The sequence below is a fragment of the Nuphar pumila genome, chromosome 10, assembly GCF_984573655.1.
Source record: "Nuphar pumila chromosome 10, dmNupPumi1.hap1.1, whole genome shotgun sequence".
NCBI lineage: Eukaryota > Viridiplantae > Streptophyta > Magnoliopsida > Nymphaeales > Nymphaeaceae > Nuphar > Nuphar pumila.
In genome coordinates, this window is record NC_143258.1 from 62,074,967 (window position 1) to 62,147,055 (window position 72,089).

Genomic DNA, 72,089 nt, shown 5'->3' on the forward strand with positions numbered 1-72,089 from the left:
TTTGAAAATCCTGACTAATTATAAAACTAGATTTGAAAATCTCGACCAGTTATAGAAAATGGATTTGAAAATCCCGACCAGTTATAAAACTGGATTTGAAAATCCCGACCAGTTATAAAACTGGATTTAAAAATACCGACCAGTTATAGAAACTGGATTTTAAAATCCCGACCAGTTATAGAAACTGGATTTGAAAAGCCTGATCAGTTATAACACTGAATTTGAAAATCCCGACCGGTTTTAAAAACTGGATTTGAAAATCCCGACCAGTTATAGAAACTTGATTTGAAAATCCTGACCAGTTATAGAAACTGGATTTGAAAATCCCGACCAGTTATAAAAACTGGATTTGAAAATCCCGACCAGTTATAAAACTGGATTTGAAAATCCCGACCAGTTATAAAAACTCGATTTGAAAATCCTGATCAGTTATGACACTAGATTTGAAAATTCCGACCAGTTATAGATACTGGATTTGAAAATCCCGACCAGTTATAAAAACTGGAGTTGAAAATCCCGACCAGTTATAGAAACTGGATTTGAAAATCTCGACCAGTTATAGAAACTGGATTTGAAAATCCCGACCAGTTATAGAAACTGGATTTCAAAATCCCGACCAGTTATAGAAACTGATTTGAAAATCCCGACCAGTTATAGAAACTGGATTTGAAAATCCTGACTAGTTATAAAACTGGATTTGAAAATCCCGACCAGTTATAGAAACTGGATTTAAAAATTCCGACCAGTTATGACACTAGATTTGAAAATTCCGACCAGTTATAGATACTGGATTTGAATATCCCGACCAGTTATAAAAACTGGAGTTGCAAATACCGACCAGTTATAGAAACTGGATTTGAAAATCTCGACCAGTTATAGAAACTGTATTTGAAAATCCCGACCACTTATAAAAACTGGATTTCAAAATCCCGACCAGTTATAGAAACTGGATTTGAAAATCCCTACCAGTTATAGAAACTGGATTTGAAAATCCCGACCAGTTATAAAATCTGGAATTGAAAATCCCGACCAGTTATAAAAACTAGATTTCAAAATCCCGACCAGTTATAGAAACTAGATTTGAAAATCCCGACCAGTTATAACATTGAGTTTGAAAATCCCGACCGGTTATAAAAACTGGATTTGAAAATCCCGACCAGTTATAAAAACTTGATTTGAAAATCCTGACCAGTTATAGAAACTGGATTTGAAAATCCCGACCAGTTATAAAAACTGGATTTGAAAATCCCGACCAGTTATAAAACTGGATTTGAAAATCCTGACCAGTTATAGAAACTGGATTTGAAAATCCCGACCAATTTTAAAACTAGATTTGAAAATCCTGACCTGTTATAGAAACTGGATTTGAAAATCCCGACCAGTTATAAATCTGGATTTGAAAATCCCAACCAGTTATAAAACTAGATTTAAAAATCCCGACCAGTTATAGAAATTGGATTTGAAAATCCTGACTAGTTATAAAACTGGATTTGAAAATCCCGACCAGTTATAGAAACTGGATTTGAAAATCCTGACCAGTTATAAAACTGGATTTGAAAATCCCGACCGGTTATAGAAACTGGATTTGAAAATCCCGACCAGTTATAAAACAGGATTTGAAAATCCCGACCAGTTATAAAACTGGATTTAAAAATCCCGACCAGTTATAGAAACTGGATTTGAAAATCCCGACCAGTTATAAAACTGGATTTGAAAATCCCGACCAGTTATAGAAACTGGATTTTAAAATTCTGACCAGTTATAAAACTGGATTTGAAAATCCCAACCAGTTATAGAAACTGGATTTCAAAATCCCGACCAGTTATAGAAACTGGATTTGAAAATCCCGACCAGTTAAAAAAACTGGATTTAAAAATCCCGACCAGTTATAGAAACTGATTTTGAAAATCCCGACCAGTTATAGAAAGTGGATTTTAAAATCCCGACCAGTTATAGAAACTGGATTTGAAAATCCTGACCAGTTATAGAAACTGGATTTGAAAATCCCGACCAGTTATAAAAACTAGATTTGAAAATCCCGACCAGTTATAGAAACTGGATTTGAAAATCCCGACCAGTTATAGAAACTGGATTTGAAAATCCCGACCAGTTATAGAAACTAGATTTGAAAATCCCGACCAGTTATAAAACTGGATTTGAAAATCCCGACCAGTTTTAGAAACTGGATTTGAAAATCCCGACCAGTTATATAAACTGGATTTGAAAATCCCCACCAGTTATAGAAACTGGATTTGAAAATCTCGACCAGTTATAGAAACTGTATTTGAAAATCCCGACCAGTTATAAAAACTGGATTTAAAAATTCCGACCAGTTATGACACTAGATTTGAAAATCCCGACTAGTTATAGAAACTGGATTTAAAAATTCCGACCAGTTATGACACTAGATTTGAAAATTCTGACCAACTATAAAAACTGGAGTTGCAAATCCCGTCCAGTTATATTAACTGGATTTGAAAATCTCGACCAGTTATAGAAACTGTATTTAAAAATCCCAACCAGTTATAGAAACTGGATTTCAAGATCCCGACCAGTTATAGAAACTGGATTTGAAAATCCCTATTAGTTATAGAAACTGGATTTGAAAATCCCGACCAATTATAAAATCTGGAATTGAAAATCCCGACCAGTTATAGAAACTAGATTTCAAAATCCCGACCAGTTATAGAAACTAGATTTGAAAATCCCGACCAGTTATAGAAACTGGATTTGAAAATCCTTACCAGTTATAAAACTGGATTTGAAAATCCCGACCAGTTATAGAAACTCGATTTGAAAATCCCGACCAATTATAAAACTGGATTTGAAAATCCCGACCACTTATAAAACTGGATTTAAAAATCCCGACCAGTTATAGAAACTGGATTTGAAAATCCCGACCAGTTATAAAATTGGATTTGAAAATCCCGACCAGTTATAGAAACTGGCTTTGAAAATCCTGACCAGTTATAAAACTGGATTTGAAAATCCCCACCAGTTATAGAAACTGGATTTAAAAATTCCGACTAGTTATGACACTAGATTTGAAAATTCCGACCAGTTATAGATACTGTATTTGAAAATCCCGACCAGTTATAAAAACTGGAGTTGAAAATCCCGACCAGTTATAGAAACTGGATTTGAAAATCTCGACCAGTTATAGAAACTGTATTTGAAAATCCCGACCAGTTATAAAAACTGGATTTAAAAATTCCGACCAGTTATGACACTAGATTTGAAAATCCCGACTAGTTATAGAAACTGGATTTAAAAATTCCGACCAGTTATGACACTAGATTTGAAAATTCTGACCAACTATAAAAACTGGAGTTGCAAATCCCGTCCAGTTATATTAACTGGATTTGAAAATCTCGACCAGTTATAGAAACTGTATTTAAAAATCCCGACCAGTTATAGAAACTGGATTTCAAGATCCCGACCAGTTATAGAAACTGGATTTGAAAATCCCTATTAGTTATAGAAACTGGATTTGAAAATCCCGACCAATTATAAAATCTGGAATTGAAAATCCCGACCAGTTATAGAAACTAGATTTCAAAATCCCGACCAGTTATAGAAACTAGATTTGAAAATCCCGACCAGTTATAGAAACTGGATTTGAAAATCCTTACCAGTTATAAAACTGGATTTGAAAATCCCGACCAGTTATAGAAACTGGATTTGAAAATCCGGACCAGTTATAGAAACTAGATTTGAAAATCCCGACTAGTTATAGATACTGGATTTGAAAATCCCGATCAGTTATAGAAACTGGAGTTGAAAATCCCGTCCAGTTATAGAAACTGGATTTGAAAATCCCGATTAGTTATAGAAACTAGATTTGAAAATCCTGACCAGTTATACAAACTGGATTTGAAAATCCCGACCAGTTATAAAATCTAGAATTGAAAATCCCGACCAGTTATAGAAACTGGATTTCAAAATCCCGACCAGTTATATAAACTGGATTTGAAAATCCCGACCAGTTATAACACTGAATTTGAAAATGCCGACCGGTTATAAAAACTGGATTCGAAAATCCCGACCAGTTATAGAAACTTGATTTGAAAATCTGAACCAGTTATAGAAACTGGATTTGAAAATCCTGACCAGTTATAAAAACTGGATTTGAAAATCCCGACCAGTTATAAAACTGGATTTGAAAATCCCGACCAGTTATAGAAACTGGATTTGAAAATCCTGATTAGTTATAACACTGGATTTGAAAATCCCGACCAGTTATAAATCTTGATTTGAAAATCCCAACCAGTTATAAAACTAGATTTAAAAATCCCGACCAGTTATAAAACTAGATTTAAAAATCCCGACCAGTTATAGAAATTGGATTTCAAAATCCTGACCAGTTATAAAACTGGATTTGAAAATCCCGACCAGTTATAGAAACTGGATTTAAAAATTTCGACTAGTTATGACACTAGATTTGAAAATTCCGACCAGTTATAGATACTGGATTTGAAAATCCCGACCAGTTATAAAAACTGGAGTTGAAAATCCCGACCAGTTATAAAAACTGGATTTGAAAATCTCGACCAGTTATAGAAACTAGATTTGAAAATCCCGACCAGTTATAGAAACTGGATTTCAAAATCCCGACCAGTTATAGAAACTGATTTGAAAATCCCGACCAGTTATAGAAACTGGATTTGAAAATCCTGACTAGTTATAAAACTGGATTTGAAAATCCCGACCGGTTATAGAAACTGGATTTAAAAATTCCGACCAGTTATGACACTAGATTTGAAAATTACAACCAGTTATAGATACTGGATTTGAAAATCCCGACCAGTTATAAAAACTGGAGTTGCAAATCCCGACCAGTTATAGAAACTGGATTTGAAAATCTCGACCAGTTATAGAAACTGTATTTGAAAATCCTGACCACTTATAGAAACTGGATTTCAAAATCCCGACCAGTTATAGAAACTGGATTTGAAAATCCCTACCAGTTATAGAAACTGGATTTGAAAATCCCGACCAGTTATAAAATCTGGAATTGAAAATCCCGACCAGTTATAGAAACTACATTTCAAAATCCCGACCATTTATAGAAATTAGATTTCAAAATCCCGACCAGTTATAACACTGAGTTTGAAAATCCAGACCGGTTATAAAAACTGGATTTGAAAATCCCGACCAGTTATAAAAACTTGATTTTAAAATCCTGACCAGTTATAGAAACCTGATTTGAAAATCCCGACCAGTTATAAAAACTGGATTTGAAAATCCCGACCAGTTATAAAACTGGATTTGAAAATCCCGACCAGTTATAGAAACTGGATTTGAAAATCCCGACCAATTATAAAACTAGATTTGAAAATCCTGACATGTTATAGAAACTGGATTTGAAAATCCCGACCAGTTATAAATCTGGATTTGAAAATCCCGACCAGTTATAGAAACTAGATTTCAAAATCCCGACCAGTTATAGAAATTGGATTTGAAAATCCTGACTAGTTATAAAACTAGATTTGAAAATCCCGACCAGTTATAGAAACTGGATTTGAAAATCCTGACCAGTTATAAAACTGTTTTTGAAAATCCCGACCAGTTATAAAAACTAGATTTGAAAACCCCGACCAGTTATAGAAACTGGATTTGAAAATCCCGACCAGTTATAGAAACTGGATTTGAAAATCCCGACCAGTTATAGAAACTAGATTTGAAAATCCCGACCAGTTATAAAACTGGATTTGAAAATCCCGACCAGTTTTAGAAACTGGATTTGAAAATCTCGACCAGTTATAAAAACTGGATTTGAAAATCCCGACCAGTTATAGAAACTGGATTTGAAAATCCCGACCAGTTATAACACTGAATTTGAAAATCCCGACCAGTTATAAAAACTGGATTTGAAAATCCTGACCAGTTATAGAAACTGGATTTGAAAATCCTGACGAGTTATAGAAACTGAAATTGAAAATCCCGACCAGTTATAAAAACTGGATTTGAAAATCCCGACGAGTTATAGAAACTGAATTTGAAAATCCTGATGAGTTATAACACTGAATTTGAAAATCCCGACCAATTATAAAACTAGATTTGAAAATCCCTATCAGTTATAGATAATGGATTTGAAAATCCCGACCAGTTATAAAACTGGATTTGAAAATCCCGACCAGTTATAAAACTGGATTTAAAAATCCCGACCAATTATAGAAACTGGATTTGAAAATCCCGACCAGTTATAAAACTGGATTTGAAAATCCCGACCAGTTATAGAAACTGGATTTGAAAATCCTGACCAGTTATAAAACTGGATTTGAAAATCCCGACCATTTATAGAAACTGGATTTAAAAATTCCGACTAGTTATGACACTAGATTTGAAAATTCCAACTAGTTATAGATACTGGATTTGAAAATCCCGACCAGTTATAAAAATTGGAGTTGAAAATCCCGACCAGTCATAGAAACTGGATTTGAAAATCCCGACCAGTTATAGAAACTGGATTTTAAAATTCCGACCAGTTATGACACTAGATTTGAAAATCCCGACTAGTTATAAATACTGGATTTGAAAATCACGACCAGTTATAAAAACTGGAGTTGAAAATCCCGACCAGTTATAAAAGTTGGATTTGAAAATCTCGACCAGTTATAGAAAATGGATTTAAAAATCCCGACCATTTATAGAAATTGGATTTGAAAATCCCGACCAGTTATAGAAACTGGATTTGAAAATCCCGATCAGTTATAAAATCTAGAATTGAAAATCCCGACCAGTTATAGAAACTGGATTTCAAAATCCCGACCAGTTATATAAACTGGATTTGAAAATCCCGACCAGTTATAACACTGAATTTGAAAATCCCGACCGGTTATAAAAACTGGATTTGAAAATCCCGACCAGTTATAGAAACTTTATTTGAAAATCCTGATCAGTTATAACACTGGATTTGAAAATCCCGACGAGTTATAGAAACTGGATTTCAAAATTCCGACCAGTTATAAAAACTGGATTTGAAAATCCCAACCAGTTATAACACTGAATTTGAAAATCCCGACCGGTTATAAAAACTAGATTTGAAAATCCTGACCAGTTATAAAACTGGATTTGAAAATCCCGACCAGTTATAGAAACTGGATTTGAAAATCCTGATTAATTATAACACTGGATTTGAAAATCCCGACCAATTATAAAACTAGATTTGAAAATCTCGACCAGTTATAGAAAATGGATTTGAAAATCCCGACCAGTTATAAAACTGGATTTGAAAATCCCGACCAGTTATAAAACTGGATTTAAAAATCTCGACCAGTTATAGAAACTGGATTTGAAAATCCCGACCAGTTATAGAAACTGGATTTGAAAATCCCGACCAGTTATAGAAACTAGATTTGAAAATCCCGACCAGTTATAAAACTGGATTTGAAAATCCCGACCAGTTTTAGAAACTGGATTTGAAAATCCCGACCAGTTATATAAACTGGATTTGAAAATCCCCACCAGTTATAGAAACTGGATTTGAAAATCTCGACCAGTTATAGAAACTGTATTTGAAAATCCCGACCAGTTATAAAAACTGGATTTAAAAATTCCGACCAGTTATGACACTAGATTTGAAAATCCCGACTAGTTATAGAAACTGGATTTAAAAATTCCGACCAGTTATGACACTAGATTTGAAAATTCTGACCAACTATAAAAACTGGAGTTGCAAATCCCGTCCAGTTATATTAACTGGATTTGAAAATCTCGACCAGTTATAGAAACTGTATTTAAAAATCCCAACCAGTTATAGAAACTGGATTTCAAGATCCCGACCAGTTATAGAAACTGGATTTGAAAATCCCTATTAGTTATAGAAACTGGATTTGAAAATCCCGACCAATTATAAAATCTGGAATTGAAAATCCCGACCAGTTATAGAAACTAGATTTCAAAATCCCGACCAGTTATAGAAACTAGATTTGAAAATCCCGACCAGTTATAGAAACTGGATTTGAAAATCCTTACCAGTTATAAAACTGGATTTGAAAATCCCGACCAGTTATAGAAACTCGATTTGAAAATCCCGACCAATTATAAAACTGGATTTGAAAATCCCGACCACTTATAAAACTGGATTTAAAAATCCCGACCAGTTATAGAAACTGGATTTGAAAATCCCGACCAGTTATAAAATTGGATTTGAAAATCCCGACCAGTTATAGAAACTGGCTTTGAAAATCCTGACCAGTTATAAAACTGGATTTGAAAATCCCCACCAGTTATAGAAACTGGATTTAAAAATTCCGACTAGTTATGACACTAGATTTGAAAATTCCGACCAGTTATAGATACTGTATTTGAAAATCCCGACCAGTTATAAAAACTGGAGTTGAAAATCCCGACCAGTTATAGAAACTGGATTTGAAAATCTCGACCAGTTATAGAAACTGTATTTGAAAATCCCGACCAGTTATAAAAACTGGATTTAAAAATTCCGACCAGTTATGACACTAGATTTGAAAATCCCGACTAGTTATAGAAACTGGATTTAAAAATTCCGACCAGTTATGACACTAGATTTGAAAATTCTGACCAACTATAAAAACTGGAGTTGCAAATCCCGTCCAGTTATATTAACTGGATTTGAAAATCTCGACCAGTTATAGAAACTGTATTTAAAAATCCCGACCAGTTATAGAAACTGGATTTCAAGATCCCGACCAGTTATAGAAACTGGATTTGAAAATCCCTATTAGTTATAGAAACTGGATTTGAAAATCCCGACCAATTATAAAATCTGGAATTGAAAATCCCGACCAGTTATAGAAACTAGATTTCAAAATCCCGACCAGTTATAGAAACTAGATTTGAAAATCCCGACCAGTTATAGAAACTGGATTTGAAAATCCTTACCAGTTATAAAACTGGATTTGAAAATCCCGACCAGTTATAGAAACTGGATTTGAAAATCCGGACCAGTTATAGAAACTAGATTTGAAAATCCCGACTAGTTATAGATACTGGATTTGAAAATCCCGATCAGTTATAGAAACTGGAGTTGAAAATCCCGTCCAGTTATAGAAACTGGATTTGAAAATCCCGATTAGTTATAGAAACTAGATTTGAAAATCCTGACCAGTTATACAAACTGGATTTGAAAATCCCGACCAGTTATAAAATCTAGAATTGAAAATCCCGACCAGTTATAGAAACTGGATTTCAAAATCCCGACCAGTTATATAAACTGGATTTGAAAATCCCGACCAGTTATAACACTGAATTTGAAAATGCCGACCGGTTATAAAAACTGGATTCGAAAATCCCGACCAGTTATAGAAACTTGATTTGAAAATCTGAACCAGTTATAGAAACTGGATTTGAAAATCCTGACCAGTTATAAAAACTGGATTTGAAAATCCCGACCAGTTATAAAACTGGATTTGAAAATCCCGACCAGTTATAGAAACTGGATTTGAAAATCCTGATTAGTTATAACACTGGATTTGAAAATCCCGACCAGTTATAAATCTTGATTTGAAAATCCCAACCAGTTATAAAACTAGATTTAAAAATCCCGACCAGTTATAAAACTAGATTTAAAAATCCCGACCAGTTATAGAAATTGGATTTCAAAATCCTGACCAGTTATAAAACTGGATTTGAAAATCCCGACCAGTTATAGAAACTGGATTTAAAAATTTCGACTAGTTATGACACTAGATTTGAAAATTCCGACCAGTTATAGATACTGGATTTGAAAATCCCGACCAGTTATAAAAACTGGAGTTGAAAATCCCGACCAGTTATAAAAACTGGATTTGAAAATCTCGACCAGTTATAGAAACTAGATTTGAAAATCCCGACCAGTTATAGAAACTGGATTTCAAAATCCCGACCAGTTATAGAAACTGATTTGAAAATCCCGACCAGTTATAGAAACTGGATTTGAAAATCCTGACTAGTTATAAAACTGGATTTGAAAATCCCGACCGGTTATAGAAACTGGATTTAAAAATTCCGACCAGTTATGACACTAGATTTGAAAATTACAACCAGTTATAGATACTGGATTTGAAAATCCCGACCAGTTATAAAAACTGGAGTTGCAAATCCCGACCAGTTATAGAAACTGGATTTGAAAATCTCGACCAGTTATAGAAACTGTATTTGAAAATCCTGACCACTTATAGAAACTGGATTTCAAAATCCCGACCAGTTATAGAAACTGGATTTGAAAATCCCTACCAGTTATAGAAACTGGATTTGAAAATCCCGACCAGTTATAAAATCTGGAATTGAAAATCCCGACCAGTTATAGAAACTACATTTCAAAATCCCGACCATTTATAGAAATTAGATTTCAAAATCCCGACCAGTTATAACACTGAGTTTGAAAATCCAGACCGGTTATAAAAACTGGATTTGAAAATCCCGACCAGTTATAAAAACTTGATTTTAAAATCCTGACCAGTTATAGAAACCTGATTTGAAAATCCCGACCAGTTATAAAAACTGGATTTGAAAATCCCGACCAGTTATAAAACTGGATTTGAAAATCCCGACCAGTTATAGAAACTGGATTTGAAAATCCCGACCAATTATAAAACTAGATTTGAAAATCCTGACATGTTATAGAAACTGGATTTGAAAATCCCGACCAGTTATAAATCTGGATTTGAAAATCCCGACCAGTTATAGAAACTAGATTTCAAAATCCCGACCAGTTATAGAAATTGGATTTGAAAATCCTGACTAGTTATAAAACTAGATTTGAAAATCCCGACCAGTTATAGAAACTGGATTTGAAAATCCTGACCAGTTATAAAACTGTTTTTGAAAATCCCGACCAGTTATAAAAACTAGATTTGAAAACCCCGACCAGTTATAGAAACTGGATTTGAAAATCCCGACCAGTTATAGAAACTGGATTTGAAAATCCCGACCAGTTATAGAAACTAGATTTGAAAATCCCGACCAGTTATAAAACTGGATTTGAAAATCCCGACCAGTTTTAGAAACTGGATTTGAAAATCTCGACCAGTTATAAAAACTGGATTTGAAAATCCCGACCAGTTATAGAAACTGGATTTGAAAATCCCGACCAGTTATAACACTGAATTTGAAAATCCCGACCAGTTATAAAAACTGGATTTGAAAATCCTGACCAGTTATAGAAACTGGATTTGAAAATCCTGACGAGTTATAGAAACTGAAATTGAAAATCCCGACCAGTTATAAAAACTGGATTTGAAAATCCCGACGAGTTATAGAAACTGAATTTGAAAATCCTGATGAGTTATAACACTGAATTTGAAAATCCCGACCAATTATAAAACTAGATTTGAAAATCCCTATCAGTTATAGATAATGGATTTGAAAATCCCGACCAGTTATAAAACTGGATTTGAAAATCCCGACCAGTTATAAAACTGGATTTAAAAATCCCGACCAATTATAGAAACTGGATTTGAAAATCCCGACCAGTTATAAAACTGGATTTGAAAATCCCGACCAGTTATAGAAACTGGATTTGAAAATCCTGACCAGTTATAAAACTGGATTTGAAAATCCCGACCATTTATAGAAACTGGATTTAAAAATTCCGACTAGTTATGACACTAGATTTGAAAATTCCAACTAGTTATAGATACTGGATTTGAAAATCCCGACCAGTTATAAAAATTGGAGTTGAAAATCCCGACCAGTCATAGAAACTGGATTTGAAAATCCCGACCAGTTATAGAAACTGGATTTTAAAATTCCGACCAGTTATGACACTAGATTTGAAAATCCCGACTAGTTATAAATACTGGATTTGAAAATCACGACCAGTTATAAAAACTGGAGTTGAAAATCCCGACCAGTTATAAAAGTTGGATTTGAAAATCTCGACCAGTTATAGAAAATGGATTTAAAAATCCCGACCATTTATAGAAATTGGATTTGAAAATCCCGACCAGTTATAGAAACTGGATTTGAAAATCCCGATCAGTTATAAAATCTAGAATTGAAAATCCCGACCAGTTATAGAAACTGGATTTCAAAATCCCGACCAGTTATATAAACTGGATTTGAAAATCCCGACCAGTTATAACACTGAATTTGAAAATCCCGACCGGTTATAAAAACTGGATTTGAAAATCCCGACCAGTTATAGAAACTTTATTTGAAAATCCTGACCAGTTATAGAAACTGGATTTGAAAATCCCGACCAGTTATAAAAACTGGATTTGAAAATCCCGATTTGTTATAAAACTGGATTTGAAAATCCCGACCAGTTATAGAAACTGGATTTGAAAATCCTGATCAGTTATAACACTGGATTTGAAAATCCCGACCAGTTATAAATCTGGATTTTAAAATCCCAACCAGTTATAAAAATAGATTTAAAAATCCCGACCAGTTATAGAAATTGGATTTGAAAATCCTGACCAGTTATAAAACTGGATTTGAAAATCCCGACCAGTTATATAAACTGGATTTGAAAATCCTGACCAGTTATAAAACTGAATTTCAAAATCCCGACCAGTTATAGAAATTGGATTTGAAAATCCCGACCAGCTATGAAACTAGATTTAGAAATCCCAACCAGTTATAGAAACTGTATTAGAAAATCTCGACCAGTTATAGAAACTGGATTTGAAAATCCCGACCAGTTATAGAAACTGGATTTGAAAATCCCGACCAGTTATAGAAACTGGATTTGAAAATCCCGACCAGTTGTAAAAACTGAATTTTGAAAATCCCGATTTGTTATAAAACTGGATTTGAAAATCCCGACCAGTTATAGAAACTGGATTTGAAAATCCTGATCAGTTATAACACTGGATTTGAAAATCCCGACCAGTTATAAATCTGGATTTTAAAATCCCAACCAGTTATAAAAATAGATTTAAAAATCCCGACCAGTTATAGAAATTGGATTTGAAAATCCTGACCAGTTATAAAACTGGATTTGAAAATCCCGACCAGTTATATAAACTGGATTTGAAAATCCTGACCAGTTATAAAACTGAATTTCAAAATCCCGACCAGTTATAGAAATTGGATTTGAAAATCCCGACCAGCTATGAAACTAGATTTAGAAATCCCAACCAGTTATAGAAACTGTATTAGAAAATCTCGACCAGTTATAGAAACTGGATTTGAAAATCCCGACCAGTTATAGAAACTGGATTTGAAAATCCCGACCAGTTATAGAAACTGGATTTGAAAATCCCGACCAGTTGTAAAAACTGAATTTTGAAAATCCCGACCAGTTACAAAAACTGGATTTGAAAATCCCGATTAGTTATAAAACTGGATTTGAAAATCCCGACCAGTTATAGAAACTGGATTTGAAAATCCTGATCAGTTATAACACTAGATTTGAAAATTCTGACCAATTATAAAACTGGATGTGAAAATCCCGACCAGTTATAGAAACTCGATTTGAAAATCCCGACCAATTATAAAACTGGATTTGAAAATCCCGACCACTTATAAAACTGGATTTAAAAATCCCGACCAGTTATAGAAACTGGATTTGAAAATCCCGACCAGTTATAAAACTGGATTTGAAAATCCCGACCAGTTATAGAAACTGGCTTTGAAAATCCTGACCAGTTATAAAACTGGATTTGAAAATCCCCACCAGTTATAGAAACTGGATTTAAAAATTCCGACTAGTTATGACACTAGATTTGAAAATTCCGACCAGTTATAGATACTGTATTTGAAAATCCCGACCAGTTATAAAAACTGGAGTTGAAAATCCCGACCAGTTATAGAAACTGGATTTGAAAATCTCGACCAGTTATAGAAACTGTATTTGAAAATCCCGACCAGTTATAAAAACTGGATTTAAAAATTCCGACCAGTTATGACACTAGATTTGAAAATCCCGACTAGTTATAGAAACTGGATTTAAAAATTCCGACCAGTTATGACACTAGATTTGAAAATTCTGACCAACTATAAAAACTGGAGTTGCAAATCCCGTCCAGTTATATTAACTGGATTTGAAAATCTCGACCAGTTATAGAAACTGTATTTAAAAATCCCGACCAGTTATAGAAACTGGATTTCAAGATCCCGACCAGTTATAGAAACTGGATTTGAAAATCCCTATTAGTTATAGAAACTGGATTTGAAAATCCCGACCAATTATAAAATCTGGAATTGAAAATCCCGACCAGTTATAGAAACTAGATTTCAAAATCCCGACCAGTTATAGAAACTAGATTTGAAAATCCCGACCAGTTATAACAGTGAGTTTGAAAATCCCGACCGATTATAAAAACTGGATTTGAAAATCCCGACCAGTTATAGAAACTTGATTTGAAAATCCTGACCAGTTATAGAAACTGGATTTGAAAATCTCGACCAGTTATAAAAACTGGATTTGAAAATCCCGACCAGTTATAAAACTGGATTTGAAAATCCCTACCAGTTATAGAAACTGGATTTGAAAATCCTGATCAGTTATAACACTAGATTTGAAAATCCCGACTAGTTATAGAAACTGGATTTCAAAATCCCGACCAGTTATAGAAACTGGATTTGAAAATCCCGACCAGTTATAACACTGAATTTGGAAATCCCGACCGGTTAAAAATACTGGATTTGAAAATCCCGACCAGTTATAAAACTGGATTTGAAAATCCCGACCAGTTATAGAAACTGGATTTGAAAATCCTGATTAGTTATAACACTGGATTTGAAAATCCTGACTAATTATAAAACTAGATTTGAAAATCTCGACCAGTTATAGAAAATGGATTTGAAAATCCCGACCAGTTATAAAACTGGATTTGAAAATCCCGACCAGTTATAAAACTGGATTTAAAAATACCGACCAGTTATAGAAACTGGATTTTAAAATCCCGACCAGTTATAGAAACTGGATTTGAAAAGCCTGATCAGTTATAACACTGAATTTGAAAATCCCGACCGGTTTTAAAAACTGGATTTGAAAATCCCGACCAGTTATAGAAACTTGATTTGAAAATCCTGACCAGTTATAGAAACTGGATTTGAAAATCCCGACCAGTTATAAAAACTGGATTTGAAAATCCCGACCAGTTATAAAACTGGATTTGAAAATCCCGACCAGTTATAAAAACTCGATTTGAAAATCCTGATCAGTTATGACACTAGATTTGAAAATTCCGACCAGTTATAGATACTGGATTTGAAAATCCCGACCAGTTATAAAAACTGGAGTTGAAAATCCCGACCAGTTATAGAAACTGGATTTGAAAATCTCGACCAGTTATAGAAACTGGATTTGAAAATCCCGACCAGTTATAGAAACTGGATTTCAAAATCCCGACCAGTTATAGAAACTGATTTGAAAATCCCGACCAGTTATAGAAACTGGATTTGAAAATCCTGACTAGTTATAAAACTGGATTTGAAAATCCCGACCAGTTATAGAAACTGGATTTAAAAATTCCGACCAGTTATGACACTAGATTTGAAAATTCCGACCAGTTATAGATACTGGATTTGAATATCCCGACCAGTTATAAAAACTGGAGTTGCAAATACCGACCAGTTATAGAAACTGGATTTGAAAATCTCGACCAGTTATAGAAACTGTATTTGAAAATCCCGACCACTTATAAAAACTGGATTTCAAAATCCCGACCAGTTATAGAAACTGGATTTGAAAATCCCTACCAGTTATAGAAACTGGATTTGAAAATCCCGACCAGTTATAAAATCTGGAATTGAAAATCCCGACCAGTTATAAAAACTAGATTTCAAAATCCCGACCAGTTATAGAAACTAGATTTGAAAATCCCGACCAGTTATAACATTGAGTTTGAAAATCCCGACCGGTTATAAAAACTGGATTTGAAAATCCCGACCAGTTATAAAAACTTGATTTGAAAATCCCGACCAGTTATAAAAACTGGATTTGAAAATCCCGACCAGTTATAAAAACTTGATTTGAAAATCCTGACCAGTTATAGAAACTGGATTTGAAAATCCCGACCAGTTATAAAAACTGGATTTGAAAATCCCGACCAGTTATAAAACTGGATTTGAAAATCCTGACCAGTTATAGAAACTGGATTTGAAAATCCCGACCAATTTTAAAACTAGATTTGAAAATCCTGACCTGTTATAGAAACTGGATTTGAAAATCCCGACCAGTTATAAATCTGGATTTGAAAATCCCAACCAGTTATAAAACTAGATTTAAAAATCCCGACCAGTTATAGAAATTGGATTTGAAAATCCTGACTAGTTATAAAACTGGATTTGAAAATCCCGACCAGTTATAGAAACTGGATTTGAAAATCCTGACCAGTTATAAAACTGGATTTGAAAATCCCGACCGGTTATAGAAACTGGATTTGAAAATCCCGACCAGTTATAAAACAGGATTTGAAAATCCCGACCAGTTATAAAACTGGATTTAAAAATCCCGACCAGTTATAGAAACTGGATTTGAAAATCCCGACCAGTTATAAAACTGGATTTGAAAATCCCGACCAGTTATAGAAACTGGATTTTAAAATTCTCACCAGTTATAAAACTGGATTTGAAAATCCCAACCAGTTATAGAAACTGGATTTCAAAATCCCGACCAGTTATAGAAACTGGATTTGAAAATCCCGACCAGTTATAGAAAGTGGATTTTAAAATCCCGACCAGTTATAGAAACTGATTTTGAAAATCCCGACCAGTTATAGAAAGTGGATTTTAAAATCCCGACCAGTTATAGAAACTGGATTTGAAAATCCTGACCAGTTATAGAAACTGGATTTGAAAATCCCGACCAGTTATAAAAACTAGATTTGAAAATCCCGACCAGTTATAGAAACTGGATTTGAAAATCCCGACCAGTTATAGAAACTGGATTTGAAAATCCCGACCAGTTATAGAAACTAGATTTGAAAATCCCGACCAGTTATAAAACTGGATTTGAAAATCCCGACCAGTTTTAGAAACTGGATTTGAAAATATCGACCAGTTATAAAAACTGGATTTGAAAATCCCGACCAGTTATAGAAACTGGATTTCAAAATCCCGACCAGTTATAGAAACTGGATTTGAAAATCCCGACCAGTTATAAAATCTGGAATTGAAAATCCCGACCAGTTATAGAAACTAGATTTCAAAATCCCGACCAGTTATAGAAACTAGATTTGAAAATCCCGACCAGTTATAACAGTGAGTTTGAAAATCCCGACCGGTTATAAAAACTGGATTTGAAAATCCCGACCAGTTATAGAAACTTGATTTGAAAATCCTGACCAGTTATAGAAACTGGATTTGAAAATCCCGACCAGTTATAAAAACTGGATTTGAAAATCCCGACCAGTTATAAAACTGGATTTGAAAATCTCGACCAGTTATAGAAACTGGATTTGAAAATCCTGATCAGTTATAACACTGGATTTGAAAATCCCGACGAATTATAAAAACTGGATTTCAAAATTCCGACCAGTTATAGAAATTGGATTTGAAAATCCCGACCAGTTATAACACTGAATTTGAAAATCCCGACCGGTTATAAAAACTGGATTTGAAAATCCCGACCAGTTATAAAACTGGATTTGAAAATCCTGATTAGTTATAACATTGGATTTGAAAATCCCGACCAATTATAAAACTAGATTTGAAAATCTCGACCAGTTATAGAAAATGGATTTGAAAATCCCGACCAGTTATAAAACTGGATTTGAAAATCCCGACCAGTTATAAAACTGAATTTAAAAATCTCGACCAGTTATAGAAACTGGATTTCAAAATCCCGACCAGTTATAGAAACTGTATTTGAAAATCCCGATCAGTTATAACACTGAATTTGAAAATCCCGACCGGTTTTAAAAACTGGATTTGAAAATCCCGACCAGTTATAGAAACTTGATTTGAAAATCCTGACCAGTTATAAAAACTGGATTTGAAAATCCCGACCAGTTATAAAAACTGGATTTGAAAATCCCGACCAGTTATAAAACTGGATTTGAAAATCCCGACCAGTTATAAAAACTGGATTTGAAAATCCTGATCAGTTATGACACTAGATTTGAAAATTCCGACCAGTTATAGATACTGGATTTGAAAATCCCGACCAGTTATAAAAACTGGAGTTGAAAATCCCGACCAGTTATAGAAACTGGATTTGAAAATCTCGACCAGTTATAGAAACTGGATTTGAAAATCCCGACCAGTTATAGAAACTGGATTTCAAAATCCCGACCAGTTATAGAAACTGGATTTGAAAATCCCGACCAGTTATAACACTGAATTTGAAACTCCCGACCGGTTATAAAAACTGGATTCGAAAATCCCGACCAGTTATAGAAACTTGATTTGAAAATCTGAACCAGTTATAGAAACTGGATTTGAAAATCCTGACCAGTTATAAAAACTGGATTTGAAAATCCCGACCAGTTATAAAACTGGATTTGAAAATCCCGACCAGTTATAGAAACTGGATTTGAAAATCCTGATCAGTTATAACACTGGATTTGAAAATCCCGACCAGTTATAAAGCTGGATTTGAAAATCCCAACCAGTTATAAAACTAGATTTAAAAATCCCGACCAGTTATAAAACTAGATTTAAAAATCCCGACCAGTTATAGAAATTGGATTTCAAAATCCTGACCAGTTATAAAACTGGATTTGAAAATCCCGACCAGTTATAGAAACTGGATTTGAAAATCCTGACCAGTTATAAAACTGGATTTGAAAATCCCGACCAGTTATAGAAATTGGATTTCAAAATTCTGACCAGTTATAAAACTGGATTTGAAAATCCCAACCAGTTATAGAAACTGGATTTCAAAATCCCGACCAGTTATAGAAACTGGATTTGAAAATCCTGATCAGTTAAAAAAACTGGATTTAAAAATCCCGACCAGTTATAGAAACTGATTTTGAAAATCCCGACCAGTTATAGAAAGTGGATTTTAAAATCCCGACCAGTTATAGAAACTGGATTTGAAAATCCTGACCAGTTATAGAAACTGGATTTGAAAATCCCGACCAGTTATAAAAACTAGATTTGAAAATCCCGACCAGTTATAGAAACTGGATTTGAAAATCCCGACCAGTTATAGAAACTGGATTTGAAAATCCCGACCAGTTATAGAAACTAGATTTGAAAATCCCGACCAGTTATAAAACTGGATTTGAAAATCCCGACCAGTTTTAGAAACTGGATTTGAAAATATCGACCAGTTATAAAAACTGGATTTGAAAATCCCGACCAGTTATAGAAACTGGATTTCAAAATCCCGACCAGTTATAGAAACTGGATTTGAAAATCCCGACCAGTTATAAAATCTGGAATTGAAAATCCCGACCAGTTATAGAAACTAGATTTCAAAATCCCGACCAGTTATAGAAACTAGATTTGAAAATCCCGACCAGTTATAACAGTGAGTTTGAAAATCCCGACCGGTTATAAAAACTGGATTTGAAAATCCCGACCAGTTATAGAAACTTGATTTGAAAATCCTGACCAGTTATAGAAACTGGATTTGAAAATCCCGACCAGTTATAAAAACTGGATTTGAAAATCCCGACCAGTTATAAAACTGGATTTGAAAATCCCGACCAGTTATAGAAACTGGATTTGAAAATCCTGATCAGTTATAACACTAGATTTGAAAATCCCGACGAATTATAAAAACTGGATTTCAAAATTCTGACCAGTTATAGAAACTGGATTTGAAAATCCCGACCAGTTATAACACTGAATTTGAAAATCCCGACCGGTTATAAAAACTGGATTTGAAAATCCCGACCAGTTATAAAACTGGATTTGAAAATCCTGATTAGTTATAACACTGGATTTGAAAATCCCGACCAATTATAAAACTAGATTTGAAAATCTCGACCAGTTATAGAAAATGGATTTGAAAATCCCGACCAGTTATAAAACTGGATTTGAAAATCCCGACCAGTTATAAAACTGGATTTAAAAATCTCGACCAGTTATAGAAACTGGATTTCAAAATCCCGACCAGTTATAGAAACTGGATTTGAAAATCCCGATCAGTTATAACACTGAATTTGAAAATCCCGACCGGTTTTAAAAACTGGATTTGAAAATCCCGACCAGTTATAGAAACTTGATTTGAAAATCCTGACCAGTTATAAAAACTGGATTTGAAAATCCCGACCAGTTATAAAAACTGGATTTGAAAATCCCGACCAGTTATAAAACTGGATTTGAAAATCCCGACCAGTTATAAAAACTGGATTTGAAAATCCTGATCAGTTATGACACTAGATTTGAAAATTCCGACCAGTTATAGATACTGGATTTGAAAATCCCGACCAGTTATAAAAACTGGAGTTGAAAATCCCGACCAGTTATAGAAACTGGATTTGAAAATCTCGACCAGTTATAGAAACTGGATTTGAAAATCCCGACCAGTTATAGAAACTGGATTTCAAAATCCCGACCAGTTATAGAAACTGGATTTGAAAATCCCGACCAGTTATAACACTGAATTTGAAACTCCCGACCGGTTATAAAAACTGGATTCGAAAATCCCGACCAGTTATAGAAACTTGATTTGAAAATCTGAACCAGTTATAGAAACTGGATTTGAAAATCCTGACCAGTTATAAAAACTGGATTTGAAAATCCCGACCAGTTATAAAACTGGATTTGAAAATCCCGACCAGTTATAGAAACTGGATTTGAAAATCCTGATCAGTTATAACACTGGATTTGAAAATCCCGACCAGTTATAAATCTGGATTTGAAAATCCCAACCAGTTATAAAACTAGATTTAAAAGTCCCGACCAGTTATAAAACTAGATTTAAAAATCCCGACCAGTTATAGAAATTGGATTTCAAAATCCTGACCAGTTATAAAACTGGATTTGAAAATCCCGACCAGTTATAGAAACTGGATTTGAAAATCCTGACCAGTTATAAAACTGGATTTGAAAATCCCGACCAGTTATAGAAATTGGATTTCAAAATTCTGACCAGTTATAAAACTGGATTTGAAAATCCCAACCAGTTATAGAAACTGGATTTCAAAATCCCGACCAGTTATAGAAACTGGATTTGAAAATCCCGATCAGTTAAAAAAACTGGATTTAAAAATCCCGACCAGTTATAGAAACTGATTTTGAAAATCCCGACCAGTTATAGAAAGTGGATTTTAAAATCCCGACCAGTTATAGAAACTGGATTTGAAAATCCTGACCAGTTATAGAAACTGGATTTGAAAATCCCGACCAGTTATAAAAACTAGATTTGAAAATCCCGACCAGTTATAGAAACTGGATTTGAAAATCCCGACCAGTTATAGAAACTGGATTTGAAAATCCCGACCAGTTATAGAAACTAGATTTGAAAATCCCGACCAGTTATAAAACTGGATTTGAAAATCCCGACCAGTTTTAGAAACTGGATTTGAAAATCTCGACCAGTTATAAAAACTGGATTTGAAAATCCCGACCAGTTATAGAAACTGGATTTCAAAATCCCGACCAGTTATAGAAACTGGATTTGAAAATCCCGACCAGTTATAAAATCTGGAATTGAAAATCCCGACCAGTTATAGAAACTAGATTTCAAAATCCCGACCAGTTATAGAAACTAGATTTGAAAATCCCGACCAGTTATAACAGTGAGTTTGAAAATCCCGACCGGTTATAAAAACTGGATTTGAAAATCCCGACCAGTTATAGAAACTTGATTTGAAAATCCTGACCAGTTATAGAAACTGGATTTGAAAATCCCGACCAGTTATAAAAACTGGATTTGAAAATCCCGACCAGTTATAAAACTGGATTTGAAAATCCCGACCAGTTATAGAAACTGGATTTGAAAATCCTGATCAGTTATAACACTAGATTTGAAAATCCCGACGAATTATAAAAACTGGATTTCAAAATTCCGACCAGTTATAGAAACTGGATTTGAAAATCCCGACCAGTTATAACACTGAATTTGAAAATCCCGACCGGTTATAAAAACTGGATTTGAAAATCCCGACCAGTTATAAAACTGGATTTGAAAATCCTGATTAGTTATAACACTGGATTTGAAAATCCCGACCAATTATAAAACTAGATTTGAAAATCTCGACCAGTTATAGAAAATGGATTTGAAAATCCCGACCAGTTATAAAACTGGATTTGAAAATCCCGACCAGTTATAAAACTGGATTTAAAAATCTCGACCAGTTATAGAAACTGGATTTCAAAATCCCGACCAGTTATAGAAACTGGATTTGAAAATCCCGATCAGTTATAACACTGAATTTGAAAATCCCGACCGGTTTTAAAAACTGGATTTGAAAATCCCGACCAGTTATAGAAACTTGATTTGAAAATCCTGACCAGTTATAAAAACTGGATTTGAAAATCCCGACCAGTTATAAAAACTGGATTTGAAAATCCCGACCAGTTATAAAACTGGATTTGAAAATCCCGACCAGTTATAAAAACTGGATTTGAAAATCCTGATCAGTTATGACACTAGATTTGAAAATTCCGACCAGTTATAGATACTGGATTTGAAAATCCCGACCAGTTATAAAAACTGGAGTTGAAAATCCCGACCAGTTATAGAAACTGGATTTGAAAATCTCGACCAGTTATAGAAACTGGATTTGAAAATCCCGACCAGTTATAGAAACTGGATTTCAAAATCCCGACCAGTTATAGAAACTGGATTTGAAAATCCCGACCAGTTATAACACTGAATTTGAAACTCCCGACCGGTTATAAAAACTGGATTCGAAAATCCCGACCAGTTATAGAAACTTGATTTGAAAATCTGAACCAGTTATAGAAACTGGATTTGAAAATCCTGACCAGTTATAAAAACTGGATTTGAAAATCCCGACCAGTTATAAAACTGGATTTGAAAATCCCGACCAGTTATAAAAACTGGATTTGAAAATCCTGATCAGTTATAACACTGGATTTGAAAATCCCGACCAGTTATAAATCTGGATTTGAAAATCCCAACCAGTTATAAAACTAGATTTAAAAGTCCCGACCAGTTATAAAACTAGATTTAAAAATCCCGACCAGTTATAGAAATTGGATTTCAAAATCCTGACCAGTTATAAAACTGTATTTGAAAATCCCGACCAGTTATAGAAACTGGATTTGAAAATCCCGACCAGTTATAGAAATTGGATTTGAAAATCCCGACCAGTTATGAAACTAGATTTGGAAATCCCGACCAGTTATAGAAACTGTATTTGAAAATCTCGACCAGTTATAGAAACTGGATTTGAAAATCCCGACCAGTTATAGAAACTGGATTTGAAAATCTCGACCAGTTGTAAAAACTGAATTTTGAAAATCCCGACCAGTTACAAAAACTGGATTTGAAAATCCCGACTAGTTATAAAACTGGATTTGAAAATCTCGACCAGTTTTAGATACTGGATTTGAAAATCCTGATCAGTTATAACACTAGATTTGAAAATTCCGACCAATTATAAAACTGGATTTGAAAATCCCGACCAGTTATAGAAACTGGATTTGAAAATCCCGACTAGTTATAAAACTGGATTTGAAAATCCCGACCAGTTATAAAACTGGATTTAAAAATCCCGACCAGTTATAGAAACTGGATTTGAAAATCCCGACCAGTTATAAAACTGGATTTGAAAATCCCCACCAGTTATAGAAACTGGATTTGAAAATCCCGACTAGTTATAAAACTGGATTTGAAAATCCCGACCAGTTATAAAACTGGATTTAAAAATCCCGACCAGTTATAGAAACTGGATTTGAAAATCCCCACCAGTTATAGAAACTGGATTTGAAAATCCTGACCAATTATAAAACTGGATTTGAAAATCCCGACCAGTTATAGAAACTGGATTTAAAAATCCCGACCAGTTATAAAAACTGGAGTTGAAAATCCCGACCAGTTATAAAAACTGGATTTGAAAATCTCGACCAGTTATAGAAACTGGATTTGAAAATCCCGACCAGTTATAGAAACTGGATTTCAAAATCCCGACCAGTTATAGAAAATGATTTGAAAATCCCGACCAGTTATAGAAACTAGATTTGAAAATCCTGACCAGTTATAAATTTGGATTTGAAAATCCCGACCGGTTATAGAAACTGGATTTAAAAATTCCGACCAGTTATGACACTAGATTTGAAAATTCCAACCAGTTATAGATACTGGATTTGAAAATCCCGACCAGTTATAAAAACTGGAGTTGCAAATCCCGACCAGTTATAGAAACTGGATTTGAAAATCTCGATCAGTTATAGAAACTGTATTTGAAAATCCCGACCACTTATAGAAACTGAATTTCAAAATCCCGACCAGTTATAGAAACTGGATTTGAAAATCCCTACCAGTTATAGAAACTGGATTTGAAAATCCAGACCAGTTATAAAATCTGGAATTGAAAATCTCGACCAGTTATAGAAACTAGATTTCAAAATCTCGACCATTTATAGAAATTAGATTTCAAAATCCCGACCAGTTATAACACTGAGTTTGAAAATCCCGACCGGTTATAAAAACTGGATTTGAAAATCCCGACCAGTTATAAAAACTTGATTTTAAAATCCTGACCAGTTATAGAAACTGAATTTGAAAATCCCGACCAGTTATAAAAACTGGATTTGAAAATCCCGACCAGTTATAAAACTGGATTTGAAAATCCCGACCAGTTATAGAAACTGGATTTGAAAATCCCGACCAATTATAAAACTAGATTTAAAAATCCTGACATGTTATAGAAACTGGATTTGAAAATCCCGACCAGTTATAAATCTGGATTTGAAAATCCCAACCAGTTATAAAACTAGATTTAAAAATCCCGACCAGTTATAGAAATTGGATTTGAAAATCCTGACTAGTTATAAAACTGGATTTGAAAATCCCGACCAGTTATAGAAACTGGATTTGAAAATCCTGACTAGTTATAAAACTGTTTTTGAAAATCCCGACCAGTTATAGAAACTGGATTTGAAAATCCCGACCAGTTATAAAACAGGATTTGAAAATCCTGACCAGTTATAAAACTGGATTTAAAAATCCCGACCAGTTATAGAAACTGGATTTGAAAATCCCGACCAGTTATAAAACTGGATTTGAAAATCCCGACCAGTTATAGAAACTGGATTTTAAAATTTTGACCAGTTATAAAACTGGATTTGAAAATCCCAACCAGTTATAGAAACTGGATTTCAAAATCCCGACAAGTTATAGAAACTGGATTTGAAAATCCCGACCAGTTAAAAAAACTGGATTTAAAAATCCCGACCAGTTATAGAAACTGATTTTGAAAATCCCGACCAGTTATAGAAAGTGGATTTTAAAATCCCGACCAGTTATAGAAACTGGATTTGAAAATCCTGACCAGTTATAGAAACTGGATTTGAAAATCCCGACCAGTTATAAAAACTAGATTTGAAAACCCCGACCAGTTATAGAAACTGGATTTGAAAATCCCGACCAGTTATAGAAACTGGATTTGAAAATCCCGACCAGTTATATAAACTAGATTTGAAAATCCCGACCAGTTATAAAACTGGATTTGAAAATCCCGACCAGTTTTAGAAACTGGATTTGAAAATCCCGACCAGTTATAAAAACTGGATTTGAAAATCCCGACCAGTTATAGAAACTGGATTTCAAAATCCCGACCAGTTATAGAAACTGGATTTGAAAATCCCGACCAGTTATAACACTGAATTTGAAAATCGCGACCAGTTATAAAAACTGGATTTGAAAATCCCGACCAGTTATAGAAACTGGATTTGAAAATCCTGACGAGTTATAGAAACTGAATTTGAAAATCCCGACCAGTTATAAAAACTGGATTTGAAAATCCCGACGAGTTATAGAAACTGAATTTGAAAATCCTGATCAGTTATAACACTGAATTTGAAAATCCCGACCAATTATAAAACTAGATTTGAAAATCCCTACCAGTTATAGAAAATGGATTTGAAAATCCCAACCAGTTATAAAACTGGATTTGAAAATCCCGACCACTTATAAAACTGGATTTAAAAATCCCGACCAATTATAGAAACTGGATTTGAAAATCCCGACCAGTTATAAAACTGGATTTGAAAATCCCAACCAGTTATAGAAACTGGATTTGAAAATCCTGACCAGTTATAAAACTGGATTTGAAAATCCCGACCAGTTATAGAAACTGGATTTAAAAATTCCGACTAGTTATGACACTAGATTTGAAAATTCCGACTAGTTATAGATACTGGATTTGAAAATCCCGACCAGTTATAAAAATTGGAGTTGAAAATCCCGACCAGTTATAGAAACTGGATTTGAAAATCCCGACCAGTTATAGAAACTGGATTTAAAAATTTCGACCAGTTATGACACTAGATTTGAAAATCCCGACTAGTTATAAATACTGGATTTGAAAATCACGACCAGTTATAAAAACTGGAGTTGAAAATCCCGACCAGTTATAAAAACTGGATTTGAAAATCTCGACCAGTTATAGAAAATGGATTGGAAAATCCCGACCATTTATAGAAACTGGATTTGAAAATCCCGACCAGTTATAGAAACTGGATTTGAAAATCCCGATCAGTTATAAAATCTAGAATTGAAAATCCCGACCAGTTATAGAAACTGGATTTGAAAATCCCGATCAGTTATAAAATCTAGAATTGAAAATCCCGACCAGTTATAGAAACTGGATTTCAAAATCCCGACCAGTTATATAAAATGGATTTGAAAATCCCGACCAGTTATAACACTGAATTTGAAAATCCCGACCGGTTATAAAAACTGGATTCGAAAATCCCGACCAGTTATAGAAACTTTATTTGAAAATCCTGACCAGTTATAGAAACTGGATTTGAAAATCCCGACCAGTTATAAAAACTGGATTTGAAAATCCCGACCAGTTATAAAACTGGATTTGAAAATCCCGACCAGTTATAGAAACTGGATTTGAAAATCCTGATCAGTTATAACACTGGATTTGAAAATCCCGACCAGTTATAAATCTGGATTTGAAAATCCCAACCAGTTATAAAAATAGATTTAAAAATCCCGACCAGTTATAGAAATTGGATTTGAAAATCCTGACCAGTTATAAAACTGGATTTAGAAATCCCGACGAGTTATAGAAACTGTATTAGAAAATCTCGACCAGTTATAGAAACTGGATTTGAAAATCTCGACCAGTTATAGAAACTGGATTTGAAAATCCCGACCAGTTATAGAAACTGGATTTGAAAATCCCTACCAGTTGTAAAAACTGAATTTTGAAAATCCCGACCAGTTACAAAAACTGGATTTGAAAATCCCGATTAGTTATAAAACTGGATTTGAAAATCCCGACCAGTTATAGAAACTGGATTTGAAAATCCTGATCAGTTATAACACTAGATTTGAAAATTCTGACCAATTATAAAACTGGATTTGAAAATCCCGACCAGTTATAGAAACTCGATTTGAAAATCCCGACTAGTTATAAAACTGGATTTGAAAATCCCGACCAGTTATAAAACTGGATTTAAAAATCCCGACCAGTTATAGAAACTGGATTTGAAAATCCCGACCAGTTATAAAACTGGATTTGAAAATCACGACCAGTTATAGAAACTGGCTTTGAAAATCCTGACCAGTTATAAAACTGGATTTGAAAATCCCCACCAGTTATAGAAACTGGATTTAAAAATTCCGACTAGTTATGACACTAGATTTGAAAATTCCGACCAGTTATAGATACTGGATTTGAAAATTCCGACCAGTTATAAAAACTGGAGTTGAAAATCCCGACCAGTTATAGAAACTGGATTTGAAAATCTCGACCAGTTATAGAAACTGTATTTGAAAATCCCGACCAGTTATAGAAACTGGATTTAAAAATTCCGACCAGTTATGACACTAGATTTGAAAATCCCGACCAGTTATAGAAACTGGATTTAAAAATTCTGACCAGTTATGACACTAGATTTGAAAATTCCGACCAACTATAAAAACTGGAGTTGCAAATCCCGTCCAGTTATATTAACTGAATTTGAAAATCTCGACCAGTTATAGAAACTGTATTTGAAAATTCCGACCAGTTATAGAAACTGGATTTCAAAATCCCGACCAGTTATAGAAACTGGATTTGAAAATCCCTATTAGTTATAGAAACTGGATTTGAAAATCCCGACCAGTTATAAAATCTGGAATTGAAAATCCCCACCAGTTATAGAAACTAGATTTCAAAATCCCGACCAGTTATAGAAACTAGATTTGAAAATCCCGACCAGTTATAACAGTGAGTTTGAAAATCCCGACCGATTATAAAAACTGGATTTGAAAATCCCGACCAGTTATAGAAACTTGATTTGAAAATCCTGACCAGTTATAGAAACTCGATTTGAAAATCCCGACCAGTTATAAAAACTGGATTTGAAAATCCCGACGAGTTATAAAACTGGATTTGAAAATCCCTACCAGTCATAGAAACTGGATTTGAAAATCCTGATCAGTTATAACACTAGATTTGAAAATCCCGACTAGTTATAGAAACTGGATTTCAAAATCCCGACCAGTTATAGAAACTGGATTTGAAAATCCCGACCAGTTATAAATCTGGATTTGAAAATCCCAAACAGTTATAAAACTAGATTTAAAAATCCCGACCAGTTATAGAAATTGGATTTGAAAATCCTGACTAGTTATAAAACTGGATTTGAAAATCCCGACCAGTTATAGAAACTGGATTTGAAAATCCTGACTAGTTATAAAACTGTTTTTGAAAATTCCGACCAGTTATAGATACTGGATTTGAAAATCCCGACCAGTTATAAAAATTGGATTTGAAAATCCCTACCAGTCATAGAAACTGGATTTGAAAATCCTGATCAGTTATAACACTAGATTTGAAAATCCCGACTAGTTATAGAAACTGGATTTCAAAATCCCGACCAGTTATAGAAACTGGATTTGAAAATCCCGACCAGTTATAAATCTGGATTTGAAAATCCCAAACAGTTATAAAACTAGATTTAAAAATCCCGACCAGTTATAGAAATTGGATTTGAAAATCCTGACTAGTTATAAAACTGGATTTGAAAATCCCGACCAGTTATAGAAACTGGATTTGAAAATCCTGACTAGTTATAAAACTGTTTTTGAAAATCCCGACCAGTTATAGAAACTGGATTTGAAAATCCCGACCAGTTATAAAACAGGATTTGAAAATCCTGACCAGTTATAAAACTGGATTTAAAAATCCCGACCAGTTATAGAAACTGGATTTGAAAATCCCGACCAGTTATAAAACTGGATTTGAAAATCCCGACCAGTTATAGAAACTGGATTTTAAAATTTTGACCAGTTATAAAACTGGATTTGAAAATCCCAACCAGTTATAGAAACTGGATTTCAAAATCCCGACAAGTTATAGAAACTGGATTTGAAAATCCCGACCAGTTAAAAAAACTGGATTTAAAAATCCCGACCAGTTATAGAAACTGATTTTGAAAATCCCGACCAGTTATAGAAAGTGGATTTTAAAATCCCGACCAGTTATAGAAACTGGATTTGAAAATCCTGACCAGTTATAGAAACTGGATTTGAAAATCTTGACCAGTTATAAAAACTAGATTTGAAAACCCCGACCAGTTATAGAAACTGGATTTGAAAATCCCGACCAGTTATAGAAACTGGATTTGAAAATCCCGACCAGTTATATAAACTAGATTTGAAAATCCCGACCAGTTATAAAACTGGATTTGAAAATCCCGACCAGTTTTAGAAACTGGATTTGAAAATCCCGACCAGTTATAAAAACTGGATTTGAAAATCCCGACCAGTTATAGAAACTGGATTTCAAAATCCCGACCAGTTATAGAAACTGGATTTGAAAATCCCGACCAGTTATAACACTAAATTTGAAAATCGCGACCAGTTATAAAAACTGGATTTGAAAATCCCGACCAGTTATAGAAACTGGATTTGAAAATCCTGACGAGTTATAGAAACTGAATTTGAAAATCCCGACCAGTTATAAAAACTGGATTTGAAAATCCCGACGAGTTATAGAAACTGAATTTGAAAATCCTGATCAGTTATAACACTGAATTTGAAAATCCCGACCAATTATAAAACTAGATTTGAAAATCCCTACCAGTTATAGAAAATGGATTTGAAAATCCCAACCAGTTATAAAACTGGATTTGAAAATCCCGACCACTTATAAAACTGGATTTAAAAATCCCGACCAATTATAGAAACTGGATTTGAAAATCCCGACCAGTTATAAAACTGGATTTGAAAATCCCAACCAGTTATAGAAACTGGATTTGAAAATCCTGACCAGTTATAAAACTGGATTTGAAAATCCCGACCAGTTATAGAAACTGGATTTAAAAATTCCGACTAGTTATGACACTAGATTTGAAAATTCCGACTAGTTATAGATACTGGATTTGAAAATCCCGACCAGTTATAAAAATTGGAGTTGAAAATCCCGACCAGTTATAGAAACTGGATTTGAAAATCCCGACCAGTTATAGAAACTGGATTTAAAAATTTCGACCAGTTATGACACTAGATTTGAAAATCCCGACTAGTTATAAATACTGGATTTGAAAATCACGACCAGTTATAAAAACTGGAGTTGAAAATCCCGACCAGTTATAAAAACTGGATTTGAAAATCTCGACCAGTTATAGAAAATGGATTGGAAAATCCCGACCATTTATAGAAACTGGATTTGAAAATCCCGACCAGTTATAGAAACTGGATTTGAAAATCCCGATCAGTTATAAAATCTAGAATTGAAAATCCCGACCAGTTATAGAAACTGGATTTCAAAATCCCGACCAGTTATATAAAATGGATTTGAAAATCCCGACCAGTTATAACACTGAATTTGAAAATCCCGACCGGTTATAAAAACTGGATTCGAAAATCCCGACCAGTTATAGAAACTTTATTTGAAAATCCTGACCAGTTATAGAAACTGGATTTGAAAATCCCGACCAGTTATAAAAACTGGATTTGAAAATCCCGACCAGTTATAAAACTGGATTTGAAAATCCTGACCAGTTATAGAAACTGGATTTGAAAATCCTGATCAGTTATAACACTGGATTTGAAAATCCCGACCAGTTATAAATCTGGATTTGAAAATCCCAACCAGTTATAAAAATAGATTTAAAAATCCCGACCAGTTATAGAAATTGGATTTGAAAATCCTGACCAGTTATAAAACTGGATTTAGAAATCCCGACGAGTTATAGAAACTGTATTAGAAAATCTCGACCAGTTATAGAAACTGGATTTGAAAATCTCGACCAGTTATAGAAACTGGATTTGAAAATCCCGACCAGTTATAGAAACTGGATTTGAAAATCCCTACCAGTTGTAAAAACTGAATTTTGAAAATCCCGACCAGTTACAAAAACTGGATTTGAAAATCCCGATTAGTTACAAAACTGGATTTGAAAATCCCGACCAGTTATAGAAACTGGATTTGAAAATCCTGATCAGTTATAACACTAGATTTGAAAATTCTGACCAATTATAAAACTGGATTTGAAAATCCCGACCAGTTATAGAAACTCGATTTAAAAATCCCGACTAGTTATAAAACTGGATTTGAAAATCCCGACCAGTTATAAAACTGGATTTAAAAATCCCGACCAGTTATAGAAACTGGATTTGAAAATCCCGACCAGTTATAAAACTGGATTTGAAAATCACGACCAGTTATAGAAACTGGCTTTGAAAATCCTGACCAGTTATAAAACTGGATTTGAAAATCCCCACCAGTTATAGAAACTGGATTTAAAAATTCCGACTAGTTATAACACTAGATTTGAAAATTCCGACCAGTTATAGATACTGGATTTGAAAATCCCGACCAGTTATAAAAACTGGAGTTGAAAATCCCGACCAGTTATAGAAACTGGATTTGAAAATCTCGACCAGTTATAGAAACTGTATTTGAAAATCCCGACCAGTTATAGAAACTGGATTTAAAAATTCCGACCAGTTATGACACTAGATTTGAAAATCCCGACCAGTTATAGAAACTGGATTTAAAAATTCTGACCAGTTATGACACTAGATTTGAAAATTCCGACCAACTATAAAAACTGGAGTTGCAAATCCCGTCCAGTTATATTAACTGAATTTGAAAATCTCGACCAGTTATAGAAACTGTATTTGAAAATTCCGACCAGTTATAGAAACTGGATTTCAAAATCCCGAAGAGTTATAGAAACTGGATTTGAAAATCCCTATTAGTTATAGAAACTGGATTTGAAAATCCCGACCAGTTATAAAATCTGGAATTGAAAATCCCCACCAGTTATAGAAACTAGATTTCAAAATCCCGACCAGTTATAGAAACTAGATTTGAAAATCCCGACCAGTTATAACAGTGAGTTTGAAAATCCCGACCGATTATAAAAACTGGATTTGAAAATCCCGACCAGTTATAGAAACTTGATTTGAAAATCCTGACCAGTTATAGAAACTCGATTTGAAAATCCCGACCAGTTATAAAAACTGGATTTGAAAATCCCGACGAGTTATAAAACTGGATTTGAAAATCCCTACCAGTCATAGAAACTGGATTTGAAAATCCTGATCAGTTATAACACTAGATTTGAAAATCCCGACTAGTTATAGAAACTGGATTTCAAAATCCCGACCAGTTATAGAAACTGGATTTGAAAATCCCGACCAGTTATAACACTGAATTTGAAAATCCCGACCGGTTAAACATACTGGATTTGAAAATCCCGACCAGTTATAAAACTGGATTTGAAAATCCCGACCAGTTATAGAAACTGGATTTGAAAATCCTGATTAGTTATAACACTGGATTTGAAAATCCTGACCAATTATAAAACTAGATTTGAAAATCTCGACCAGTTATAGAAAATGGATTTGAAAATCCCGACCATTTATAAAACTGGATTTGAAAATCCCGACCAGTTATAAAACTGGATTTAAAAATCCCGACCAGTTATAGAAACTGGATTTCAAAATCCCGATCAGTTATAGAAACTGGATTTGAAAATCGTGATCAGTTATAACACTGAATTTGAAAATCCCGACCGGTTTTAAAAACTGGATTTGAAAATCCCGACCAGTTATAGAAACTTGATTTGAAAATCCTGACCAGTTATAGAAACTGGATTTGAAAATCCCGACCAGTTATAAAAACTGGATTTGAAAATCCCGACCAGTTATAAAACTGGATTTGAAAATCCCGACCAGTTATAAAAACTCGATTTGAAAATCCTGATCAGTTATGACACTAGATTTGAAAATTCCGACCAGTTATAGATACTGGATTTGAAAATCCCGACCAGTTATAAAAACTGGAGTTGAAAATCCCGACCAGTTATAGAAACTGGATTTGAAAATCTCGACCAGTTATAGAAACTGGATTTGAAAATCCCGACCAGTTATAGAAACTGGATTTCAAAATCCCGACCAGTTATAGAAACTGATTTGAAAATCCCGACCAGTTATAGAAACTGGATTTGAAAATCCTGACCAGTTATAAAACTGGATTTGAAAATCCCGACCAGTTATAGAAACTGGATTTAAAAATTCCGACCAGTTATGACACTAGATTTGAAAATTCCGACCAGTTATAGATACTGGATTTGAATATCCCGACCAGTTATAAAAACTGGAGTTGCAAATCCCGACCAGTTATAAAAACTCGATTTGAAAATCCTGATCAGTTATGACACTAGATTTGAAAATTCCGACCAGTTATAGATACTGGATTTGAAAATCCCGACCAGTTATAAAAACTGGAGTTGAAAATCCCGACCAGTTATAGAAACTGGATTTGAAAATCTCGACCAGTTATAGAAACTGGATTTGAAAATCCCGACCAGTTATAGAAACTGGATTTCAAAATCCCGACCAGTTATAGAAACTGATTTGAAAATCCCGACCAGTTATAGAAACTGGATTTGAAAATCCTGACCAGTTATAAAACTGGATTTGAAAATCCCGACCAGTTATAGAAACTGGATTTAAAAATTCCGACCAGTTATGACACTAGATTTGAAAATTCCGACCAGTTATAGATACTGGATTTGAATATCCCGACCAGTTATAAAAACTGGAGTTGCAAATCCCGACCAGTTATAGAAACTGGATTTGAAAATCTCGACCAGTTATAGAAACTGTATTTGAAAATCCCGACCACTTATAAAAACTGGATTTCAAAATCCCGACCAGTTATAGAAACTGGATTTGAAAATCCCTACCAGTTATAGAAAGTGGATTTGAAAATCCCGACCAGTTATAAAATCTGGAATTGAAAATCACGACCAGTTATAAAAACTAGATTTCAAAATCCCGACCAGTTATAGAAACTAGATTTGAAAATCCGGACCAGTTATAACACTGAGTTTGAAAATCCCGACCGGTTATAAAAACTGGATTTGAAAATCCCGACCAGTTATAAAAACTTGATTTGAAAATCCTGACCAGTTATAGAAACTGGATTTGAAAATCCCGACCAGTTATAAAAACTGGATTTGAAAATCCCGACCAGTTATAAAACTGGATTTGAAAATCCCGACCAGTTATAGAAACTGGATTTGAAAATCCCGACCAATTATAAAACTAGATTTGAAAATCCTGACCTGTTATAGAAACTGGATTTGAAAATCCCGACCAGTTATAAATCTGGATTTGAAAATCCCAACCAGTTATAAAACTAGATTTAAAAATCCCGACCAGTTATAGAAATTGGATTTGAAAATCCTGACTAGTTATAAAACTGGATTTGAAAATCCCGACCAGTTATAGAAACTGGATTTGAAAATCCTGACCAGTTATAAAACTGGATTTGAAAATCCCGACCAGTTATAGAAACTGGATTTGAAAATCCCGACCAGTTATAAAACAGGATTTGAAAATCCCGACCAGTTATAAAACTGGATTTAAAAATCCCGACCAGTTATAGAAACTGGATTTGAAAATCCCGACCAGTTATAAAACTGGATTTGAAAATCCCGACCAGTTAGAGAAACTGGATTTTAAAATTCTGACCAGTTATAAAACTGGATTTGAAAATCCCAACCAGTTATAGAAACTGGATTTCAAAATCCCGACCAGTTATAGAAACTGGATTTGAAAATCCCGACCAGTTAAAAAAACTGGATTTAAAAATCCCGACCAGTTATAGAAACTGATTTTGAAAATCCCGACCAGTTATAGAAAGTGGATTTTAAAATCCCGACCAGTTATAGAAACTGGATTTGAAAATCCTGACCAGTTATAGAAACTGGATTTGAAAATCCCGACCAGTTATAAAAACTAGATTTGAAAATCCCGACCAGTTATAGAAACTGGATTTGAAAATCCCGACCAGTTATAGAAACTGGATTTGAAAATCCCGACCAGTTATAGAAACTAGATTTGAAAATCCCGACCAGTTATAAAACTGGATTTGAAAATCCCGACCAGTTTTAGAAACTGGATTTGAAAATCCCGACCAGTTATAAAAACTGGATTTGAAAATCCCGACCAGTTATAGAAACTGGATTTCAAAATCCCGACCAGTTATAGAAACTGGATTTGAAAATCCCGACCAGTTATAAAATCTGGAATTGAAAATCCCGACCAGTTATAGAAACTAGATTTCAAAATCCCGACCAGTTATAGAAACTAGATTTGAAAATCCCAACCAGTTATAACAGTGAGTTTGAAAATCCCGACCGGTTATAAAAACTGGATTTGAAAATCCCGACCAGTTATAGAAACTTGATTTGAAAATCCTGACCAGTTATAGAAACTGGATTTGAAAATCCCGACCAGTTATAAAAACTGGATTTGAAAATCCCGACCAGTTATAAAACTGGATTTGAAAATCCCGACCAGTTATAAAAACTGGATTTGAAAATCCCGACCAGTTATAAAACTGGATTTGAAAATCCCGACCAGTTATAAAAACTCGATTTGAAAATCCTGATCAGTTATGACACTAGATTTGAAAATTCCGACCAGTTATAGATACTGGATTTAAAAATCCCGACCAGTTATAAAAACTGGAGTTGAAAATCCCGACCAGTTATAGAAACTGGATTTGAAAATCTCGAGCAGTTATAGAAACTGGATTTGAAAATCCCGACCAGTTATAGAAACTGGATTTCAAAATCCCGACCAGTTATAGAAACTGATTTGAAAATCCCGACCAGTTATAGAAACTGGATTTGAAAATCCTGACCAGTTATAAAACTGGATTTCAAAATCCCGACCAGTTATAGAAACTGGATTTGAAAATCCCTACCAGTTATAGAAAGTGGATTTGAAAATCCCGACCAGTTATAAAATCTGGAATTGAAAATCACGACCAGTTATAAAAACTAGATTTCAAAATCCCGACCAGTTATAGAAACTAGATTTGAAAATCCGGACCAGTTATAACACTGAGTTTGAAAATCCCGACCGGTTAAAAAAACTGGATTTGAAAATCCCGACCAGTTATAAAAACTTGATTTGAAAATCCTGACCAGTTATAGAAACTGGATTTGAAAATCCCGACCAGTTATAAAAACTGGATTTGAAAATCCCGACCAGTTATAAAACTGGATTTGAAAATCCCGACCAGTTATAGAAACTGGATTTGAAAATCCCGACCAATTATAAAACTAGATTTGAAAATCCTGACCTGTTATAGAAACTGGATTTGAAAATCCCGACCAGTTATAAATCTGGATTTGAAAATCCCAACCAGTTATAAAACTAGATTTAAAAATCCCGACCAGTTATAGAAATTGGATTTGAAAATCCTGACTAGTTATAAAACTGGATTTGAAAATCCCGACCAGTTATAGAAACTGGATTTGAAAATCCTGACCAGTTATAAAACTGGATTTGAAAATCCCGACCAGTTATAGAAACTGGATTTGAAAATCCCGACCAGTTATAAAACAGGATTTGAAAATCCCGACCAGTTATAAAACTGGATTTAAAAATCCCGACCAGTTATAGAAACTGGATTTGAAAATCCCGACCAGTTATAAAACTGGATTTGAAAATCCCGACCAGTTAGAGAAACTGGATTTTAAAATTCTGACCAGTTATAAAACTGGATTTGAAAATCCCAACCAGTTATAGAAACTGGATTTCAAAATCCCGACCAGTTATAGAAACTGGATTTGAAAATCCCGACCAGTTAAAAAAACTGGATTTAAAAATCCCGACCAGTTATAGAAACTGATTTTGAAAATCCCGACCAGTTATAGAAAGTGGATTTTAAAATCCCGACCAGTTATAGAAACTGGATTTGAAAATCCTGACCAGTTATAGAAACTGGATTTGAAAATCCCGACCAGTTATAAAAACTAGATTTGAAAATCCCGACCAGTTATAGAAACTGGATTTGAAAATCCCGACCAGTTATAGAAACTGGATTTGAAAATCCCGACCAGTTATAGAAACTAGATTTGAAAATCCCGACCAGTTATAAAACTGGATTTGAAAATCCCGACCAGTTTTAGAAACTGGATTTGAAAATCCCGACCAGTTATAAAAACTGGATTTGAAAATCCCGACCAGTTATAGAAACTGGATTTCAAAATCCCGACCAGTTATAGAAACTGGATTTGAAAATCCCGACCAGTTATAAAATCTGGAATTGAAAATCCCGACCAGTTATAGAAACTAGATTTCAAAATCCCGACCAGTTATAGAAACTAGATTTGAAAATCCCAACCAGTTATAACAGTGAGTTTGAAAATCCCGACCGGTTATAAAAACTGGATTTGAAAATCCCGACCAGTTATAGAAACTTGATTTGAAAATCCTGACCAGTTATAGAAACTGGATTTGAAAATCCCGACCAGTTATAAAAACTGGATTTGAAAATCCCGACCAGTTATAAAACTGGATTTGAAAATCCCGACCAGTTATAAAAACTGGATTTGAAAATCCCGACCAGTTATAAAACTGGATTTGAAAATCCCGACCAGTTATAAAAACTCGATTTGAAAATCCTGATCAGTTATGACACTAGATTTGAAAATTCCGACCAGTTATAGATACTGGATTTAAAAATCCCGACCAGTTATAAAAACTGGAGTTGAAAATCCCGACCAGTTATAGAAACTGGATTTGAAAATCTCGAGCAGTTATAGAAACTGGATTTGAAAATCCCGACCAGTTATAGAAACTGGATTTCAAAATCCCGACCAGTTATAGAAACTGATTTGAAAATCCCGACCAGTTATAGAAACTGGATTTGAAAATCCTGACCAGTTATAAAACTGGATTTCAAAATCCCGACCAGTTATAGAAACTGGATTTGAAAATCCCTACCAGTTATAGAAAGTGGATTTGAAAATCCCGACCAGTTATAAAATCTGGAATTGAAAATCACGACCAGTTATAAAAACTAGATTTCAAAATCCCGACCAGTTATAGAAACTAGATTTGAAAATCCGGACCAGTTATAACACTGAGTTTGAAAATCCCGACCGGTTAAAAAAACTGGATTTGAAAATCCCGACCAGTTATAAAAACTTGATTTGAAAATCCTGACCAGTTATAGAAACTGGATTTGAAAATCCCGACCAGTTATAAAAACTGGATTTGAAAATCCCGACCAGTTATAAAACTGGATTTGAAAATCCCGACCAGTTATAGAAACTCGATTTGAAAATCCCGACCAATTATAAAACTAGATTTGAAAATCCTGACCTGTTATAGAAACTGGATTTGAAAATCCCGACCAGTTATAAATCTGGATTTGAAAATCCCAACCAGTTATAAAACTAGATTTAAAAATCCCGACCAGTTATAGAAATTGGATTTGAAAATCCTGACTAGTTATAAAACTGGATTTGAAAATCCCGACCAGTTATAGAAACTGGATTTGAAAATCCTGACCAGTTATAAAACTGGATTTGAAAATCCCGACCAGTTATAGAAACTGGATTTGAAAATCCCGACCAGTTATAAAACAGGATTTGAAAATCCCGACCAGTTATAAAACTGGATTTAAAAATCCCGACCAGTTATAGAAACTGGATTTGAAAATCCCGACCAGTTATAAAAATAGATTTAAAAATCCCGACCAGTTATAGAAATTGGATTTGAAAATCCTGACCAGTTATAAAACTGGATTTAGAAATCCCGACGAGTTATAGAAACTGTATTAGAAAATCTCGACCAGTTATAGAAACTGGATTTGAAAATCTCGACCAGTTATAGAAACTGGATTTGAAAATCCCGACCAGTTATAGAAACTGGATTTGAAAATCCCTACCAGTTGTAAAAACTGAATTTTGAAAATCCCGACCAGTTACAAAAACTGGATTTGAAAATCCCGATTAGTTATAAAACTGGATTTGAAAATCCCGACCAGTTATAGAAACTGGATTTGAAAATCCTGATCAGTTATAACACTAGATTTGAAAATTCTGACCAATTATAAAACTGGATTTGAAAATCCCGACCAGTTATAGAAACTCGATTTAAAAATCCCGACTAGATATAAAACTGGATTTGAAAATCCCGACCAGTTATAAAACTGGATTTAAAAATCCCGACCAGTTATAGAAACTGGATTTGAAAATCCCGACCAGTTATAAAACTGGATTTGAAAATCACGACCAGTTATAGAAACTGGCTTTGAAAATCCTGACCAGTTATAAAACTGGATTTGAAAATCCCCACCAGTTATAGAAACTGGATTTAAAAATTCCGACTAGTTATGACACTAGATTTGAAAATTCCGACCAGTTATAGATACTGGATTTGAAAATCCCGACCAGTTATAAAAACTGGAGTTGAAAATCCCGACCAGTTATAGAAACTGGATTTGAAAATCTCGACCAGTTATAGAAACTGTATTTGAAAATCCCGACCAGTTATAGAAACTGGATTTAAAAATTCCGACCAGTTATGACACTAGATTTGAAAATCCCGACCAGTTATAGAAACTGGATTTAAAAATTCTGACCAGTTATGACACTAGATTTGAAAATTCCGACCAACTATAAAAACTGGAGTTGCAAATCCCGTCCAGTTATATTAACTGAATTTGAAAATCTCGACCAGTTATAGAAACTGTATTTGAAAATTCCGACCAGTTATTGAAACTGGATTTCAAAATCCCGAAGAGTTATAGAAACTGGATTTGAAAATCCCTATTAGTTATAGAAACTGGATTTGAAAATCCCGACCAGTTATAAAATCTGGAATTGAAAATCCCCACCAGTTATAGAAACTAGATTTCAAAATCCCGACCAGTTATAGAAACTAGATTTGAAAATCCCGACCAGTTATAACAGTGAGTTTGAAAATCCCGACCGATTATAAAAACTGGATTTGAAAATCCCGACCAGTTATAGAAACTTGATTTGAAAATCCTGACCAGTTATAGAAACTCGATTTGAAAATCCCGACCAGTTATAAAAACTGGATTTGAAAATCCCGACGAGTTATAAAACTGGATTTGAAAATCCCTACCAGTCATAGAAACTGGATTTGAAAATCCTGATCAGTTATAACACTAGATTTGAAAATCCCGACTAGTTATAGAAACTGGATTTCAAAATCCCGACCAGTTATAGAAACTGGATTTGAAAATCCCGACCAGTTATAACACTGAATTTGAAAATCCCGACCGGTTAAACATACTGGATTTGAAAATCCCGACCAGTTATAAAACTGGATTTGAAAATCCCGACCAGTTATAGAAACTGGATTTGAAAATCCTGATTAGTTATAACACTGGATTTGAAAATCCTGACCAATTATAAAACTAGATTTGAAAATCTCGACCAGTTATAGAAAATGGATTTGAAAATCCCGACCATTTATAAAACTGGATTTGAAAATCCCGACCAGTTATAAAACTGGATTTAAAAATCCCGACCAGTTATAGAAACTGGATTTCAAAATCCCGATCAGTTATAGAAACTGGATTTGAAAATCCTGATCAGTTATAACACTGAATTTGAAAATCCCGACCGGTTTTAAAAACTGGATTTGAAAATCCCGACCAGTTATAGAAACTTGATTTGAAAATCCTGACCAGTTATAGAAACTGGATTTGAAAATCCCGACCAGTTATAAAAACTGGATTTGAAAATCCCGACCAGTTATAAAACTGGATTTGAAAATCCCGACCAGTTATAAAAACTCGATTTGAAAATCCTGATCAGTTATGACACTAGATTTGAAAATTCCGACCAGTTATAGATACTGGATTTGAAAATCCCGACCAGTTATAAAAACTGGAGTTGAAAATCCCGACCAGTTATAGAAACTGGATTTGAAAATCTCGACCAGTTATAGAAACTGGATTTGAAAATCCTGACCAGTTATAGAAACTGGATTTCAAAATCCCGACCAGTTATAGAAACTGATTTGAAAATCACGACCAGTTATAGAAACTGGATTTGAAAATCCTGACCAGTTATAAAACTGGATTTGAAAATCCCGACCAGTTATAGAAACTGGATTTAAAAATTCCGACCAGTTATGACACTAGATTTGAAAATTCCGACCAGTTATAGATACTGGATTTGAATATCCCGACCAGTTATAAAAACTGGAGTTGCAAATCCCGACCAGTTATAAAAACTCGATTTGAAAATCCTGATCAGTTATGACACTAGATTTGAAAATTCCGACCAGTTATAGATACTGGATTTGAAAATCCCGACCAGTTATAAAAACTGGAGTTGAAAATCCCGAACAGTTATAGAAACTGGATTTGAAAATCTCGACCAGTTATAGAAACTGGATTTGAAAATCCCGACCAGTTATAGAAACTGGATTTCAAAATCCCGACCAGTTATACAAACTGATTTGAAAATCCCGACCAGTTATAGAAACTAAATTTGAAAATCCTGACTAGTTATAAAACTGGATTTGAAAATCCCGACCAGTTATAGAAACTGGATTTAAAAATTCCGACCAGTTATGACACTAGATTTGAAAATTCCGACCAGTTATAGATACTGGATTTGAATATCCCGACCAGTTATAAAAACTGGAGTTGCAAATACCGACCAGTTATAGAAACTGGATTTGAAAATCTCGACCAGTTATAGAAACTGTATTTGAAAATCCCGACCACTTATAAAAACTGGATTTCAAAATCCCGACCAGTTATAGAAACTGGATTTGAAAATCCCTACCAGTTATAGAAACTGGATTTGAAAATCCCGACCAGTTATAAAATCTGGAATTGAAAATCACGACCAGTTATAAAAACTAGATTTCAAAATCCCGACCAGTTATAGAAACTAGATTTGAAAATCCCGACCAGTTATAACATTGAGTTTGAAAATCCCGACCGGTTATAAAAACTGGATTTGAAAATCCCGACGAGTTATAAAAACTTGATTTGAAAATCCTGACCAGTTATAGAAACTGGATTTGAAAATCCCGACCAGTTATAGAAATTGGATTTGAAAATCCTGACTAGTTATAAAACTGGATTTGAAAATCCCGACCAGTTATAGAAACTGGATTTGAAAATCCTGACCAGTTATAAAACTGGATTTGAAAATCCCGACCAGTTATAGAAACTGGATTTGAAAATCCCGACCAGTTATAAAACAGGATTTGAAAATCCCGACCAGTTATAAAACTGGATTTAAAAATCCCGACCAGTTATAGAAACTGGATTTGAAAATCCCGACCAGTTATAAAACTGGATTTGAAAATCCCGACCAGTTATAGAAACTGAATTTTAAATTTCTGACCAGTTATAAAACTGGATTTGAAAATCCCAACCAGTTATAGAAACTGGATTTCAAAATCCCGACCAGTTATAGAAACTGGATTTGAAAATCCCGACCAGTTAAAAAAACTGGATTTAAAAATCCCGACCAGTTATAGAAACTGATTTTGAAAATCCCGACCAGTTATAGAAAGTGGATTTTAAAATCCCGACCAGTTATAGAAACTGGATTTGAAAATCCTGACCAGTTATAGAAACTGGATTTGAAAATCCCGACCAGTTATAAAAACTAGATTTGAAAATCCCGACCAGTTATAGAAACTGGATTTGAAAATCCCGACCAGTTATAGAAACTGGATTTGAAAATCCCGACCAGTTATAGAAACTAGATTTGAAAATCCCGACCAGTTATAAAACTGGATTTGAAAATCCCGACCAGTTTTAGAAACTGGATTTGAAAATCCCGACCAGTTATAAAAACTGGATTTGAAAATCCCGACCAGTTATAGAAACTGGATTTCAAAATCCCGACCAGTTATAGAAACTGGATTTGAAAATCCCGACCAGTTATAAAATCTGGAATTGAAAATCCCGACCAGTTATAGAAACTAGATTTCAAAATCCCGACCAGTTATAGAAACTAGATTTGAAAATCCCAACCAGTTATAACAGTGAGTTTGAAAATCCCGACCGGTTATAAAAACTGGATTTGAAAATCCCGACCAGTTATAGAAACTTGATTTGAAAATCCTGACCAGTTATAGAAACTGGATTTGAAAATCCCGACCAGTTATAAAAACTGGATTTGAAAATCCCGACCAGTTATAAAACTGGATTTGAAAATCCCGACCAGTTATAAAAACTGGATTTGAAAATCCCGACCAGTTATAAAACTGGATTTGAAAATCCCGACCAGTTATAAAAACTCGATTTGAAAATCCTGATCAGTTATGACACTAGATTTGAAAATTCCGACCAGTTATAGATACTGGATTTAAAAATCCCGACCAGTTATAAAAACTGGAGTTGAAAATCCCGACCAGTTATAGAAACTGGATTTGAAAATCTCGAGCAGTTATAGAAACTGGATTTGAAAATCCCGACCAGTTATAGAAACTGGATTTCAAAATCCCGACCAGTTATAGAAACTGATTTGAAAATCCCGACCAGTTATAGAAACTGGATTTGAAAATCCTGACCAGTTATAAAACTGGATTTCAAAATCCCGACCAGTTATAGAAACTGGATTTGAAAATCCCTACCAGTTATAGAAAGTGGATTTGAAAATCCCGACCAGTTATAAAATCTGAAATTGAAAATCACGACCAGTTATAAAAACTAGATTTCAAAATCCCGACCAGTTATAGAAACTAGATTTGAAAATCCGGACCAGTTATAACACTGAGTTTGAAAATCCCGACCGGTTATAAAAACTGGATTTGAAAATCCCGACCAGTTATAAAAACTTGATTTGAAAATCCTGACCAGTTATAGAAACTGGATTTGAAAATCCCGACCAGTTATAAAAACTGGATTTGAAAATCCCGACCAGTTATAAAACTGGATTTGAAAATCCCGACCAGTTATAAAAACTGGATTTGAAAATCCCGACCAATTATAAAACTAGATTTGAAAATCCTGACCTGTTATAGAAACTGGATTTGAAAATCCCGACCAGTTATAAATCTGGATTTGAAAATCCCAACCAGTTATAAAACTAGATTTAAAAATCCCGACCAGTTATAGAAATTGGATTTGAAAATCCTGACTAGTTATAAAACTGGATTTGAAAATCCCGACCAGTTATAGAAACTGGATTTGAAAATCCTGACCAGTTATAAAACTGGATTTGAAAATCCCGACCAGTTATAGAAACTGGATTTGAAAATCCCGACCAGTTATAAAACAGGATTTGAAAATCCCGACCAGTTATAAAACTGGATTTAAAAATCCCGACCAGTTATAGAAACTGGATTTGAAAATCCCGACCAGTTATAAAACTGGATTTGAAAATCCCGACCAGTTAGAGAAACTGGATTTTAAAATTCTGACCAGTTATAAAACTGGATTTGAAAATCCCAACCAGTTATAGAAACTGGATTTCAAAATCCCGACCAGTTATAGAAACTGGATTTGAAAATCCCGACCAGTTAAAAAAACTGGATTTAAAAATCCCGACCAGTTATAGAAACTGATTTTGAAAATCCCGACCAGTTATAGAAAGTGGATTTTAAAATCCCGACCAGTTATAGAAACTGGATTTGAAAATCCTGACCAGTTATAGAAACTGGATTTGAAAATCCCGACCAGTTATAAAAACTAGATTTGAAAATCCCGACCAGTTATAGAAACTGGATTTGAAAATCCCGACCAGTTATAGAAACTGGATTTGAAAATCCCGACCAGTTATAGAAACTAGATTTGAAAATCCCGACCAGTTATAAAACTGGATTTGAAAATCCCGACCAGTTTTAGAAACTGGATTTGAAAATCCCGACCAGTTATAAAAACTGGATTTGAAAATCCCGACCAGTTATAGAAACTGGATTTCAAAATCCCGACCAGTTATAGAAACTGGATTTGAAAATCCCGACCAGTTATAAAATCTGGAATTGAAAATCCCGACCAGTTATAGAAACTAGATTTCAAAATCCCGACCAGTTATAGAAACTAGATTTGAAAATCCCAACCAGTTATAACAGTGAGTTTGAAAATCCCGACCGGTTATAAAAACTGGATTTGAAAATCCCGACCAGTTATAGAAACTTGATTTGAAAATCCTGACCAGTTATAGAAACTGGATTTGAAAATCCCGACCAGTTATAAAAACTGGATTTGAAAATCCCGACCAGTTATAAAACTGGATTTGAAAATCCCGACCAGTTATAAAAACTGGATTTGAAAATCCCGACCAGTTATAAAACTGGATTTGAAAATCCCGACCAGTTATAAAAACTCGATTTGAAAATCCTGATCAGTTATGACACTAGATTTGAAAATTCCGACCAGTTATAGATACTGGATTTAAAAATCCCGACCAGTTATAAAAACTGGAGTTGAAAATCCCGACCAGTTATAGAAACTGTATTTGAAAATCTCGAGCAGTTATAGAAACTGGATTTGAAAATCCCGACCAGTTATAGAAACTGGATTTCAAAATCCCGACCAGTTATAGAAACTGGATTTGAAAATCCCTACCAGTTATAGAAAGTGGATTTGAAAATCCCGACCAGTTATAAAATCTGAAATTGAAAATCACGACCAGTTATAAAAACTAGATTTCAAAATCCCGACCAGTTATAGAAACTAGATTTGAAAATCCGGACCAGTTATAACACTGAGTTTGAAAATCCCGACCGGTTATAAAAACTGGATTTGAAAATCCCGACCAGTTATAAAAACTTGATTTGAAAATCCTGACCAGTTATAGAAACTGGATTTGAAAATCCCGACCAGTTATAAAAACTGGATTTCAAAATCCCGACCAGTTATAAAACTGGATTTGAAAATCCCGACCAGTTATAGAAACTCGATTTGAAAATCCCGACCAATTATAAAACTAGATTTGAAAATCCTGACCTGTTATAGAAACTGGATTTGAAAATCCCGACCAGTTATAAATCTGGATTTGAAAATCCCAACTAGTTATAAAACTAGATTTAAAAATCCCGACCAGTTATAGAAATTGGATTTGAAAATCCTGACTAGTTATAAAACTGGATTTGAAAATCCCGACCAGTTATAGAAACTGGATTTAAAAATCCTGACCAGTTATAAAACTGGATTTGAAAATCCCGACCAGTTATAGAAACTGGATTTGAAAATCCCGACCAGTTATAAAACAGGATTTGAAAATCCCGACCAGTTATAAAACTGGATTTAAAAATCCCGACCAGTTATAGAAACTGGATTTGAAAATCCCGACCAGTTATAAAACTGGATTTAAAAATCCCGACCAGTTATAGAAACTGGATTTTAAATTTCTGACCAGTTATAAAACTGGATTTGAAAATCCCAACCAGTTATAGAAACTGGATTTCAAAATCCCGACCAGTTATAGAAACTGGATTTGAAAATCCCGACAAGTTAAAAAAACTGGATTTAAAAATCCCGACCAGTTATAGAAACTGATTTTGAAAATCCCGACCAGTTATAGAAAGTGGATTTTAAAATCCCGACCAGTTATAGAAACTGGATTTGAAAATCCTGACCAGTTATAGAAACTGGATTTGAAAATCCCGACCAGTTATAAAAACTAGATTTGAAAATCCCGACCAGTTATAGAAACTGGATTTGAAAATCCCGACCAGTTATAGAAACTGGATTTGAAAATCCCGACCAGTTATAGAAACTAGATTTGAAAATCCCGACCAGTTATAAAACTGGATTTGAAAATCCCGACCAGTTTTAGAAACTGGATTTGAAAATCCCGACCAGTTATAAAAACTGGATTTGAAAATCCCGACCAGTTATAGAAACTGGATTTCAAAATCCCGACCAGTTATAGAAACTGGATTTGAAAATCCCGACCAGTTATAAAATCTGGAATTGAAAATCCCGACCAGTTATAGAAACTAGATTTCAAAATCCCGACCAGTTATAGAAACTAGATTTGAAAATCCCAACCAGTTATAACAGTGAGTTTGAAAATCCCGACCGGTTATAAAAACTGGATTTGAAAATCCCGACCAGTTATAGAAACTTGTTTTGAAAATCCTGACCAGTTATAGAAACTGGATTTGAAAATCCCGACCAGTTATAAAAACTGGATTTGAAAATCCCGACCAGTTATAAAACTGGATTTGAAAATCCCGACCAGTTATAAAAACTGGATTTGAAAATCCCGACCAGTTATAAAACTGGATTTGAAAATCCCGACCAGTTATAAAAACTCGATTTGAAAATCCTGATCAGTTATGACACTAGATTTGAAAATTCCGACCAGTTATAGATACTGGATTTAAAAATCCCGACCAGTTATAAAAACTGGAGTTGAAAATCCCGACCAGTTATAGAAACTGGATTTGAAAATCTCGAGCAGTTATAGAAACTGATTTGAAAATCCCGACCAGTTATAGAAACTGGATTTGAAAATCCTGACCAGTTATAAAACTGGATTTCAAAATCCCGACCAGTTATAGAAACTGGATTTGAAAATCCCTACCAGTTATAGAAAGTGGATTTGAAAATCCCGACCAGTTATAAAATCTGAAATTGAAAATCACGACCAGTTATAAAAACTAGATTTCAAAATCCCGACCAGTTATAGAAACTAGATTTGAAAATCCGGACCAGTTATAACACTGAGTTTGAAAATCCCGACCGGTTATAAAAACTGGATTTGAAAATCCCGACCAGTTATAAAAACTTGATTTGAAAATCCTGACCAGTTATAGAAACTGGATTTGAAAATCCCGACCAGTTATAAAAACTGGATTTGAAAATCCCGACCAGTTATAAAACTGGATTTGAAAATCCCGACCAGTTATAGAAACTGGATTTGAAAATCCTGACCAGTTATAAAACTGGATTTCAAAATCCCGACCAGTTATAGAAACTGGATTTGAAAATCCCTACCAGTTATAGAAAGTGGATTTGAAAATCCCGACCAGTTATAAAATCTGAAATTGAAAATCACGACCAGTTATAAAAACTAGATTTCAAAATCCCGACCAGTTATAGAAACTAGATTTGAAAATCCGGACCAGTTATAACACTGAGTTTGAAAATCCCGACCGGTTATAAAAACTGGATTTGAAAATCCCGACCAGTTATAAAAACTTGATTTGAAAATCCTGACCAGTTATAGAAACTGGATTTGAAAATCCCGACCAGTTATAAAAACTGGATTTGAAAATCCCGACCAGTTATAAAACTGGATTTGAAAATCCCGACCAGTTATAAAAACTGGATTTGAAAATCCCGACCAATTATAAAACTAGATTTGAAAATCCTGACCTGTTATAGAAACTGGATTTGAAAATCCCGACCAGTTATAAATCTGGATTTGAAAATCCCAACCAGTTATAAAACTAGATTTAAAAATCCCGACCAGTTATAGAAATTGGATTTGAAAATCCTGACTAGTTATAAAACTGGATTTGAAAATCCCGACCAGTTATAGAAACTGGATTTGAAAATCCTGACCAGTTATAAAACTGGATTTGAAAATCCCGACCAGTTATAGAAACTGGATTTGAAAATCCCGACCAGTTATAAAACAGGATTTGAAAATCCCGACCAGTTATAAAACTGGATTTAAAAATCCCGACCAGTTATAGAAACTGGATTTGAAAATCCCGACCAGTTATAAAACTGGATTTGAAAATCCCGACCAGTTAGAGAAACTGGATTTTAAAATTCTGACCAGTTATAAAACTGGATTTGAAAATCCCAACCAGTTATAGAAACTGGATTTCAAAATCCCGACCAGTTATAGAAACTGGATTTGAAAATCCCGACCAGTTAAAAAAACTGGATTTAAAAATCCCGACCAGTTATAGAAACTGATTTTGAAAATCCCGACCAGTTATAGAAAGTGGATTTTAAAATCCCGACCAGTTATAGAAACTGGATTTGAAAATCCTGACCAGTTATAGAAACTGGATTTGAAAATCCCGACCAGTTATAAAAACTAGATTTGAAAATCCCGACCAGTTATAGAAACTGGATTTGAAAATCCCGACCAGTTATAGAAACTGGATTTGAAAATCCCGACCAGTTATAGAAACTAGATTTGAAAATCCCGACCAGTTATAAAACTGGATTTGAAAATCCCGACCAGTTTTAGAAACTGGATTTGAAAATCCCGACCAGTTATAAAAACTGGATTTGAAAATCCCGACCAGTTATAGAAACTGGATTTCAAAATCCCGACCAGTTATAGAAACTGGATTTGAAAATCCCGACCAGTTATAAAATCTGGAATTGAAAATCCCGACCAGTTATAGAAACTAGATTTCAAAATCCCGACCAGTTATAGAAACTAGATTTGAAAATCCCAACCAGTTATAACAGTGAGTTTGAAAATCCCGACCGGTTATAAAAACTGGATTTGAAAATCCCGACCAGTTATAGAAACTTGATTTGAAAATCCTGACCAGTTATAGAAACTGGATTTGAAAATCCCGACCAGTTATAAAAACTGGATTTGAAAATCCCGACCAGTTATAAAACTGGATTTGAAAATCCCGACCAGTTATAAAAACTGGATTTGAAAATCCCGACCAGTTATAAAACTGGATTTGAAAATCCCGACCAGTTATAAAAACTCGATTTGAAAATCCTGATCAGTTATGACACTAGATTTGAAAATTCCGACCAGTTATAGATACTGGATTTAAAAATCCCGACCAGTTATAAAAACTGGAGTTGAAAATCCCGACCAGTTATAGAAACTGTATTTGAAAATCTCGAGCAGTTATAGAAACTGGATTTGAAAATCCCGACCAGTTATAGAAACTGGATTTCAAAATCCCGACCAGTTATAGAAACTGATTTGAAAATCCCGACCAGTTATAGAAACTGGATTTGAAAATCCTGACCAGTTATAAAACTGGATTTCAAAATCCCGACCAGTTATAGAAACTGGATTTGAAAATCCCTACCAGTTATAGAAAGTGGATTTGAAAATCCCGACCAGTTATAAAATCTGAAATTGAAAATCACGACCAGTTATAAAAACTAGATTTCAAAATCCCGACCAGTTATAGAAACTAGATTTGAAAATCCGGACCAGTTATAACACTGAGTTTGAAAATCCCGACCGGTTATAAAAACTGGATTTGAAAATCCCGACCAGTTATAAAAACTTGATTTGAAAATCCTGACCAGTTATAGAAACTGGATTTGAAAATCCCGACCAGTTATAAAAACTGGATTTGAAAATCCCGACCAGTTATAAAACTGGATTTGAAAATCCCGACCAGTTATAGAAACTCGATTTGAAAATCCCGACCAATTATAAAACTAGATTTGAAAATCCTGACCTGTTATAGAAACTGGATTTGAAAATCCCGACCAGTTATAAATCTGGATTTGAAAATCCCAACTAGTTATAAAACTAGATTTAAAAATCCCGACCAGTTATAGAAATTGGATTTGAAAATCCTGACTAGTTATAAAACTGGATTTGAAAATCCCGACCAGTTATAGAAACTGGATTTAAAAATCCTGACCAGTTATAAAACTGGATTTGAAAATCCCGACCAGTTATAGAAACTGGATTTGAAAATCCCGACCAGTTATAAAACAGGATTTGAAAATCCCGACCAGTTATAAAACTGGATTTAAAAATCCCGACCAGTTATAGAAACTGGATTTGAAAATCCCGACCAGTTATAAAACTGGATTTAAAAATCCCGACCAGTTATAGAAACTGGATTTTAAATTTCTGACCAGTTATAAAACTGGATTTGAAAATCCCAACCAGTTATAGAAACTGGATTTCAAAATCCCGACCAGTTATAGAAACTGGATTTGAAAATCCCGACAAGTTAAAAAAACTGGATTTAAAAATCCCGACCAGTTATAGAAACTGATTTTGAAAATCCCGACCAGTTATAGAAAGTGGATTTTAAAATCCCGACCAGTTATAGAAACTGGATTTGAAAATCCTGACCAGTTATAGAAACTGGATTTGAAAATCCCGACCAGTTATAAAAACTAGATTTGAAAATCCCGACCAGTTATAGAAACTGGATTTGAAAATCCCGACCAGTTATAGAAACTGGATTTGAAAATCCCGACCAGTTATAGAAACTAGATTTGAAAATCCCGACCAGTTATAAAACTGGATTTGAAAATCCCGACCAGTTTTAGAAACTGGATTTGAAAATCCCGACCAGTTATAAAAACTGGATTTGAAAATCCCGACCAGTTATAGAAACTGGATTTCAAAATCCCGACCAGTTATAGAAACTGGATTTGAAAATCCCGACCAGTTATAAAATCTGGAATTGAAAATCCCGACCAGTTATAGAAACTAGATTTCAAAATCCCGACCAGTTATAGAAACTAGATTTGAAAATCCCAACCAGTTATAACAGTGAGTTTGAAAATCCCGACCGGTTATAAAAACTGGATTTGAAAATCCCGACCAGTTATAGAAACTTGTTTTGAAAATCCTGACCAGTTATAGAAACTGGATTTGAAAATCCCGACCAGTTATAAAAACTGGATTTGAAAATCCCGACCAGTTATAAAACTGGATTTGAAAATCCCGACCAGTTATAAAAACTGGATTTGAAAATCCCGACCAGTTATAAAACTGGATTTGAAAATCCCGACCAGTTATAAAAACTCGATTTGAAAATCCTGATCAGTTATGACACTAGATTTGAAAATTCCGACCAGTTATAGATACTGGATTTAAAAATCCCGACCAGTTATAAAAACTGGAGTTGAAAATCCCGACCAGTTATAGAAACTGGATTTGAAAATCTCGAGCAGTTATAGAAACTGATTTGAAAATCCCGACCAGTTATAGAAACTGGATTTGAAAATCCTGACCAGTTATAAAACTGGATTTCAAAATCCCGACCAGTTATAGAAACTGGATTTGAAAATCCCTACCAGTTATAGAAAGTGGATTTGAAAATCCCGACCAGTTATAAAATCTGAAATTGAAAATCACGACCAGTTATAAAAACTAGATTTCAAAATCCCGACCAGTTATAGAAACTAGATTTGAAAATCCGGACCAGTTATAACACTGAGTTTGAAAATCCCGACCGGTTATAAAAACTGGATTTGAAAATCCCGACCAGTTATAAAAACTTGATTTGAAAATCCTGACCAGTTATAGAAACTGGATTTGAAAATCCCGACCAGTTATAAAAACTGGATTTGAAAATCCCGACCAGTTATAAAACTGGATTTGAAAATCCCGACCAGTTATAGAAACTGGATTTGAAAATCCCGACCAATTATAAAACTAGATTTGAAAATCCTGACCTGTTATAGAAACTGGATTTGAAAATCCCGACCAGTTATAAATCTGGATTTGAAAATCCCAACCAGTTATAAAACTAGATTTAAAAATCCCGACCAGTTATAGAAATTGGATTTGAAAATCCTGACTAGTTATAAAACTGGATTTGAAAATCCCGACCAGTTATAGAAACTGGATTTGAAAATCCTGACCAGTTATAAAACTGGATTTGAAAATCCCGACCAGTTATAGAAACTGGATTTGAAAATCCCGACCAGTTATAAAACAGGATTTGAAAATCCCGACCAGTTATAAAACTGGATTTAAAAATCCCGACCAGTTATAGAAACTGGATTTGAAAATCCCGACCAGTTATAAAACTGGATTTGAAAATCCCGACCAGTTATAGAAACTGGATTTTAAATTTCTGACCAGTTATAAAACTGGATTTGAAAATCCCAACCAGTTATAGAAACTGGATTTCAAAATCCCGACCAGTTATAGAAACTGGATTTGAAAATCCCGACCAGTTAAAAAAACTGGATTTAAAAATCCCGACCAGTTATAGAAACTGATTTTGAAAATCCCGACCAGTTATAGAAAGTGGATTTTAAAATCCCGACCAGTTATAGAAACTGGATTTGAAAATCCTGACCAGTTATAGAAACTGGATTTGAAAATCCCGACCAGTTATAAAAACTAGATTTGAAAATCCCGACCAGTTATAGAAACTGGATTTGAAAATCTCGACCAGTTATAGAAACTGGATTTGAAAATCCCGACCAGTTATAGAAACTAGATTTGAAAATCCCGACCAGTTATAAAACTGGATTTGAAAATCCCGACCAGTTTTAGAAACTGGATTTGAAAATCCCAACCAGTTATAAAAACTGGATTTGAAAATCCCGACCAGTTATAGAAACTGGATTTCAAAATCCCGACCAGTTATAGAAACTGGATTTGAAAATCCCGACCAGTTATAAAATCTGGAATTGAAAATCCCGACCAGTTATAGAAACTAGATTTCAAAATCCCGACCAGTTATAGAAACTAGATTTGAAAATCCCAACCAGTTATAACAGTGAGTTTGAAAATCCCGACCGGTTATAAAAACTGGATTTGAAAATCCCGACCAGTTATAGAAACTTGTTTTGAAAATCCTGACCAGTTATAGAAACTGGATTTGAAAATCCCGACCAGTTATAAAAACTGGATTTGAAAATCCCGACCAGTTATAAAACTGGATTTGAAAATCCCGACCAGTTATAAAAACTGGATTTGAAAATCCCGACCAGTTATAAAACTGGATTTGAAAATCCCGACCAGTTATAAAAACTGTATTTGAAAATCCCGACCAGTTATAAAACTGGATTTGAAAATCCCGACCAGTTATAAAAACTCGATTTGAAAATCCTGATCAGTTATGACACTAGATTTGAAAATTCCGACCAGTTATAGATACTGGATTTAAAAATCCCGACCAGTTATAAAAACTGGAGTTGAAAATCCCGACCAGTTATAGAAACTGGATTTGAAAATCTCGACCAGTTATAGAAACTGGATTTGAAAATCCCGACCAGTTATAGAAACTGGATTTCAAAATCCCGACCAGTTATAGAAACTGATTTGAAAATCCCGACCAGTTATAGAAACTGGATTTGAAAATCCTGACCAGTTATAAAACTGGATTTGAAAATCCCGATCAGTTATAGAAACTGGATTTAAAAATTCCGACCAGTTATGACACTAGATTTGAAAATTCCGACCAGTTATAGATACTGGATTTGAATATCCCGACCAGTTATAAAAACTAGAGTTGCAAATCCCGACCAGTTATAGAAACTGGATTTGAAAATCTCGACCAGTTATAGAAACTGTATTTGAAAATCCCGACCACTTATAAAAACTGGATTTCAAAATCCCGACCAGTTATCGAAACTGGATTTGAAAATCCCTACCAGTTATAGAAAGTGGATTTGAAAATCCCGACCAGTTATAAAATCTGGAATTGAAAATCACGACCAGTTATAGAAACTAGATTTCAAAATCCCGACCAGTTATAGAAACTAGATTTGAAAATCCCGACCAGTTATAGAAACTAGATTTGAAAATCCCGACCAGTTATAACACTGAGTTTGAAAATCCCGACCGGTTATAAAAACTGGATTTGAAAATCCCGACCAGTTATAAAAACTTGATTTGAAAATCCTGACCAGTTATCGAAACTGGATTTGAAAATCCCGACCAGTTATAAAAACTGTATTTGAAAATCCCGACCAGTTATAAAACTGGATTTGAAAATCCCGACCAGTTATAGAAACTGGATTTGAAAATCCCGACCAATTATAAAACTAGATTTGAAAATCCTCACCTGTTATAGAAACTGGATTTGAAAATCCCGACCAGTTATAAATCTGGATTTGAAAATCCCAACCAGTTAAAAAACTAGATTTAAAAATCCCGACCAGTTATAGAAATTGGATTTGAAAATCCTGACTAGTTATAAAACTGGATTTGAAAATCCCGACCAGTTATAGAAACTGGATTTGAAAATCCTGACCAGTTATAAAACTGGATTTGAAAATCCCGACCAGTTATAGAAACTGGATTTGAAAATCCCGACCAGTTATAAAACAGGATTTGAAAATCCCGATCAGTTATAAAACTGGATTTAAAAATCCCGACCAGTTATAGAAACTGGATTTGAAAATCCCGACCAGTTATAAAACTGGATTTGAAAATCCCGACCAGTTATAGAAACTGGATTTTAAAATTCTGACCAGTTATAAAACTGGATTTGAAAATCCCAACCAGTTATAAAAACTGGATTTCAAAATCCCGACCAGTTATAGAAACTGGATTTGAAAATCCCGACCAGTTAAAAAAACTGGATTTAAAAATCCCGACCAGTTATAGAAACTGATTTTGAAAATCCCGACCAGTTATAGAAAGTGGATTTTAAAATCCCGACCAGTTATAGAAACTGGATTTGAAAATCCTGACCAGTTATAGAAACTGGATTTGAAAATCCCGACCAGTTATAAAAACTAGATTTGAAAATCCCGACCAGTTATAGAAACTGGATTTGAAAATCCCGACCAGTTATAGAAACTGGATTTGAAAATCCCGACCAGTTATAGAAACTAGATTTGAAAATCCCGACCAGTTATAAAACTGGATTTGAAAATCCCGACCAGTTTTAGAAACTGGATTTGAAAATCCCGACCAGTTATAAACACTGGATTTGAAAATCCCGACCAGTTATAAAAACTGGATTTGAAAATCCCGACCAGTTATAGAAACTGGATTTCAAAATCCCGACCAGTTATAGAAACTGGATTTGAAAATCCCGACCAGTTATAAAATCTGGAATTGAAAATCCCGACCAGTTATAGAAACTAGATTTCAAAATCCCGACCAGTTATAGAAACTAGATTTGAAAATCCCGACCAGTTATAACAGTGAGTTTGAAAATCCCGACCGGTTATAAAAACTGGATTTGAAAATCCCGACCAGTTATAGAAACTTGATTTGAAAATCCTGACCAGTTATAGAAACTGGATTTGAAAATCCCGACCAGTTATAAAAACTGGATTTGAAAATCCCGACCAGTTATAGAAACTGGATTTGAAAATCCTGATCAGTTATAACACTGGATTTGAAAATCCCGACGAGTTATAGAAACTGGATTTCAAAATTCCGACCAGTTATAAAAACTGGATTTGAAAATCCCGACCAGTTATAACACTGAATTTGAAAATCCCGACCGGTTATAAAAACTAGATTTGAAAATCCTGACCAGTTATAAAACTGGATTTGAAAATCCCGACCAGTTATAGAAACTGGATTTGAAAATCCTGATTAGTTATAACACTGGATTTGAAAATCCCGACCAATTATAAAACTAGATTTGAAAATCTCGACCAGTTATAGAAAATGGATTTGAAAATCCCGACCAGTTATAAAACTGGATTTGAAAATCCCGACCAGTTATAAAACTGGATTTAAAAATCTCGACCAGTTATAGAAACTGGATTTCAAAATCCCGACCAGTTATAGAAACTGGATTTGAAAATCCCGATCAGTTATAACACTGAATTTGAAAATCTCGACCGGTTTTAAAAACTGGATTTGAAAATTCCGACCAGTTATAGAAACTTGATTTGAAAATCCTGACCAGTTATAGAAACTGGATTTGAAAATCCCGACCAGTTATAAAAACTGGATTTGAAAATCCCGACCAGTTATAAAACTGGATTTGAAAATCCCGACCAGTTATAAAAAGTGGATTTGAAAATCCTGATCAGTTATGACACTAGATTTGAAAATTCCGACCAGTTATAGATACTGGATTTGAAAATCCCGACCAGTTATAAAAACTGGATTTGAAAATCCCGACCAGTTATAAAACTGGATTTGAAAATCCCGACCAGTTATAGAAACTGGATTTGAAAATCCCGACCAATTATAAAACTAGATTTGAAAATCCTCACCTGTTATAGAAACTGGATTTGAAAATCCCGACCAGTTATAAATCTGGATTTGAAAATCCCAACCAGTTATAAAACTAGATTTAAAAATCCCGACCAGTTATAGAAACTGGATTTGAAAATCCTGACTAGTTATAAAACTGGATTTGAAAATCCCGACCAGTTATAGAAACTGGATTTGAAAATCCTGACCAGTTATAAAACTGGATTTGAAAATCCCGACCAGTTATAGAAACTGGATTTGAAAATCCCGACCAGTTATAAAACAGGATTTTAAAATTCCGATCAGTTATAAAACTGGATTTAAAAATCCCGACCAGTTATAGAAACTGGATTTGAAAATCCCGACCAGTTATAAAACTGGATTTGAAAATCCCGACCAGTTATAGAAACTGGATTTTAAAATCCTGACCAGTTATAGAAACTGGATTTGAAAATCCCGACCAGTTATAAAAATAGATTTAAAAATCCCGACCAGTTATAGAAATTGGATTTGAAAATCCTGACCAGTTATAAAACTGGATTTAGAAATCCCGACGAGTTATAGAAACTGTATTAGAAAATCTCGACCAGTTATAGAAACTGGATTTAAAAATCCCGACCAGTTATAGAAACTGGATTTGAAAATCCCGACCAGTTATAAAACTGGATTTGAAAATCACGACCAGTTATAGAAACTGGCTTTGAAAATCCTGACCAGTTATAAAACTGGATTTGAAAATCCCCACCAGTTATAGAAACTGGATTTAAAAATTCCGACTAGTTATGACACTAGATTTGAAAATTCCGACCAGTTATAGATACTGGATTTGAAAATCCCGACCAGTTATAAAAACTGGAGTTGAAAATCCCGACCAGTTATAGAAACTGGATTTGAAAATCTCGACCAGTTATAGAAACTGTATTTGAAAATCCCGACCAGTTATAGAAACTGGATTTAAAAATTCCGACCAGTTATGACACTAGATTTGAAAATCCCGACCAGTTATAGAAACTGGATTTAAAAATTCTGACCAGTTATGACACTAGATTTGAAAATTCCGACCAACTATAAAAACTGGAGTTGCAAATCCCGTCCAGTTATATTAACTGAATTTGAAAATCTCGACCAGTTATAGAAACTGTATTTGAAAATTCCGACCAGTTATAGAAACTGGATTTCAAAATCCCGAAGAGTTATAGAAACTGGATTTGAAAATCCCTATTAGTTATAGAAACTGGATTTGAAAATCCCGACCAGTTATAAAATCTGGAATTGAAAATCCCCACCAGTTATAGAAACTAGATTTCAAAATCCCGACCAGTTATAGAAACTAGATTTGAAAATCCCGACCAGTTATAACAGTGAGTTTGAAAATCCCGACCGATTATAAAAACTGGATTTGAAAATCCCGACCAGTTATAGAAACTTGATTTGAAAATCCTGACCAGTTATAGAAACTCGATTTGAAAATCCCGACCAGTTATAAAAACTGGATTTGAAAATCCCGACGAGTTATAAAACTGGATTTGAAAATCCCTACCAGTCATAGAAACTGGATTTGAAAATCCTGATCAGTTATAACACTAGATTTGAAAATCCCGACTAGTTATAGAAACTGGATTTCAAAATCCCGACCAGTTATAGAAACTGGATTTGAAAATCCCGACCAGTTATAACACTGAATTTGAAAATCCCGACCGGTTAAACATACTGGATTTGAAAATCCCGACCAGTTATAAAACTGGATTTGAAAATCCCGACCAGTTATAGAAACTGGATTTGAAAATCCTGATTAGTTATAACACTGGATTTGAAAATCCTGACCAATTATAAAACTAGATTTGAAAATCTCGACCAGTTATAGAAAATGGATTTGAAAATCCCGACCATTTATAAAACTGGATTTGAAAATCCCGACCAGTTATAAAACTGGATTTAAAAATCCCGACCAGTTATAGAAACTGGATTTCAAAATCCCGATCAGTTATAGAAACTGGATTTGAAAATCCTGATCAGTTATAACACTGAATTTGAAAATCCCGACCGGTTTTAAAAACTGGATTTGAAAATCCCGACCAGTTATAGAAACTTGATTTGAAAATCCTGACCAGTTATAGAAACTGGATTTGAAAATCCCGACCAGTTATAAAAACTGGATTTGAAAATCCCGACCAGTTATAAAACTGGATTTGAAAATCCCGACCAGTTATAAAAACTCGATTTGAAAATCCTGATCAGTTATGACACTAGATTTGAAAATTCCGACCAGTTATAGATACTGGATTTGAAAATCCCGACCAGTTATAGAAACTGGATTTGAAAATCTCGACCAGTTATAGAAACTGGATTTGAAAATCCCGACCAGTTATAGAAACTGGATTTCAAAATCCCGACCAGTTATAGAAACTGATTTGAAAATCCCGACCAGTTATAGAAACTGGATTTGAAAATCCTGACCAGTTATAAAACTGGATTTGAAAATCCCGACCAGTTATAGAAACTGGATTTAAAAATTCCGACCAGTTATGACACTAGATTTGAAAATTCCGACCAGTTATAGATACTGGATTTGAATATCCCGACCAGTTATAAAAACTGGAGTTGCAAATCCCGACCAGTTATAAAAACTCGATTTGAAAATCCTGATCAGTTATGACACTAGATTTGAAAATTCCGACCAGTTATAGATACTGGATTTGAAAATCCCGACCAGTTATAAAAACTGGAGTTGAAAATCCCGACCAGTTATAGAAACTGGATTTGAAAATCTCGACCAGTTATAGAAACTGGATTTGAAAATCCCGACCAGTTATAGAAACTGGATTTCAAAATCCCGACCAGTTATAGAAACTGATTTGAAAATCCCGACCAGTTATAGAAACTGGATTTGAAAATCCTAACCAGTTATAAAACTGGATTTCAAAATCCCGACCAGTTATAGAAACTGGATTTGAAAATCCCTACCAGTTATAGAAAGTGGATTTGAAAATCCCGACTAGTTATAAAATCTGGAATTGAAAATCACGACCAGTTATAAAAACTAGATTTCAAAATCCCGACCAGTTATAGAAACTAGATTTGAAAATCCGGACCAGTTATAACACTGAGTTTGAAAATCCCGACCGGTTATAAAAACTGGATTTGAAAATCCCGACGAGTTATAAAAACTTGATTTGAAAATCCTGACCAGTTATAGAAACTGGATTTGAAAATCCCGACCAGTTATAAAAACTGGATTTGAAAATCCCGACCAGTTATAAAACTGGATTTGAAAATCCCGACCAGTTATAGAAACTGGATTTGAAAATCCCGACCAATTATAAAACTAGATTTGAAAATCCTGACCTGTTATAGAAACTGGATTTGAAAATCCCGACCAGTTATAAATTTGGATTTGAAAATCCCAACCAGTTATAAAACTAGATTTAAAAATCCCGACCAGTTATAGAAATTGGATTTGAAAATCCTGACTAGTTATAAAACTGGATTTGAAAATCCCGACCAGTTATAGAAACTGGATTTGAAAATCCTGACCAGTTATAAAACTGGATTTGAAAATCCCGACCAGTTATAGAAACTGGATTTGAAAATCCCGACCAGTTATAAAACAGGATTTGAAAATCCCGACCAGTTATAAAACTGGATTTAAAAATCCCGACCAGTTATAGAAACTGGATTTGAAAATCCCGACCAGTTATAAAACTGTATTTGAAAATCCCGACCAGTTATAGAAACTGGATTTGAAAATCTCGACCAGTTATAGAAACTGGATTTGAAAATCCCGACCAGTTATAGAAACTGGATTTCAAAATCCCGACCAGTTATAGAAACTGATTTGAAAATCCCGACCAGTTATAGAAACTGGATTTGAAAATCCTGACCAGTTATAAAACTGGATTTGAAAATCCCGACCAGTTATAGAAACTGGATTTAAAAATTCCGACCAGTTATGACACTAGATTTGAAAATTCCGACCAGTTATAGATACTGGATTTGAATATCCCGACCAGTTATAAAAACTGGAGTTGCAAATCCCGACCAGTTATAAAAACTCGATTTGAAAATCCTGATCAGTTATGACACTAGATTTGAAAATTCCGACCAGTTATAGATACTGGATTTGAAAATCCCGACCAGTTATAAAAACTGGAGTTGAAAATCCCGACCAGTTATAGAAACTGGATTTGAAAATCTCGACCAGTTATAGAAACTGGATTTGAAAATCCCGACCAGTTATAGAAACTGGATTTCAAAATCCCGACCAGTTATAGAAACTGATTTGAAAATCCCGACCAGTTATAGAAACTGGATTTGAAAATCCTAACCAGTTATAAAACTGGATTTGAAAATCCCGACCAGTTATAGAAACTGGATTTAAAAATTCCGACCAGTTATGACACTAGATTTGAAAATTCCGACCAGTTATAGATACTGGATTTGAATATCCCGACCAGTTATAAAAACTGGAGTTGCAAATCCCGACCAGTTATAGAAACTGGATTTGAAAATCTCGACCAGTTATAGAAACTGTATTTGAAAATCCCGACCACTTATAAAAACTGGATTTCAAAATCCCGACCAGTTATAGAAACTGGATTTGAAAATCCCTACCAGTTATAGAAAGTGGATTTGAAAATCCCGACTAGTTATAAAATCTGGAATTGAAAATCACGACCAGTTATAAAAACTAGATTTCAAAATCCCGACCAGTTATAGAAACTAGATTTGAAAATCCGGACCAGTTATAACACTGAGTTTGAAAATCCCGACCGGTTATAAAAACTGGATTTGAAAATCCCGACGAGTTATAAAAACTTGATTTGAAAATCCTGACCAGTTATAGAAACTGGATTTGAAAATCCCGACCAGTTATAAAAACTGGATTTGAAAATCCCGACCAGTTATAAAACTGGATTTGAAAATCCCGACCAGTTATAGAAACTGGATTTGAAAATCCCGACCAATTATAAAACTAGATTTGAAAATCCTGACCTGTTATAGAAACTGGATTTGAAAATCCCGACCAGTTATAAATTTGGATTTGAAAATCCCAACCAGTTATAAAACTAGATTTAAAAATCCCGACCAGTTATAGAAATTGGATTTGAAAATCCTGACTAGTTATAAAACTGGATTTGAAAATCCCGACCAGTTATAGAAACTGGATTTGAAAATCCTGACCAGTTATAAAACTGGATTTGAAAATCCCGACCAGTTATAGAAACTGGATTTGAAAATCCCGACCAGTTATAAAACAGGATTTGAAAATCCCGACCAGTTATAAAACTGGATTTAAAAATCCCGACCAGTTATAGAAACTGGATTTGAAAATCCCGACCAGTTATAAAACTGGATTTGAAAATCCCGACCAGTTATAGAAACTGGATTTTAAATTTCTGACCAGTTATAAAACTGGATTTGAAAATCCCAACCAGTTATAGAAACTGGATTTCAAAATCCCGACCAGTTATAGAAACTGGATTTGAAAATCCCGACCAGTTAAAAAAACTGGATTTAAAAATCCCGACCAGTTATAGAAACTGATTTTGAAAATCCCGACCAGTTATAGAAAGTGGATTTTAAAATCCCGACCAGTTATAGAAACTGGATTTGAAAATCCTGACCAGTTATAGAAACTGGATTTGAAAATCCCGACCAGTTATAAAAACTAGATTTGAAAATCCCGACCAGTTATAGAAACTGGATTTGAAAATCCCGACCAGTTATAGAAACTGGATTTGAAAATCCCGACCAGTTATAGAAACTAGATTTGAAAATCCCGACCAGTTATAAAACTGGATTTGAAAATCCCGACCAGTTTTAGAAACTGGATTTGAAAATCCCGACCAGTTATAAAAACTGGATTTGAAAATCCCGACCAGTTATAGAAACTGGATTTCAAAATCCCGACCAGTTATAGAAACTGGATTTGAAAATCCCGACCAGTTATAAAATCTGGAATTGAAAATCCCGACCAGTTATAGAAACTAGATTTCAAAATCCCGACCAGTTATAGAAACTAGATTTGAAAATCCCAACCAGTTATAACAGTGAGTTTGAAAATCCCGACCGGTTATAAAAACTGGATTTGAAAATCCCGACCAGTTATAGAAACTTGTTTTGAAAATCCTGACCAGTTATAGAAACTGGATTTGAAAATCCCGACCAGTTATAAAAACTGGATTTGAAAATCCCGACCAGTTATAAAACTGGATTTGAAAATCCCGACCAGTTATAAAAACTGGATTTGAAAATCCCGACCAGTTATAAAACTGGATTTGAAAATCCCGACCAGTTATAAAAACTCGATTTGAAAATCCTGATCAGTTATGACACTAGATTTGAAAATTCCGACCAGTTATAGATACTGGATTTAAAAATCCCGACCAGTTATAAAAACTGGAGTTGAAAATCCCGACCAGTTATAGAAACTGGATTTGAAAATCTCGAGCAGTTATAGAAACTGGATTTGAAAATCCCGACCAGTTATAGAAACTGGATTTCAAAATCCCGACCAGTTATAGAAACTGATTTGAAAATCCCGACCAGTTATAGAAACTGGATTTGAAAATCCTGACCAGTTATAAAACTGGATTTCAAAATCCCGACCAGTTATAGAAACTGGATTTGAAAATCCCTACCAGTTATAGAAAGTGGATTTGAAAATCCCGACCAGTTATAAAATCTGGAATTGAAAATCACGACCAGTTATAAAAACTAGATTTCAAAATCCCGACCAGTTATAGAAACTAGATTTGAAAATCCGGACCAGTTATAACACTGAGTTTGAAAATCCCGACCGGTTATAAAAACTGGATTTGAAAATCCCGACCAGTTATAAAAACTTGATTTGAAAATCCTGACCAGTTATAGAAACTGGATTTGAAAATCCCGACCAGTTATAAAAACTGGATTTGAAAATCCCGACCAGTTATAAAACTGGATTTGAAAATCCCGACCAGTTATAGAAACTGGATTTGAAAATCCCGACCAATTATAAAACTAGATTTGAAAATCCTGACCTGTTATAGAAACTGGATTTGAAAATCCCGACCAGTTATAAATCTGGATTTGAAAATCCCAACCAGTTATAAAACTAGATTTAAAAATCCCGACCAGTTATAGAAATTGGATTTGAAAATCCTGACTAGTTATAAAACTGGATTTGAAAATCCCGACCAGTTATAGAAATTGGATTTGAAAATCCTGACCAGTTATAAAACTGGATTTGAAAATCCCGACCAGTTATAGAAACTGGATTTGAAAATCCCGACCAGTTATAAAACAGGATTTGAAAATCCCGACCAGTTATAAAACTGGATTTAAAAATCCCGACCAGTTATAGAAACTGGATTTGAAAATCCCGACCAGTTATAAAACTGGATTTGAAAATCCCGACCAGTTATAGAAACTGGATTTTAAAATTCTGACCAGTTATAAAACTGGATTTGAAAATCCCAACCAGTTATAGAAACTGGATTTCAAAATCCCGACCAGTTATAGAAACTGGATTTGAAAATCCCGACCAGTTAAAAAAACTGGATTTAAAAATCCCGACCAGTTATAGAAACTGATTTTGAAAATCCCGACCAGTTATAGAAAGTGGATTTTAAAATCCCGACCAGTTATAGAAACTGGATTTGAAAATCCTGACCAGTTATAGAAACTGGATTTGAAAATCCCGACCAGTTATAAAAACTAGATTTGAAAATGCCGACCAGTTATAGAAACTGGATTTGAAAATCCCGACCAGTTATAGAAACTGGATTTGAAAATCCCGACCAGTTATAGAAACTAGATTTGAAAATCCCGACCAGTTATAAAACTGGATTTGAAAATCCCGACCAGTTTTAGAAACTGGATTTGAAAATCCCGACCAGTTATAAAAACTGGATTTGAAAATCCCGACCAGTTATAGAAACTGGATTTCAAAATCCCGACCAGTTATAGAAACTGGATTTGAAAATCCCGACCAGTTATAAAATCTGGAATTGAAAATCCCGACCAGTTATAGAAACTAGATTTCAAAATCCCGACCAGTTATAGAAACTAGATTTGAAAATCCCAACCAGTTATAACAGAGAGTTTGAAAATCCCGACCGGTTATAAAAACTGGATTTGAAAATCCCGACCAGTTATAGAAACTTGATTTGAAAATCCTGACCAGTTATAGAAACTGGATTTGAAAATCCCGACCAGTTATAAAAACTGGATTTGAAAATCCCGACCAGTTATAAAACTGGATTTGAAAATCCCGACCAGTTATAAAAACTGTATTTGAAAATCCCGACCAGTTATAAAACTGGATTTGAAAATCCCGACCAGTTATAAAAACTCGATTTGAAAATCCTGATCAGTTATGACACTAGATTTGAAAATTCCGACCAGTTATAGATACTGGATTTAAAAATCCCGACCAGTTATAAAAACTGGAGTTGAAAATCCCGACCAGTTATAGAAACTGGATTTGAAAATCTCGACCAGTTATAGAAACTGGATTTGAAAATCCCGACCAGTTATAGAAACTGGATTTCAAAATCCCGACCAGTTATAGAAACTGATTTGAAAATCCCGACCAGTTATAGAAACTGGATTTGAAAATCCTGACCAGTTATAAAACTGGATTTGAAAATCCCGATCAGTTATAGAAACTGGATTTAAAAATTCCGACCAGTTATGACACTAGATTTGAAAATTCCGACCAGTTATAGATACTGGATTTGAATATCCCGACCAGTTATAAAAACTAGAGTTGCAAATCCCGACCAGTTATAGAAACTGGATTTGAAAATCTCGACCAGTTATAGAAACTGTATTTGAAAATCCCGACCACTTATAAAAACTGGATTTCAAAATCCCGACCAGTTATCGAAACTGGATTTGAAAATCCCTACCAGTTATAGAAAGTGGATTTGAAAATCCCGACCAGTTATAAAATCTGGAATTGAAAATCACGACCAGTTATAGAAACTAGATTTCAAAATCCCGACCAGTTATAGAAACTAGATTTGAAAATCCCGACCAGTTATAACACTGAGTTTGAAAATCCCGACCGGTTATAAAAACTGGATTTGAAAATCCCGACCAGTTATAAAAACTTGATTTGAAAATCCTGACCAGTTATCGAAACTGGATTTGAAAATCCCGACCAGTTATAAAAACTGTATTTGAAAATCCCGACCAGTTATAAAACTGGATTTGAAAATCCCGACCAGTTATAGAAACTGGATTTGAAAATCCCGACCAATTATAAAACTAGATTTGAAAATCCTCACCTGTTATAGAAACTGGATTTGAAAATCCCGACCAGTTATAAATCTGGATTTGAAAATCCCAACCAGTTAAAAAACTAGATTTAAAAATCCCGACCAGTTATAGAAATTGGATTTGAAAATCCTGACTAGTTATAAAACTGGATTTGAAAATCCCGACCAGTTATAGAAACTGGATTTGAAAATCCTGACCAGTTATAAAACTGGATTTGAAAATCCCGACCAGTTATAGAAACTGGATTTGAAAATCCCGACCAGTTATAAAACAGGATTTGAAAATCCCGATCAGTTATAAAACTGGATTTAAAAATCCCGACCAGTTATAGAAACTGGATTTGAAAATCCCGACCAGTTATAAAACTGGATTTGAAAATCCCGACCAGTTATAGAAACTGGATTTTAAAATTCTGACCAGTTATAAAACTGGATTTGAAAATCCCAACCAGTTATAAAAACTGGATTTCAAAATCCCGACCAGTTATAGAAACTGGATTTGAAAATCCCGACCAGTTAAAAAAACTGGATTTAAAAATCCCGACCAGTTAAAAAAACTGGATTTAAAAATCCCGACCAGTTATAGAAACTGATTTTGAAAATCCCGACCAGTTATAGAAAGTGGATTTTAAAATCCCGACCAGTTATAGAAACTGGATTTGAAAATCCTGACCAGTTATAGAAACTGGATTTGAAAATCCCGACCAGTTATAAAAACTAGATTTGAAAATCCCGACCAGTTATAGAAACTGGATTTGAAAATCCCGACCAGTTATAGAAACTGGATTTGAAAATCCCGACCAGTTATAGAAACTAGATTTGAAAATCCCGACCAGTTATAAAACTGGATTTGAAAATCCCGACCAGTTTTAGAAACTGGATTTGAAAATCCCGACCAGTTATAAACACTGGATTTGAAAATCCCGACCAGTTATAAAAACTGGATTTGAAAATCCCGACCAGTTATAGAAACTGGATTTCAAAATCCCGACCAGTTATAGAAACTGGATTTGAAAATCCCGACCAGTTATAAAATCTGGAATTGAAAATCCCGACCAGTTATAGAAACTAGATTTCAAAATCCCGACCAGTTATAGAAACTAGATTTGAAAATCCCGACCAGTTATAACAGTGAGTTTGAAAATCCCGACCGGTTATAAAAACTGGATTTGAAAATCCCGACCAGTTATAGAAACTTGATTTGAAAATCCTGACCAGTTATAGAAACTGGATTTGAAAATCCCGACCAGTTATAAAAACTGGATTTGAAAATCCCGACCAGTTATAGAAACTGGATTTGAAAATCCTGATCAGTTATAACACTGGATTTGAAAATCCCGACGAGTTATAGAAACTGGATTTCAAAATTCCGACCAGTTATAAAAACTGGATTTGAAAATCCCGACCAGTTATAACACTGAATTTGAAAATCCCGACCGGTTATAAAAACTAGATTTGAAAATCCTGACCAGTTATAAAACTGGATTTGAAAATCCCGACCAGTTATAGAAACTGGATTTGAAAATCCTGATTAGTTATAACACTGGATTTGAAAATCCCGACCAATTATAAAACTAGATTTGAAAATCTCGACCAGTTATAGAAAATGGATTTGAAAATCCCGACCAGTTATAAAACTGGATTTGAAAATCCCGACCAGTTATAAAACTGGATTTAAAAATCTCGACCAGTTATAGAAACTGGATTTCAAAATCCCGACCAGTTATAGAAACTGGATTTGAAAATCCCGATCAGTTATAACACTGAATTTGAAAATCTCGACCGGTTTTAAAAACTGGATTTGAAAATCCCGACCAGTTATAGAAACTTGATTTGAAAATCCTGACCAGTTATAGAAACTGGATTTGAAAATCCCGACCAGTTATAAAAACTGGATTTGAAAATCCCGACCAGTTATAAAACTGGATTTGAAAATCCCGACCAGTTATAAAAAGTGGATTTGAAAATCCTGATCAGTTATGACACTAGATTTGAAAATTCCGACCAGTTATAGATACTGGATTTGAAAATCCCGACCAGTTATAAAAACTGGATTTGAAAATCCCGACCAGTTATAAAACTGGATTTGAAAATCCCGACCAGTTATAGAAACTGGATTTGAAAATCCCGACCAATTATAAAACTAGATTTGAAAATCCTCACCTGTTATAGAAACTGGATTTGAAAATCCCGACCAGTTATAAATCTGGATTTGAAAATCCCAACCAGTTATAAAACTAGATTTAAAAATCCCGACCAGTTATAGAAACTGGATTTGAAAATCCTGACTAGTTATAAAACTGGATTTGAAAATCCCGACCAGTTATAGAAACTGGATTTGAAAATCCTGACCAGTTATAAAACTGGATTTGAAAATCCCGACCAGTTATAGAAACTGGATTTGAAAATCCCGACCAGTTATAAAACAGGATTTTAAAATCCCGATCAGTTATAAAACTGGATTTAAAAATCCCGACCAGTTATAGAAACTGGATTTGAAAATCCCGACCAGTTATAAAACTGGATTTGAAAATCCCGACCAGTTATAGAAACTGGATTTTAAAATCCTGACCAGTTATAGAAACTGGATTTGAAAATCCCGACCAGTTATAAAAATAGATTTAAAAATCCCGACCAGTTATAGAAATTGGATTTGAAAATCCTGACCAGTTATAAAACTGGATTTAGAAATCCCGACGAGTTATAGAAACTGTATTAGAAAATCTCGACCAGTTATAGAAACTGGATTTGAAAATCTCGACCAGTTATAGAAACTGGATTTGAAAATCCCGACCAGTTATAGAAACTGGATTTGAAAATCCCTACCAGTTGTAAAAACTGAATTTTGAAAATCCCGACCAGTTACAAAAACTGGATTTGAAAATCCCGATTAGTTATAAAACTGGATTTGAAAATCCCGACCAGTTATAGAAACTGGATTTGAAAATCCTGATCAGTTATAACACTAGATTTGAAAATTCTGACCAATTATAAAACTGGATTTGAAAATCCCGACCAGTTATAGAAACTCGATTTAAAAATCCCGACTAGATATAAAACTGGATTTGAAAATCCCGACCAGTTATAAAACTGGATTGAAAAATCCCGACCAGTTATAGAAACTGGATTTGAAAATCCCGACCAGTTATAAAACTGGATTTGAAAATCACGACCAGTTATAGAAACTGGCTTTGAAAATCCTGACCAGTTATAAAACTGGATTTGAAAATCCCCACCAGTTATAGAAACTGGATTTAAAAATTCCGACTAGTTATGACACTAGATTTGAAAATTCCGACCAGTTATAGATACTGGATTTGAAAATCCCGACCAGTTATAAAAACTGGAGTTGAAAATCCCGACCAGTTATAGAAACTGGATTTGAAAATCTCGAACAGTTATAGAAACTGTATTTGAAAATCCCGACCAGTTATAGAAACTGGATTTAAAAATTCCGACCAGTTATGACACTAGATTTGAAAATCCCGACCAGTTATAGAAACTGGATTTAAAAATTCTGACCAGTTATGACACTAGATTTGAAAATTCCGACCAACTATAAAAACTGGAGTTGCAAATCCCGTCCAGTTATATTAACTGAATTTGAAAATCTCGACCAGTTATAGAAACTGTATTTGAAAATTCCGACCAGTTATAGAAACTGGATTTCAAAATCCCGAAGAGTTATAGAAACTGGATTTGAAAATCCCTATTAGTTATAGAAACTGGATTTGAAAATCCCGACCAGTTATAAAATCTGGAATTGAAAATCCCCACCAGTTATAGAAACTAGATTTCAAAATCCCGACCAGTTATAGAAACTAGATTTGAAAATCCCGACCAGTTATAACAGTGAGTTTGAAAATCCCGACCGATTATAAAAACTGGATTTGAAAATCCCGACCAGTTATAGAAACTTGATTTGAAAATCCTGACCAGTTATAGAAACTCGATTTGAAAATCCCGACCAGTTATAAAAACTGGATTTGAAAATCCCGACGAGTTATAAAACTGGATTTGAAAATCCCTACCAGTCATAGAAACTGGATTTGAAAATCCTGATCAGTTATAACACTAGATTTGAAAATCCCGACTAGTTATAGAAACTGGATTTCAAAATCCCGACCAGTTATAGAAACTGGATTTGAAAATCCCGACCAGTTATAACACTGAATTTGAAAATCCCGACCGGTTAAACATACTGGATTTGAAAATCCCGACCAGTTATAGAAACTGGATTTGAAAATCCTGATTAGTTATAACACTGGATTTGAAAATCCTGACCAATTATAAAACTAGATTTGAAAATCTCGACCAGTTATAGAAAATGGATTTGAAAATCCCGACCATTTATAAAACTGGATTTGAAAATCCCGACCAGTTATAAAACTGGATTTAAAAATCCCGACCAGTTATAGAAACTGGATTTCAAAATCCCGATCAGTTATAGAAACTGGATTTGAAAATCCTGATCAGTTATAACACTGAATTTGAAAATCCCGACCGGTTTTAAAAACTGGATTTGAAAATCCCGACCAGTTATAGAAACTTGATTTGAAAATCCTGACCAGTTATAGAAACTGGATTTGAAAATCCCGACCAGTTATAAAACAGGATTTGAAAATCCCGATCAGTTATAAAACTGGATTTAAAAATCCCGACCAGTTATAGAAACTGGATTTGAAAATCCCGACCAGTTATAAAACTGGATTTGAAAATCCCGACCAGTTATAGAAACTGGATTTTAAAATTCTGACCAGTTATAAAACTGGATTTGAAAATCCCAACCAGTTATAAAAACTGGATTTCAAAATCCCGACCAGTTATAGAAACTGGATTTGAAAATCCCGACCAGTTAAAAAAACTGGATTTAAAAATCCCGACCAGTTATAGAAACTGATTTTGAAAATCCCGACCAGTTATAGAAAGTGGATTTTAAAATCCCGACCAGTTATAGAAACTGGATTTGAAAATCCTGACCAGTTATAGAAACTGGATTTGAAAATCCCGACCAGTTATAAAAACTAGATTTGAAAATCCCGACCAGTTATAGAAACTGGATTTGAAAATCCCGACCAGTTATAGAAACTGGATTTGAAAATCCCGACCAGTTATAGAAACTAGATTTGAAAATCCCGACCAGTTATAAAACTGGATTTGAAAATCCCGACCAGTTTTAGAAACTGGATTTGAAAATCCCGACCAGTTATAAACACTGGATTTGAAAATCCCGACCAGTTATAAAAACTGGATTTGAAAATCCCGACCAGTTATAGAAACTGGATTTCAAAATCCCGACCAGTTATAGAAACTGGATTTGAAAATCCCGACCAGTTATAAAATCTGGAATTGAAAATCCCGACCAGTTATAGAAACTAGATTTCAAAATCCCGACCAGTTATAGAAACTAGATTTGAAAATCCCGACCAGTTATAACAGTGAGTTTGAAAATCCCGACCGGTTATAAAAACTGGATTTGAAAATCCCGACCAGTTATAGAAACTTGATTTGAAAATCCTGACCAGTTATAGAAACTGGATTTGAAAATCCCGACCAGTTATAAAAACTGGATTTGAAAATCCCGACCAGTTATAGAAACTGGATTTGAAAATCCTGATCAGTTATAACACTGGATTTGAAAATCCCGACGAGTTATAGAAACTGGATTTCAAAATTCCGACCAGTTATAAAAACTGGATTTGAAAATCCCGACCAGTTATAACACTGAATTTGAAAATCCCGACCGGTTATAAAAACTAGATTTGAAAATCCTGACCAGTTATAAAACTGGATTTGAAAATCCCGACCAGTTATAGAAACTGGATT